This window comes from Schistocerca serialis, chromosome 3, assembly GCF_023864345.2.
Source record: "Schistocerca serialis cubense isolate TAMUIC-IGC-003099 chromosome 3, iqSchSeri2.2, whole genome shotgun sequence".
NCBI lineage: Eukaryota > Metazoa > Arthropoda > Insecta > Orthoptera > Acrididae > Schistocerca > Schistocerca serialis.
This window is the reverse complement of record NC_064640.1, coordinates 533,249,874-533,321,962: the sequence shown is the minus strand read 5'-3', so window position 1 is coordinate 533,321,962 and position 72,089 is coordinate 533,249,874. Positions and strand designations below refer to the sequence as shown.

The following is a 72,089-nucleotide window of genomic DNA, read 5'->3' as shown; positions in this document are numbered from 1 at the left end:
ATGTTTCTTACCCTCGGTGGCAGCTTTTTGTTATTACTCCCACAGTATATTGCAGCGTAACTTAGCATGCTGGCCTCACTTCCCCTTACTCAGCACTCTCCAGGCTTCGCTCGGTCTGTGTGCGTCCTTACGTCAGCCTGTTGGTAGACTGCTACTGCCACCAAGGCTATCTGTGCCTGCCTACTTTGCAACGCCTTGGTCATGCCTGTGTTTTGTCATTCTCCACTGCGTGAAGCAATGCTTACTACATGTGGCCCCAACAATCCATATATAGTTTCTCATCACTCTCAATAATAATCCTGTTCAAATTTTTTTCTGCTTCAGTGTGAATATTTGGTGTTTTTTCTCCATCACAGAACAATTTAATATTTTTGGATGTAATATATGAAGTTAAAAAAGGTGTATAAAAACCGACTAGTGCAACACTGCCATAACTTTCTTATATAGGTACAGTCAATAATTTTTTGAGAACAGGTGACTTATCACTCAATTGAATAGGTGACTAATTTAATATTAATAAAAATTTATTTAACTAAATTAAATCTGACTGTGATACTAAAATTAGAATTCCAGAGAAGAAATCAAAAAATAGACATGGTAACTTTTTAACAAATTCTATTTGGTGAGCAATAATAGGACCAAGTGGTTGGTGGCAAACAACATTAATGATTGACAGTTATATTCTAACTACAGAATTGTTAAAGTGGAATAAAATAAATCACTTTTACGTTTATTCAGAAAGTGTAGATAAGCAGAAACTTAAAGAATTTACAAAAAGAGTTGAAGATAAAAATAATGAGAAATTACCAAGTTTACTGAGAATAATCATAAAACTGTAGCACTAGATCAATTCCAAGGTAATTATCTTGTAGTATTTGATGATTTAATTCTTGAAAATTGAGGTGTAGTTAGCGAATATTTTACTACATGTAGACATAAAGGTGTACATTGTTTTTATTTATCTCAGACATATTCTAAAATATCCAAACAATTAGTCAGAGATAATCTAAATTTTTTTTAATTTTAGGCAGGATGAAAAAAATTTAAATCATATTTACCATGAAATTGTTGGTGGAGATTTGAAGTTCGATAATGAAAGGAAATGTGTAGTAAATGTTGGAAAGATCCATTTGTATTTCTTACAGTAGATACAACTAGAACACACAATGAAGGATAATACTGATGTCATATAAAATATATCCTAACCTAATGTTTTTTATCCGTTTTAAACAAGCCCTTTAATAGATGACATTGCACATTTATTAGACCATGATGACGATATTTTACTTGAACACATAAATGAATTTAGCTCTAGATTATATAACAGAATATGAAAAATTAGAAAACATTGGTCAAAATTATACCAATCGTTTGTGGCCTAGTGAGGAAACTAAATGGGTGCCAGATACATGTGGTTGATAGTTTCTTGATACGTCTAAGAGCTGAATGCATTACCTTTCATCATAAGTGTTAAAAGTATAATTTAATTTCATTAATGTTTCTTATAGTTAGTAAATGTTTTCGAAATTTGACGCGGAGGATGTTAAAAGAGCTAAACGAAATAGAAAAGGAACTGAAGAATTAAAAGGGGAATTTAAAAAATGAAAGAAACAACCAAGAACTGAATATGGAAAATATGAAAAAGAAGATCATCATGGTACTGATGCAACTGAGAAAGTAACACAAGGACGTGAAGGATTAGCTTATAATGTTCTTAAATCAACTGATGAAAATATACAAGCTGAAAAACAAATGGTTCCACATTGCAGAGAATTACCAGGACAGCAAAGTCAAAATTATGAATGGTCTCAAGGTAACCCTGCTATGTATGACTTCATATTAAGTGAATCATGAATAACAGCTGCAGTAAATAAATTTAAAGTGAAAAAATTAAAACAATGTGAAATTCAACAGTGTGACAACACATTAAGTGAGTCACAAACGATGCTGCAATGACTCAGTACAAAGAAGAGAAAAAAAGGAGAAAAATTTAATGATGAGAATAGAGAGAATGTGGATGATGTTAAAAAAGTGGCAGAATGTTAAAATATATTACTCATAGTGAAGAACAAGTTTTTGGATTGAAACCTTTGGTATGATTACATATATTGGTAACTTATTAGCAGACTCTTATGGAGATAAATTAACTATCAGTGGAAAATGAAGGTACGGGGGGATTAATGAATCTGTTAACTAAAAGACAGAGTGCTATGGATGATATAGATAAAAATTTAATGTTAATTTATCAAATTATGCAGATATACTATTCAATTCAGTACCTTTATATTCTGATAATAATTCAGATAAAGTAAGGTGAAGTAAACGTAAAAAAATATGAAATGTGATAAAAGAAGTGTCTGAAGAAAATTTTGCAAGATTAGTACAAATACTTTGAGTTCAGATTTTTTGCATGCAGAAGAAGTTGAACTCTTAACATAAAAATATACAGAAAAACCAACTGAATGTATCTGGATGAGTGATGTTAGAGATGTAATCCGTAGATTAGCAGTTATTCATGGTGAAGAAATAGCTGGAAATAAAAATTATCATAATGATAAAAGTGAGAATAACAAAAATGGTAACAAAAAATTTTTGTGACTTTGTTATCAACAGTCCAAAAGGAATTGCATGTTTCGATTAGATTTTTGAATAGCTTGCCACACACATTCTGGGAAAGTGAAAATTATCGAAAGAATAAGTTAATATATTAATTAATAAATTATCTGCATCTGCCTCAGAAAGGGATAAAAATATATCTGTGTAGGACCTGAAAAATATATCTGTGTAACACCTGAAAACACTGAGAAACAAAATTAATCAAAAACTAAAAGAAAAATAATTTAATTAATTCATCTTAAAGTAAAATTAATTTCATTGATTTGTCAAAAAAAGTGTGCAATAAAAACATGCCTACTGTGCTCAGTGTATGCACTTACTACTCTCATGGGGGTAGAGCAATTTTCTGAGCATTAATTTGATTATTCCTAATAATTCACAAGATGGTGAACAGACACAAAGGCTGGTCGAACTGTTACTTCGAATTTCTTGCCACAGCTTCCTTGTAGTACAGGGACACTGATTTGTCCTGCTCTATTGTAAAATTGCCACCACTCCAGGAGCTCCTCACATTCTGCACTGTCGCAGCTGGGTTTACAGGCTCAAACAAATCTTAACTTTCACCCAGTTTAGGTTGATCATAGGTGCTTCCTTCTGCAGGCAGACACATACTGAGGTGCAGTGGCTGCACTAACAAAACTGATGGCAGTCCCTTACGTCCTGTCATTCACAGTTCCTAGTTGGAGTCAGTTTGTGATCTTCAATAGGGAAGGTGCTGCCACAATTTATAGGTGTGCTTGTGCATGCATACTACTCTTAGTAGCAACAATGGACCTCATAGTTTAGGTTAGTTCTGTTTCGAATTTACCTTAATGCAGCCTCCTTTATGAAATAGAAATGCAACGGTTTTTATCTCAGTCAGTCTCCGCAATGAAGCTAGCCGTGCTTTCATAATAGTACTTTCTACTGCCCCTCCCTGAGCTTCAACTTCCTCAGTTCTTGTGCCTATTAATTATTTCGTCGAATCCCTCAGTGCACTATCTCTCTTATTAGGGGCTGCAGGCATTATCAAAACGCTCGTACAATTTGGAATTACTTGTTCATTTCTTATAGTCCTGCAAGAATAGTTCACAGGCATGTGTATGTGAATAAATCGTAATTAGCTAGTAAGGGATTACCTCGCTTTACCATTTGTTTTCGTGGAATAGTGTGTTCAAGTGTTCTGTCGGACCTGTCGAACTTCTGATCTGCTGAATTCCCATGTTGCTTCCTAACTTTCCATTTAGCTATCAGAAACCCCAGCCAGATGAGAGTCCCATGCTGACTGTGGTCGAGACAGCAGGAAATTAGCAACGAAGGCCAAATGTATCTGTTAATTGGGAGTCAGAGGTCAGGCATTTTCATTACTTCTACTATCAGTATCGTCACATTGTTTAAACAGAACACAGAAAGTAGCATCAGATTCCTCCTATTGATGATGTAATATCCTTATAAATGTCATATCTTTATCATTGACGTCATCATTATGCAATAAGTATTTTAGTGGCATTAAAATGAAGCAGGGAACCACAACATAGTATTTGAATGTGCATTAAAACTGGGCAGCCAATCACAACTGCGTAAGCTTTTTTTGAATTCGTGAAAATGGCACCACTTTCTAAGATATTTTTGAATACTGTGGTAGTTCCGAAAAATTACCCAAGCTTCACTTGAATTGCGTAAAAACGGCGTCATATGTGGAGAGTTAGAATTTTTCTAGGCCAAAAAATTATGTATACTCCTTTGAATATGTTGAAAGATATTTTCGCCTGAACTGTGTAAACTGATGCGATCACACACATACACACACACTAATAATGTCCATTGTCCCATGTCCCACAAATCTTTTGTCGTCTTATACTTTCACAAAGTGGGAACATACCAGTTTAATCATTATCTTCAAAACTTTCTGCAATATCATCTGTCGACAAAGTAGATTGTAACAATTTGAGTAAATATTTGAGGTATTCCCTCCAGAAAACCAAGTTTTGACATTTACAGCTGCCTCTGTACGTACAATCGAAATGACACAGTATGCATTTTTTGGCAAATTAACGACCATGTGTGTAATATAGACCCTTATGAAGTAATTAGCCTGTTTATCATACTGAAACATAAAAAATTCAATATAATAAATAGCGTAATATTTGTCATACAAAGCAAAAACAACAAAGTATTCAGAACCAGTAAAGAACTCCCTCTTAAATCATAGAATTATTTTCATATTTATTTGTCAGAATGCGCTTTGATTGTGTCCAAAACCATTGAGTTTGTTTGTGAGTTAAGCGCTCTTGTGAAATGAACACAGAGAGTGGGTGTTAATATCCCATATAGTTCCAACGCATGATGCTTTATGACAAGAAACTGATATTTTTATATATTTTTTCTATAAGCTTTCATCGAAAAAATACATTAGTTTGAATACATTTTCTTCGGAATAAGCTGTGTCCATGTTGTTGACTCTTTCACAGTTGAGATGTCCACCCCCTGAAAAGACACACATGTGTCACAATAACGTTGACTGGTGGTGAGTAAACCATGTTTAAAGACTTGTTGTGATCAGTACGCCTGTTCAACATTACGCCTCCCCACACCATTGCATATGGACCACCAAAATGATCATCGTCGACAATGCAGGACATATACTCAGATGCCACGAGACAGGAAGATGTAATGCACCCAGGAAGATTATAGAACGTGGTCTGTTGCTAGAAGCACTCAAAATGGCAAATAACTGTGAGCAGTATTGTGGCTTTGCCCATAATCTCTATCTCACTCAGCATCGAAACAAAAGCTTCCAAGATGACATGGTAAATTTAGAAGGCCGCTGGACCACTCTCAACATTATAAATGATAGTTAACAGGGTGACCACCATTATCCTTGAGAAGAACATTACTCTCCTTTTTCGAACAGGCTAGAAACAGAAAAATGTATATCTTGATTTTAATGACATCCGTTGTACGTATTTGATGTTGCAAAATATGGTACATGCTACCTGTGTGGTCTTTTATCAGTAGAGGAGACCATAGTCTACACCACACCTGCACAGACCAAAATACTTGGAAGTGGGTTAAGAAGAAATTATCATTCAAATAGGAGTCCTTTTTCCGGATGTAACACGTTTTCTACCGACGGAACAGGAAACTTTTGCGCTTGGCGTATGGGACATTTTTCCCGTTGCTATATGGGAACAAAGTCTCCTGTAACGTATGATCTCCGGTATTACTTGATGATATAACATCACATTTTACATGGGAAATGTGACATTTATTACAGAAAACACTTTTAGAGATGCTTAGGCTTCATTTTACGTAAAATATATATAGAAGTACAATTTTTTATTTGTTCTCATTCAGTTTCGTGTCATTTTCATCAAGTAGGACACTTAAGTTCCTATCTCCAATGAGTATCATTGCATGGCGTGCCTTCAAGAAGACAAGAACAAGCTGAAGAACAATTTTTTAAAATGTTTTTCGTTCCCATTTTGATGCTTTAGTTTGACATCTTTATCATTACAAGCTTACCTACCAGCGATTTATTGTTTTTTATTGGTTAATTTCTTTTCTCATACAATCCTAAGGAGTCATGTCTGGAAAGGAGAGTGATACAAATGTAAGTTACAATGTGTAAAAAAAAAAAAAAAAAAAAAAAAAAAAAAAAAAAAAAAAAAAAAAATGTGGTAACGTATCATATAAGGCAGAGCTTAAGTGAGAGAACTAAGGCCCTTAAACTTTGGCATAGTGGTCGAGTGTCAGTCAACCAGCATGAAAAGTCTGCGGTTTAATCTACAGACAACCCAGAATTTTTTTTCTGCCATTTATCGCTTCTTTCGCGTCTGACAATGATTTGTTAATGCGAAAAATTTCAAGCTGTTCTGTGTTTCGGAGTCCTCATTAACTTGTAGATCCCATATGAAAATTCAATTAATCCCACGCATCGGGCAAAGATAGGTAAGCGCATACCAGATCTAACAGCACTGGGTTAAGTTATGGGGTATTCACATCAGCATTCAGGTTGAGGAAGGCTTTACTTTTTGTTATAAACAGAGACCTACTAGCAGCTGGTAGAAGTTTAGTTAATGACGTTGCAAGACGACAGTATTTACGGTAATCTATTTGCGAATGTCAATATATTCAACAGTACTAGTAAAATATTTCGCAATGGACATCCTGCAGTATTGTAGCATGAGATGACATACAGCCACGAAGTTGAATTTGGTATGTCTCGGCGACCCGGAGTTTGGAGTTTCTGTCGCTGTCAGCTGGAAGTGTCCCATGTAGGTCTACTTATACCAACGGTTAGGCATCTACTCATCTATTTGATTTCTCAAGCAAGCATGAACTGCCACTAGTTGCCGTTGTTGATTGGCGGCAGCTCAAACGATATGCATCAATGAACGTGATGCAGCTGATCTCCAGTGCGACTGACTATCACTATTATTGTACAGTTACTATGCGACGTGATCTGTTAAAGTGTGCTAGACATGTTCGGGGGCCCATAGATTACATCAGTTTCATTAGAGGATTTAATAAATTGTTTGTGCTCTTTGTGGGTCAAAGAATAATACCTACCTTCTGAAATTCCAAGGTACGTAACAGAAGTGTGGATGTATATACATCCTTACAAAAACGTATTCACATAAACCGCTGTCTTAGCGGCCTGTGGACTAGGCAGGTGATAGGTTACGAGGTGAGTTGCGGAGAATAATTAGAGTGCAGAAAATCGGCCGGTGCGGTTTTCCGATCGCTCCGTGATTAATATTTGGTTCAAACTAGTCTGTCATAAAATTTTTCGTGGCATAATGGACGAAATAATCCCCACTGTAATTAAACATTAAGGGCGCACAGACACATCTAAATACCTACATTTACACCATCCGTTTGTACAGGGTGTCTATAGTTAAAGTTGCAGTTTAAAACGCTGTAGAAGGAGAAACACTGCTCAGAATGACGTCAAATTTTAACAGCTTATTATTGACACAGGGGGAAACACCTTAAACAAAAAATAATTTTAACGAAAATTTGACCAATAGATGGCACTGCAGGCGTCTCAATATGCGCACCAATAGACGCGCAGCACGCGACTGCGTCAGAGACGCCCAATATGACTGTCTCCATGAAAGATCATTCGCGGTTGGTGAAGATGTTTTACGAGGACAACGACCAGGCGCTAGTAGCCCTGCAGAAGTGCCGGATACTCAAGCATATGAAAAAAGGCATTGTCCAATCTCAGCTAAGGGTTTGAAGACAATGATTACAAAATTCGAAAAGACAGGCTCTTTTGAAGTGCAGTATGACAGAAGCAGGAAAGCAGTTGATCCGACGTCTGTCGAAGATGTGACTATAGCTTTGCAGGATAGGTCGAGCGTGTTGTGCGCGAGGAATTACCCGAACGTTGAACATGCCTGCGAGCACGGTGGATAAAATCCTACGAAACATTCTGCATTGCCATCCATACAAAATCACCCATTTTCAAATGGTTCAAGTGGCTCTAAGCACTATGGGACTTAACATCTGAGGTCATAAGTTCCGTAGACTTAGAACTACTTAAACCTACGTAAACCTAACTAAGGCCGAGCGGTTCTAGGCGCTGCAATCTGGAACCGCGCGACCGCTACGGTCGCAAGTTCGAATCCTGCCTCGGGCATGAGTGTGTGTGATGTCCTTAGGTTATTTAGATTTAAGTAGTTCTAAGTTCTAGGGGACTGATGACCTCAGAAGTTAAGTCCCATAGTGCTCAGAGCCATTTGAACCATTTTTTTGAAACCTAATTAACCTAAGAACATCACACATACCCATGCCCGAGGCAGGATTCGAACCTGCGACCGTAGCAGCCGCGTGTTTCCGGACAGAAGCGCCTAGAACCGCTCGGTCACAGCAGCCGGCACCCATTTTCAGGAGTTGCTTCCTGCTGTTCTGCTAGCAAGACAGATGTCCGCTCTGAAATTTCTTACTTGTATGGAAGTGGACAATAAATGACCGTGGAACATTCTGTGGACAGGCGAAGCCCATTTCCATCTCCAAGGACATGTCAGTACACATAATTGAAGAATAGGAGCAACAGAAAATCCACATGCACATCAGCTGGTGCTACTTTATCCTGCAAAGGTGACTGTGTGGTGTAGCATTCGGAAGGACGACGGTTCAATCCCGCGTCCGGCCATCCTGATTTAGGTTTTCTGTGATTTCCCTAAATCGTTCCAGGCGAATGCCGGGATGGTTGCTCTGAAAGGGCACGGCCGACTTCCTTCCCCGTCCTTCCCTAATTCGATGAGACCGATGACTTCGCTGTTTGGTCTCTTCTCCCTAACAGTCCAACCCAACCAACTGTGTGGTGTAGGCTGACAGCATCGTCTATCTTAGGGTCGTATTTTTCGAGGAGATGAGTCCTGTGGGTCCTGTTACCTGTACTGCAACTGGTAAAAGCTGTAAGAGTCTTTCGCGCATCAGCGTCATTCCATCTATTTAACAGCGTGGATCTGTGGGTAGGTTCATTTTTATGCACGATGGCTCTACACACATTACACAGCCAGTGAAGTGGCTGCTGCAGAGCCATTTCGGAAATTCTAGGATTATTAGCGTCGTTTACTTCAAGCCTGACTGTCAGATCATCTGATCTTCGTTTCTGTGACTTCAGTCTGCGCGGTTGTCTGAAAGATGTGTTCAGTGCTCCAGTTACGAATGTAGTTGGACTGAAGGCATGCATTGCGCACCGCATTCTGAACGTGATCTCAGAGACACTCAGATCTGTTATGGAGCATGCTGTTTCTCAACTTCAACTAATGGCAGACAACGGTGGACAGCATATGGAACATATCTTGTGCTGGTCTCACGACACGACAAAACCAATATCATTTTGCTTTTTATGCGGTTTTTGGCCCCAGGACTATTAAAAAGCTATGTATTTTGCTTTTTATGGTGTTTTTGGACTCAGGACAGATAAAAATCAATTTTTCACATCCAGTGTGGCAATACCTCGAAATTGTGCAGTCACATACATTGAACAGTACAGGATGTGTAGCGTGCAGAACAATAGCTGCACAATGTGATTCATGTGTCATTTGTAGTCGATCCCATTTACGTTAAGACGCTTACACCACATCTATTAGCAAAATTTTCATTAACTTTTTTGTTCCACGACGTATCCCCTGCGTGAATAGTATGCTGATGAAATTTGACGTCATTCTGAGCAGTGCTTCTCTTTCTAAGGCGTTGTAGCATGTCCACCGTATTCGGTCAAAAAATATGCCAGAGTGGAAGTGAGTCGCAACAGAGCCAGCCGGAGGTGGGTGATAGTGTTAAGTGCTGCAAAGCAAAACACAGCCAACTGGCGTTACGAAGCAGAGCCAGCTGAGCGCCGTACAGCAACAGCTGGCACTGCAATACGCTAGAGGGACAGAAGCGTTTCCTGACTTGCCATCATAGAAGTGTTTGGAGTATGTGCCGTAAACCGTAAAATAACGTAGTCTGAAGTGTATAAGTAGTCAGTCATTCGTGTACCATATCAGTTCTTCTCTCATTCACACAGCCTGTGACACCTGGAGCGACATTTCGGAATGCAGTCTGGGGTGCGCTGCACGATCACAAGGCAGGGTCACCTGCCCTGAGAAATGAAGGAGCCACTGACTCACTGGAGGAAGTTGACAGACATCGTCAGCTGCTCCACCACACTGTCACCACAATCGCAACTGGAAAAGTCGATGACCGTGGCATTCAAGTGATGCCTTTCTCGGCCCCGCTCTTTCCGCTGTCAGCAATGCCAGACGTCTATTGTTTCGCAAGAGAGGCAACTGAACGCCTCCACCAAACTGTTCGTGATGTACTGTGGCCGAGGGCTGGAATAATGAAATTAACTGAACAAATCTACTGCCGTCCTGACTTCTCATTTCACTCTCCATGGATGGCAACGTAAGGATCATTCAACAGCGTTTTGAAACTGGAATTTTAATTATGGACACCCTGTAAACAGTTGGAAAGTGGCTTCCTTGTCATCTCTAGCGGCAGTCTGCATTACTTTAACCCACAGTATTGACCTTTACTTATTAGCAAAATGACACACCTATATGGATAAGAGAGTTTCACAGTGCAGTGCCAGGGGTAAGAGGTTACCTATATTTTGAGGTTGCCATTTGTAATGTACACTAGCTATCTAGGGAAATACATTTTATAAATATTTCTTATGGAATATTTTAACTATATATTGAGAGAAATATGGTGCTGTTACTTGATACTTGAGGAAATAAAAAGGCTGTTGTAGATAAAATTAAATAAAATTCTTTCTTATATACTTTGAAAGCCTGTCACTACTTTAGATTTTAAATTGTGAGTTTATAATGTACTATGCACCAAGTTTTAATGCTCTGAAACGTTTCCTTTCATATGAAATTTAGCCATTAGTGAACAAAAACACGATCTGATTAACTTCATACGCTGTAGTGAATAGGAACTTTCTCATAGCGCAACATATAACTAAGGGCATTTAACTTTAAAAAAAACTGAAGCTAAACCAAGATAAACTGAAACCATAATTTTTACAACAGAGCTCAAATAGCTACTCTCTACCTGTGTTGATGGACCACTCCTCATACGTGTGAGTCGTGCACTGCAAATGGTATTGTACACTGCATCCTACAACGCCCAATAAACTGAAGTGAGATCGTTCAATAGCAAAATACCGAAATTCTTACGCCATACTAAGTCTGGTACGCCAGCGCCGAACTTGAAGCCCGTTGCTGCCTGTGGCCGCCGTTTATCACAACGCAGAAGTCCATCTCATTTGCGGCGCAGCGCAGTTTGCTGATTGGATCGCGCTTGTGGTTGGCGGCTAACTTCAGAGGGCGCCAGTAGGAAACTGTCTTAAGCGCACCGGCTCGAGTTGCGTCCATTAGCGAGGACGTAACACTTATCACTGCAACCACGTGTCTTACAGCTCCACTGCAACGCATACTTTCCTTGCTAGCTGACAATTTTATTTTACCACCACTGTTGTAGGCAGTTTATTCCCTCTCATTCGGTGGTCTAGCGGTTCTAGGCGCTCAGTCCGGAACCGCGCGACTGCTACGGTCGCAGGTTCGAATCCACCCTCGGGCATGGATGTGTGTGATGTCCTTAGGTTAGTTAGGTTTCAGTAGTTCTAGGTTCTAGGGGACTAATGACCACAGATGTTAAGTCCCATAGTGCTCAGAGCCATTTGAACCATTTGAACCCTCTCATTCTTAAGTATAATGAAAACGGATGTAGCTTGTTCGTTAACGGAGTTAGTAAGTAAACACATCCAAGGATTCGAACATAGATCACATGAGGGAAAAGGAACCTTCTAAGTATCCCACACTATATGAATACGGAATCCGTAAATACATACTGTGCACAAACCGAATACAGAATCTCATGTCTTACATACAAATGCCTTTCAGCTGTCCACGTGACTTTACATGATCATACGTATACAAAAGACAGCGACATGTAATCCTGTATCCACATTAATGCACATAATATTATTTTGTGACTGGAAAAACGATAAGTAACTTGCAGACCCTGATGACTGAACAGAAATCAGATAGTGATTCCCAAGTGGCCTAACAAAAACGTGAACTCGAATAGAGAACTAGCATCGTTTAGATGAGACAGAATTGCAAAGCATATCGCGATAGAAATTATATACTGATTCCCACGCGTTCTAACAGAAACGTCAACTCGAATAAAGGGCTAGCAATGACCACATGAAACGCATCTGCGAAGTATCTCGCGTAAATAAATCGTATGTTCCACGCAACGTACAAGGGGCGATCAAAAAGTTTCTGTTTTAGATCGTTGTTGCAGCGTATTTGCAACGTAGCGTGACTCCGTTGCAGGTATGTAAGCACAGACACGTAGGAAATGGATTAGTGTGATATCCGTGTCTTTCCGACTTGCGGGCGGTATATGTAGAAACGTCAATTATGGCGACATTATTACCAAATGCGTCAAAACGGGACCAGTGTGCTATTTTTCTGTTCTTGGATGCCGAAGGGCACACAACGATAGACATTGCAATGAATCCAGTCTTATTGGAACTTCTGCTCAATTAGCGAACTGTACACTACCATCTCGAATTGGTTTTCGTACGTAAATTATATACTTTATATCTGTGCACGTTTACAGAGTTTTCTAATTATCATGGAAATTAGTTTGCAAATAATTAACAGAAAATGCTCTAAAAATAAATCAACATTCATTTTACTATTTTTATCATTCTGGTTTAAATGCCAATAAAGTATACACTTCTGTTGAGATTTTTATTTATTTTTATTATCGATACGTAATCGATATTGCAACGTAACAGGGAACCCTGATTTTTACATTTTCAAATTTTGTTACTTTTGTTGTCAGATATTATTACTAAAATTCTTCACGCAAATACGTATCTGATGAACAATCTAAAAACGGAAGTTATCTTAATGGTTCAAATGGCTCTGAGCACAATAGGACTTAACTGCTGAGGTCATCAGTCCCCTAGAACTTAGAACTACTTAAAGCTAAGTAACCTAAGGACATCACACACATCCATGCCCGAGGCAGGATTCGAACCTGCGACCGTAGCGATCGCGCGGTTCCAGACTGTAGCGCCTAGAACCGCTCGGCCATTCCGGCCGGCTTATCTTAATGTTATTTTGACTTATGGTATGTTCTGGAATATAATACTTGACTTACATTATGCTTGATTGGCGCGAATTGCGTCATCTGTTCTCAACTTAACTTGAGTTAATATCTAGAGGAACTCTTTGGAATTTGCAGCGAACTCCAATTTTTATGCTTTCATAATTACGTGTGGCATTTTGGAAACACGTGTTAAATGTTATGTGAAAGGATGAATAAAACAATAAATGAGACGGAAGAACTATTATCTCCGTGCTGAATCATTTCAAATTATGGACCTTGGATATTACGCAATATCTTTTCGCCGCTGGACACTGAGCGCTTCTCAAAATTAAGTAAACGTTGCTGTATATATGTTTGATGCATTATCTCTTGGAATTACAAATACAATGCGTACAACGGTTTTTGTTTTCAAGCAATGTCTGCGAGAGATAAATCTTAAGAGCTAAATCAAGGATAGTGCGTCAAAACATCCGTCGAGAAGAAGAATGTTTGTGGGACAGCATGCCTGTCGAAAATCACAGTTGTGGAATGGTGCACCGAGGAGTGCTACTGCTTCACAATCACGCACGTCCCAATATCACAAATCTCGTAACGCAGAAGTTACGCCAACTCAAGTGGGAGACAATCGATCACCCGCCCTGTAGTCCTGGCCTCTCCCCATTCGATTATCACCCTATCGGTCCCTTAAAACAGACCTTGAAATGTCAACAATTCCTGTGAGACGAGGATGTGCAGCAGGCAGTTACGGACTTCTCCACGCAGCAGGACAAGTGTTTTGGCAAACGGGTACCTTCAGAAGGATGCATCGGTGGGATGATTGCCTCAATGCTCATAGCGATTTTTTCTTATTTGAATACTGATTCTGGACTGTGCGGACTTCGAACGGAACCTTTTTCATTGCTACATATATATAAAAACGCAAAGGCAGCGTCAGCGAACAACCATCTCACCATAATCCATAAGATGTCCTTCCTTTGTGTTCAATTGCTTTACCAAAAGACAATGCGTTTATACTAAACAGGTCAGCAAGACCATGAAACAGTAGGCAGGAAAGTAGAATGTGTTCTTTTGTCCACAAGCCATGCGGGCCTTGCTAACTGATTCTCTACGCCAAGCAATGCGATTGGCTGACTAAGATCAGACTTTCACAGACTTGCTTAAGACATGTCTTTGCAGTTCCCAACCGAAGATAATGCATCTCTACCAAATGGGAAAGAGATTATAGGTTCTTTCAGAGAAACAAGTGCTTAACAGTAGTGATTATGTGATTATTTTCAGGCTTCCCTAACTCACTGGATATTCTGATTTAATTACAGGAGTATTTAATTTCAAATCATTAGGTCCAAGAAACATCCATAAATTTTGGCAATCAATGCAATTTATCTAAAAAAAATAGCGAGTGGTTAACCATCAGTTATTTTGAATCCTGTGCGTTAACTGGATGTCTTCTTAAAACTTCGTTCTTGTGTACAACACCTACTAGTAATCACTGAATCAATTACACTAAAGATTTTAATTTTAGAATTTCAGACGGACATGGATAGCACAAATATGTCATCTTCAATAGAGACTACGATAACCAGCAAATTTGTGTAGCGAACGCAACTTTAAAAGCGTAACTAATTTAAAAATCCCACTGTACAACGATGTTAATCAGGAAGTTAATACCTCTTTCACGTTGTTGTTGTTGTCGTTGCCGTCATCATTCGTCCGAAGACCAGTTTCATGCTTCTCTCCACTCTAGTCTGGTGTAGTGGTTAGCACACTGGACTCACATTCGGGACGACGACGGTTCAAAAACTGTTCAAATGTGTGTGAAATCTTATGGGACTTAACGGCTAAGGTCATCAGTCCCTAAGCTTACACACTACCTAACCTAAATTATCCTAAGGACAAACACACACACCCATGCCCGAGGGAGAACTCGAACCTCCGCCGGGACCAGCCGCACAGTCCATGACTGCAGCGCCTGAGACCGCTCGGCTAATCAGGCGCGGCGACGACGGTTCAAACCCGCGTCCGGCCATCCTGATTTAGATTTTCCGTAATTTCCCTAAATTGCTTCAGGTAGATGCCGGGATTGTTCCTTTGAAAGGGCTCGGTTGACTTCCTTCCCAATCGTTTCCTAATCCAATGGGACCGATGATCTCGCTGTTTGGTCCACCTAAAAACATAGTAACACGCGATATCAGTACAGTTCTCAACATAGCACAGTGGTTAATCGCCGCTGGAGATTTAAACGCAAAACATCTCGAATGGAATTCACGAATACGTAACTCCAACGGCAAGAAACTATACAAACGTGTACTAGGCTGAAACTACATTACACTTGGGCCAGACATCCCCACGTACGTGCCAGCACAGGCCAGACTCAGGCCAGATGTGTTAGACATAGCCCTCATCAAGGGCATCACATGCACACTCAACCTTACGGTTGAAAACGATCCGGACTCAGACCATATGCCTGTAATACTGCACACGGAAGAAACACTGCACGACGCACAACCACGTAGAATACTGAACTACAAACGCGCGAATTGGACTCTGTTCAAGGAAACGCTTAATAGTCGTATTCTGGACGATAATGAAATTAACAACACGCAACAAATTGATGAGGCGTATAGGCTCTCATTACTGCTATCCAAGACGCTATGTCTGACGCCATTCCACATACAACACAACAATCGATGGCCTGCCCCAGGAAACCCTGGGCTCTTCACAATGAGAAACCGCCTCAGGAGATACTCGCAGCGTACCAGGCTCCCGTTCTATAAAATGCACGTTAACAGACACCAGGGACTAATACAGGAGAAAATACAAACATTTAGAAACGAGCAACGGGGGCAGAAACTCGCAGCGCAAATATCACACGTCCTGGCGTGTGGAAGCTAGCCATATACTTCACCAGAAAGAAACATTACATTCCTACTCTCGAAGGACTAGACGACCCTACATAGCCCGCGAAGGAGAACGCAGCTAATGGCCGCAACACTTACAGATTGCTTCATGCAGAATTTGGCTCCTTCAGAGCCAGTATTCACATTTGAAACGGACCTGGAAGTTACACAACTTGTAGCCCAGCCCAAGCACGACGAAATCAGACGTACTAGTACAAATCAAATTACTGGGGCTATTAAGCATACCAATGCTAGGAAAGCCTCTGATCGCGATGGCATTAAAAACCATGTTCTCCAAGAGTCTACGGATTGAGCCACAGAATACCTTGCACAAATAACGAATGCCACCTTAAAAACCAAGATTTCCTGGCTTTTGGAAGTCAGTCAAGGTCCTTATGTTGAGGAAGCTAGGAAAAGACCACTCCCTCCGACAAAATTACCGACCCATCAGTCTGCTGTGCTTGTTCAGCAAGATTGTTGAGAAGGTAACACTAAAGTGATTTATTAGGCACTTCATCGCCAATGACACCCTAAGACTAGGGCAAATCGGCTTTAAGAATAACCACTCAACAACACAACTCCTCCACGTAGTCGAACTTACAACACGCGGCTACAACACGAAAAAAGCCACAGGGGCCGTGTTCCTGGACATCGAAAAAGCTTTCGAACGTCTCTAGCACAACGGCCTTATACGCAGACTAAGCGATGCTGGTTTTCCCGATGGACTCGTACGTCTCATACACTCATGTCTCACGAACAGATATTTCAACACTGATTTGCAGGACAAACAATCGACATAACTCAGTATCCAAGCTGGAGTATTCCAGGGAAGCATTCTGGGGTCCATCTTGTTCAACCTCTACATTAATGGTTTTCCAGCAACACAAAACATGACATTAGCCCTCTACGCGGATGACACAGCTGTCTTTGCGCAAGACTGGAAACAATCGGACTTAAATTCACGATTACAGAGACCTTTGTTAGAACGGTTGCGTATTAAAGTAAACGTCGAGAAGTGCGAAGCAATTTTGTTCACATGCAGACCGAAGCTACTGTGCGAACATCAACACTGTAGACAACAGGCACACATAATACGTTTCCGAGAGAAAGTGAGATACCTCGGTGTCTGGCTGGACCAGAAAGGGGGAACCACATAGAATACGTTGCCAATAGAACGCACGTGAGGCTCAATTAACTCTGCCAATGCTCAACAGAGAAAGTACACTAAATAGGGGGTGTCGAGGTCCATATACATGATGGTGATTAGACCTCTGATGACGTACACAGCTCCCGTCTGTGGCCATGCAGCTCCTACACACCTGCGTTGCCTGAAGATCATACAGAACAAAGTGCTATGCGTGATTAGCTACGTTCCACAACTCACCCGCACGGCGGATCTTCACAATAAATACCGCCATGAAACTCTCAAGTAAGTATGCAAAAACCTCGCCACACGACTATACAGGAACTAGAGACACTCGAACAATCCTTTCGTCCATGCTCTGCGAAATCAAGAGGTCGAATCATAGTTAGAATCATAAGCGCCCAAAGACACTGCTAGCTGGGGCATAACCACCTATGGCGAGCTGACATACACTCACAAGCGACAACATCGGCAAGCCCGTGCACATCAGCAACACTGACTGGATATGCCAGTTGCTGATCACAGCCGACCAACAGTCTACAGCAGGGAAACCGACAAGCTCGTACAGTAACGCACAAACAAACCGCCAAAACCATCCTGCACTGTGAATCCGGTATACAATCTATCGGACACTAATCAATGATGAACCCAACTGTTACAGATACGCTGTTGCTGACCGAGAAGCCAACACCGATACTCAGTTGCAGCCGCCGAGTAACATCGCTCCACAACGTCAAAGATAACCAACTATTATCGCTAGTGGCAAACAAACTTTGTCATTCCCCTGTCATTCTTACAGTTACTCGTCCTGATGGCTCACTATGTAGCTGGGATGGCTGCAATGCCTCTGCTTGGACTATTAATTAACAGGGGGTGAAAGATGGTGTGTCCAACGGGTACCCACCTTTCAAAGGCATTTAGTAATGTTTCACGGAATGTCTTGTCTCACCCGCCACAAACAATACTGTAATTTTCCCAATTCATGGTTTATTAAAGACTCCTCCGATGACTACAGTATGACTGGGTACTTAGGTACAAGTGAAAAGAGGTCTTCTGTAAAGTTTTCGGTTACATCTGGAGTAGAGTCTGGTCGGTAGAAGGATCCAGATACAATTTTGTGCCCACCCCTGAATCTTGCCAAAACAATCTCGCATGCAACTTCAATTTCCAATTTCTATCTTGGTGGATTTAAGTGACTTGCCCCACGGCAACAAATACACGACCTCCATTTCCCATTATCCCACATCCTTTCGACATACACTTAAATTTTCCCCACATACACACTGCTAACAACTTCAGGGTTTAACTCTCTGTATCTAGTATTATGTGAGCTTCACTGCTTTTCAAGAGCACTTCAAACGCTAGCACATTGTTGCGAATGCTTCGCCAGTTAAGTAGGGTTTTAATATTCTCCCCTGGGGGCCATATTCCTTTGGATCTCACTCTAATACTTCTAGGTCTCCTACAGCCGTAGTTACGTGGATTGGTTGGAGAGTCGTTTAATCTAAAAACCTCTTGTGGGTACCCCACACACAGCACTCAGCCCTATGGTACAAGCACAGGAAGCCGCACCTTCAATCCATCAAGTCGACTCAGAACCAGGGAGCCATATCGGTTCTGGGGATAATGGTGCAAATTGAGCGCTGCGTTCAAACTCTGTGCAAGGCTCAGCTACTCTTATCCTGGAACCCAAAAAACATATGGACATGCACAGAAGTTTTTCTATAGGGGTTGGGTTGTTTGGGGAGGGAGACCAGACAGCGAGATCATCGGAGGAAGTCGGCCTAGCCCTTTGAAAGGAATCGTCCCGACATTTGCCTGGAGAGATTTAGGGAAATCAGGGAAAACCTAAATCAGGACGGCCGGACGCGGGATTGAACCGTCGTCCTCCCGAATACGAGTCCAGTGTCGAACACCTGCGCCACCTCGCTCGGTGTTTTTCTATGGATTAAGCTTATTCATTACAGATATTTTAGAATCCGTGACTGTTAATTGAATGTAAATAAGTTACATAAAACTGCAACCAGTCAGTTATCTGAATAATTATGTTTTATTCAATGAACCGGTTTTCGAACGTTTTTAGGTTCATCTTCAGATGGTTTCTGGCAGTTATTTCACTATTTCTAAAATAATGCTGGGTGCTGGCTCTATGACAAGAAGATGGAACACACTTTAATGCATCGCCATGACTATTGTTCATCTGTCGATATGGACGTAAATTTAGTTTTTTACTTACAGCGACAGTATGGGCGGCTTTTCTCCGTTTTTCTGTAGCTTTGCTGCTTTTTACACTGTTTATTATTTTAGTGTCAGCATCATAATCAAGAAGTGTGGAAAAAATTTAAGTGCTTAACGTCACATATTAGCAAAAATAAATCATCTCTCGGTATGTTGAGATGACAACAGGCATTAAGTCCACGATATAGTGATCATAATCAAGAAGTGTGGAAAAAATTTAAGTACTTAACGTCACATATTAGCAAAAATAAATCATCTCTCGGTATGTTGAGATGGCAACAGGCATTAAGTCCACGATATAGTGATTGATTTCACTCCTTCAGAGATCAGGTCCCGATTTGTCGGGTCGAGTCGCCTCTTGCCCGCGTCCGCCCCACTCAGCCGCCACAACAAGCGAGCGCACAGACGCACAGACAGGATGGTAAAGTAAGTAGGCCTGTAAATCTCGTGTAATTTTACCCCAACTGTTTTACTCGCCATAAGCGGAAAGATTGCCCATCGCACAAAGCGACATGTTACTCATGTGGAAAGAAAGGCCAAGTCCAGGCAGTTTGCTTGCAACGACAAAAGAACGCCAATTCTGTCCGCTCTCACAACAACAGGTCTCACGCACATTCTGTGAATGCAGTGTTTTCAAAACCGACTACAGGTTCTAACAGTAAGTCAAGTAAGGTAGTGCCCTCGTCTCGCCCCACTGCAGTGCGACGCCATTCCAACAGACTATTTGTAAAACTACAAATTGCTGGTCGTCGTGTTGACTTTCAATTGGACACAGGTGCTTCTGTAACTCTGCTTAATCGTGCCATGTTTGAACAGTTAGGCTCACCACGGCTGTCAAAATCTAGCACGCGCCTCGCTGCGAACGACGGACAGGAAATCCCAGTACTTGGACAGTGTAATTTGCCCGCCACTTACAAATCTCACACTAGGACAGTGAAATTTACTGTGTTGCAATCAAGAGACATTCTTACCTTGTATGGATATAGATATAGACATGTCCGAAAGAACAGACACCATATCCATCTAAGTATATAGTTCTGGCGATACCGGTCATGACCTTCTTCTTCTGTGCCGATGCACACATATTCCCCGAACTCTTACGGGACTTGGAAGAAGAATGTCTTCCACGAGTAATGAGTGTGTTGGGGTGGGGCACTACGAATGTAGTGTGTGTAATGAGTGTGTTGGGGTGGGACACTACGAATGTAGTGTGTGGACATACAAGGTGAGAATGTGAGTCTCGCGGGAGGCGTACGCGAGATAGTCCCTGCAGTCGCACTATCATCTGTGCCCTCGGTGACTCAGATGGATAGAGCGTCTGCCCTGTAAGCAGGAGATCCCGGGTTCGAGTACCGGTCGGGGCACTCATTTTCACATGTCCCCGTCGATCTATATCAACGCCTGTGCTCAGCTGACGGTATTAATATAATTCTAATCTCGTTCTAGACGGCTGCAGGACATGTCCGAAAGAACAGACACCAAATCCATATAAGTATATAAGTTTTTCCGGGCTGGACCCGTTCCCATTGCTTTACGAGGCTAACAGCTAGTCAATGGGCAAGTCCATTGGTTTTGACGCCCAAGACTTGCGGTCGCAATCGAATTTGCGTTGACTTCAAAACTACAGTCAGTCCATAGACAATAATTGATACTTATCCGTTGCCTCGCCCAGAGGATCTTATGGACAAGCTTGGCGCTTATTTGCAAACGCCACTAGATGAGGAATCACAGAAAGTGTTTGTTATTACTATACGCTTAGGATTGTTCAAGTATTTGCATTTGCCCTTCGGCAGTGCCGCCGCAAGCCCCATTTTTCAACGTTACTTGGAACAGCAGACTGCTCAAGTGCCGTTCTGTTCGAACTACCCAAATGATATTGTCGTCTCAGCTCATACGCCAGAGGAACACTTTACCAATTTGCGTGGTCTTCTTCGAATGTTGTCAGATGCAGGACTCAAGTGCCGTCTCGACAAGTGCGACTTTTTTCAGACAGAACTACAGTGCTAAGGTCATGTGGTTCAAATGGCTCTGAGCACTATGGGACTTAACATCTGTGGTCATCAGTCCCCTAGAACTTAGAACTACTTAAACCTAACTAACCTAAGGACATCACACACATCCATGCCCGAGGCAGGATTCGAACCTGCGACCTTAGCGGTCACGCGGTTCCAGACTGAAGCGCCAGAACCGCGCGGCCACACCGGCCGGCGTAAAAACATAAAACATTTTAATATAATACTTACTACCCTGATTATTTGTCAGGAAATTGTCGAAATAGGTGAATACAATGCGCTAAACTGGAACAGCTAATATTTACAGAATTAACATCCTGTCAGAATAAAACATTGTTACGCACTATTAATAAATTTATCATACTCAAAATACCTAACCTTGACTGTTGTGACCAAGTGCTGTCAAAAGTGAAGTCTAACAGACATTTACCTGCCGGTGTGGCCGTGCGGTTCTAGGCGCTTCAGTCTGGAACGCGTGACCACTATGGTCGCAGGTTCTAATCCTGCCTCGGGCATGGATGTGTGTGATGTCCTTAGGTTAGTTAGGTTTAAGTTGTTCTAAGTTCTAGGGGACTGATGACCACAGATGATAAGTCCCATAGTGCTCAGAGCCATTTGAACCATTTTGAACAGACATTTTTACTTAAGCTGACTTAACAGTCTCTTTATTCATTTACAGAGTAGAAGAAGTTGCCTACCATAAAGTCTTTCAAACTCTGTTTACAACGTGTTTTATCTGAAACCAAGTTTTTAATGGTTTCTGGCAATTTATTGAAAATCTGTGTTCCTGAATATTTGACCCCTTTTGGAACCAAGGTAAGTGATTTTAGGTCTGTATGTAGATTGTTCTTATTCCTAGTATTGATACTATGTCAGTCTGGATACTTTTATTTCTACAAACAAACATATTTCCTGACTGAAGGTATGTGACATAGCTGTATGGTCCTGCACAGCTGACAAAATAATGTATCTGCCTTCCCAGGCGCTACTCATGTGGGGCTATTGAAGTCCTACATGACACAAAGTATGGCCCTCCAGAACCCGTCAGTTCCATATGTGAACGCAAATCTCCTTCTCCACATCATTCCTAGAAAGCCTCAACAAGGATAACGATGTCCATTACAGTCTGAGAACAGAGAAAATGCTTTTAGAGCACATTCAGTGTGCAAGACACTGGGGGATATAGGTATACACAGAATCCATTCTCTGTGTCCTATATATGGAGGTATCGTATGACACTCTTCTTATGATGCCGTTTCGCTTCAGATGCTCCAGAAGTAACTGCCAGAACTTCTTATGATGATGTTTGGTTTGTAGGGAGCTGAACTGCGCAGTCATCAGCACCCGTACAGTCCTAATTTTTGCACAGGATAATTTTTAGACAGTCCAGTCTAGCCTCTGTCACGAATGATGATGATGATGATGATGATGATGAAACAATGAGGAGAACACAAACACCATGCCCACAGGCAAAGAAAATCCCCAACCCAGCCAAAAATTGAATCCAAGACCCCATGATCCAGAGGCAGTATTGCTAGACACTAGACCACACACTGCGGACGCACAGGCCTTCTAGAAGAGTTGTAGCAACACCATTACAGTGCCACCAGGACTGCCGATTTACTGATGTGACAAAAAAAACCTGGAGCAACGATGTTATTGTTGCCCACTGGTGGAGCCTTGCACCTCCGCTTGGAATGTGAATCTGCTGCGATCTCAGAAACATTAGCAGACCGGGCTCACATATATACTGCAAAATTTTCATACTCATTCTTAGTCATTGCCTGCCGCTAATCACGAAGGGAGATTCACATCAATCTTTGGGCCAATGTCAGTCAGCAAGCTCCAACACTGAACACTGCCATCACTAGCCACAGGCCACTGCCTCTGCTAAGTCTGAATCTAGCCTCCTGCTTGGTGACTATCATCTGCTGCCAGTTGCTTTCATTGTGGACCAGAGCTGAAGCATGGGACAACTATCTTTAGTGCCCGAGCAGGCAAACACTCACAATGTTGATCGAACAGTCTGGGCACAGGCTGTCACTGTTTTTCATTGCTCTGTGCAGGCACATTAAACAGCCATCATTTGCGATGGGGCCCACAATTTGATCCCACTATCCTGCTTCACCCAGTATACTTCATATTGAACAAGGGAGGGGAGAGGGAGGGGGAGACTAGCTTCCATGTCCACTGTCCAATGCAGGCTACTCTAATCTGTTCATGAAGCAGTGCTACAGCTGGCGTGGTGATGGCACCACAATGCCAGATGTCCCCATCACCTGAGGAAAGACAACACATTCTGTCTATTTGCTGGACCAGTACTGACACCAGCACACTTTACTGACCGAGGCAACACTATGTCACAAAGGGCATTGGCTGCCAACTCAGTACCATCTTTGCTGCTATGGCTTATGACGAAAGAGAGGGATTTTTTACAACCAGCACTGTTCCCCCAACATATCACTGCCTGCCACCTGCCACCACGTGAATGCAACCATACCTGGGATGGTGAATTACCTACCACAGCTAGACTTACTACTAATCATAGCAGTCACTCAACACAACTGCTGCAGGTTATTTAATTTCCAGGACATTGGGGGAGGACGAGTCTGACCTGGATCGAATCTGCTTCTTGGATTAACGTTGAGAAGTGGTAAGCTGGCCAGTTGGATGTGGTTTTTAGGTTGTTTCCCCACAGCCTATCGTCTAAATACCATGCTTTTACCCACGTACCACCCCTTGCTATTCAAACATTCAGATAACATTGTCACACTTGCACATGAGATTTACTGTAAATGTTGACAGATGGGATACACAGATTTCGTCCTTGTGGGCCGGGGGGGGGGGGGGGGGGAGGGGTTGACGGACCTTGTATGTCTAGTCTCTTTACATCAATAATAACAAAAATAAATATGGTAGCATATTACAACCCTTTTTATGCACATTTTAGGCTTAATGCAGGGGATCTTTGCAACTGCCTTTTGGTTATATAATGTCACTATTAACATGAAAATTTACGACGCAACCATTGTTGTTTACGATAAAAGTGGCCATAGTGGCAAATAACATAATATCTTTGACAATACTAGTAAGTCTGTACGTTCAGTTCATTAAATAACGTTGCAAAAGAAGCGGGAAAGGTAAGTAGCATGAATTTAATTCTAGTAATTAAATCAATAATTTTACGTTGAAAACAATCTTTTTTAATTAGGCTGCTATTTTCCTTGGCTTTTTAAGTATCGCTGTTTAATTATCAGTCACTACAAGACCTAAACACTGTGTGATCTATTTCTAAATTTGCCAACCAGAAAAATTTGACTTTTCAATTCTAGTATAAAGTTGTTATATTTTGATATGTCTCTTAAGTTTTCCTGGTAGTTAATTTTACTCCACCATGGGATTAAATGAACTGAATGGTAGTTTTTACACTTGCCCGTTACTGCAGAGGCACTTTTGTTTTTCAGATGTTTTTTTTTGAAAATGAATAATCTTAAAGAGCGGAAAAGGGCTGCCAGACGTAAAATCTTCTATAATTATACGCGGACCTTACAGCCAATCCAACAAAACAGCAGGTCTGTTGTTCCCTAGTTTTAGATTATCTCTCGGGCTCCTTACGTGATAAATATTCAACTTCTCACCTTTTTCTCATCAACAGGCAGCAGGAAGTGGGAGAGATCAAAGAATCGACAGTAAGAATAAAGGACTCGGTGCTGGAGCTACATCAGCTGATAAGCGAAGTAAAATTACAGGACATCAACTCCTCAGGATCTGCACAACGCGTGCATGTTAGTCAAATACAGTGCTCAGTGCAGCAGCTGCAGCAATTGATAACGGGACTACAATTGCTGAACACAGAGCATCCAACACAGCCCTGCCGTACTGATGCAGATAAGTCGATCCAGAACATAAATCATCTGCTTATGGAGCTGCAGTTGCAGGACACCAGATACCAAGATTCTATACAGCCCTCAAATTTTAATGAGACAAACAACTCTGTGCTGGAGCTACAGCATCTGATGAAAGGCCTACAGCTGCAGAACACCAAGTCTCCAGCGCAGCCCTTGCATGCTACTGAAACAGAAGATTCAGTGCAGAAGCTGAATCTCATGATTATGGGTCTACAGTTGCAAAACAGTGAGTCCCCAGGATCTGCACAGCCCTCGGCTACTAGTCAGGCCAAGCAGCAGCCATCAAAAGTAATTGAGTGTAGACCTCACAAAGAGGACCCACAGGTAACTTCATTCATTTACTGCCGCAAGTATTTGCTCTTTAGAGAAAAGTTTAGAATCAAACCATTCTGTGCAACTGAAATTTAAATATCAGTAATATGCGGTAACACTCTGCTTCACATTTCAAAGTGTACAGAAGAATGTCTTTCATCCATTCAACACAGGTTAAGAGAATGAAGAGCAGAGTCAAAATGACAGAGATGTCAGGATTATTTGCCCCTTGTACAAGTAAATGATAAAGAGACTTTTCCACTAGGTACTGCTAATGTATATATACAAGTTAATGGCTCTTAGTAAAAAAATTTCTGGTGTTTTGCCTCAAATGAACCTGTACTGAAATATAAAATATGCACTATTGACCCTGGGTTTGGTATTTTACTGACAGTATTCTAAGAATAACTGAAATGACATATGCAACAATATCCTAAGAGTTCTTCCATTTAATCTTGTAATATTTCTCCCCAGGTATTTATAGAATTCTTCTGTTATCATTGGTGCCGGGGGCACCCCCATTTGTCAGGGAAAGGAAAAATGCAGTGTGATCAGGTGCTTTTTCTCTCAAAACATAATTTCATGTTAGGTATTATGCTGGTTTTTAACAGAGTCGAAACTGAAACTTTTTTTTATAGATATCTGAAGGTGTAATTCGTCTTCTAAAATATTAAAATACTCCATACGCCCTAGTCTAGGCTGCCCACTACAAACTGTAGCACGGGCACCCTTGATTTGTGCCCACTATTTTTGAGCTCTGTGGGGTCAAAGGATATGTTCCTTTCTCCTCCACCACATTTTTCATATTTTTTCAGAACAACCGCATTTTCATGTTTGTTTACATCTATACTCTAAATTCTGTTATATTTAGCTATGTATACTTTTGTTATTAGGTGATGTATAGGCATTGTACGCAGTTTATCTGGACTGATAGGTCTTTCTCTTAAACATCAGACTGAAAAGTAAATATTTTGGATTGTAATCATGAATCATATTTTCCTGACAGTTCTATTGTGGCATTTAATGTTTTTTCAACAATGGCAAGCCTTTTTTCTGTGTGCTAAAAGTCAGATTATTGTTAAGAATTCATGTTCAGTTGTATGTCTACAATAACTTGATACGTCACCTGGCTCACCACTCAAAAGAAAGGAAGATCTTACCATCTCCAATTACAAAAAGGCTAGCGAAGCACGCTTATCTCCAGAGAAAGCATCGGGTTGATCACAATTAACTTACTTTTATATATGTTCATTACCTGCAGTCATTTCAGCATCCTTTGAATTATCTATTACTTTATTAATTTTTGGGAGTTACTTCATTGCAAGTAAATTAAAGTAGTTATCAGAGTAATGACTGGGGTGAATGTGACCATTTTTTCATAGCGATGATGCAACGAGTTTGTGGAAAGCTGTTTGCCACTTCCTTTTGTTTATTCAAAATCCAGCTCATACAAACAGTATGCATTACTTACAATTTAATGTGGAACACTGATCTAGGTAAAATTTTCATTTTCCATCTACATAAAGCTACTGCAGAGGAAAGAGTAACATGAAATGCAAAAGAAAGATTTAATGCCAATCATGGTTTCAACCCAAAATCTTTGAATTGCTAGCCTACAACTTCAAAATCTATGCACCATCGGTGAATAGAATACAGCATCACTACTTCAAAAAGTGATCTAGGCAAGGGGCCATTCCATGACTATGGATGTAACGTCAGTGTGGTTTTATTTCTCTGAGATTGCAGACGTGGGTGCAAGTTGCATTTGCGTGAGTGTTTGTGTGTGTGTGTGTGTGTGTGTGCATGTGTGCCTAATGCTGACAGAGGCCTTAATGGCCGAAAGCTATAATTGTGTGAATCTTTTTGTTGCCCCTATCACAACTCAGCGTCTCCGCTATATGGTGAGTAGCAACTTTCCTTCTCTGGTGTTGTTACATTCCATCCTGGATTTTCCATTGTTTGATGTAACATCTGTACTGTTTATATTTAAGTTTCAATGTGAAAATTGAAAAAAGAGACAGATCTGAATACAAACAATATATAGAAAAGGTCTGACAATGCCAGATCTTTGATTTGCAAGCAAATATAGGAACAGGAAACGTTACTGGCATAACAAAATATTCACTTTTCATAGAATTCTCCAAATAAAAAATGTGTGTAGTTTCTATTAAAATATTATATCATATCAAGAACTAGTATGCCAGCATGTGTGCATATTATCTGGTGATAAGATGAAGTGGTAATATGCAAATGTCCTAAGCTGAAATATCTGTCAGTTCAAATATGTCATTTAATAGAAGGATTATTATTAAAAAATTTGAAATTTTATACTAATCTGTCTGGGTGTACCATCGCATTGCCAGTGTCTTCTTTGTAAATTGATGACTTGGCCCGTTTCTACAACAATGGGGAGGAATTAGAACAAGATGATGTTATTAGGAATGAACAAACATTTAAGCAAACTGTATGGTAAATCACTAAAAACCCAAACTTGGATGGCTGGATGAAAATTGAACAGCTGTATGTTGTTTACTTTAAATTGTATCTTTAAGTAGATATGTACTCCATGAGCAGTGTATGATAAAGGACATACAGTGTAGCCATATCATTAGTTCTTCTTCCCATCCCAGTCACAGATGGCATGCAGAGAGAATAACTGCCTGTCCCCCTCTGCATAGATGTCATTATGTGACTTTTACATGGAATGCAAATAAGCATTGTTCCACAATTCACAGGAGATGGATATTAAAACTCTTCATGTGCCACACAATGCCTTAATGTGCTTTCCACCTGAGTTTCTTGCAGTTCCTATGACAAATCAAACCCTAAACGCATTGCACAGCTCTCATTTGTATCTTGTCTATATCCTGCCATTGATCGAATTTGGTAGTCAGTCTTCATGCTTAGCAATACAAGAGAAGGAAAATATAAGATTTTTTTTTGGAAGAAAAGTGTAGTTAAAATTAATAATTCCTTTTAGATGATATGCTGCTGAAGGATGATATGTAAGTGTGAAGTAAATTCAGAAAATGTATGACTAGTTTGAGAAAGAAGAAAATTATGTTTATTTCCCACCTTGTTCTGCAAACTGCTTAATGAAGTCATGAGTTATTTTATATTAGTTATTTCTGTTTCAGTTTTGTGAAGCATTTGGGTTCATATTGCCTGTTATGAAACTATCCAAGCACTTAAGCCCATATATGTAAGGAGAGACCATAGTGATATGAATTTGCTCAATGATATAAATATGAGGTAAAATATACATTCAGTACTGTGCCAAAAGACTTAAAATGTCCAAAAAACACGATGTTATTAAATAAAAAATTTGATTTTAAGTTAGTTTCTTGCTTTTTAATACAGTCATCATAAACAGATAAATAATAATAGTTTCATTACCCTTGATTCATTTCTAGACAGGCAGATATTCTACTTTATTCCCATAAGCTGCACCATACACTTAAAGTCATAAACAGCTGCTTGTGCTGCTTTCGTCTTAGGTGTATTCAGTGTGTAGCTACATGAACGTAGGTTTTTAATATTTTGCTTTATACAATTGAAGCAGAGATGAGAAAAACAAAAAAATTACTTCAATTGCATTTATATGTTTGAAATTGCATGCATCAGTTTGTTTCTGTTGTTTGTGCCTGAGAAACTCTGGGGCTCAAGTGTGAACTATAGTTTGTTTATTTAAATTTTATTCTGAGAATGAGGAACTTTTATTTGGATTCCATGGTTACCACACCCAGAATAATTTGTTTATAACACTAGTAAAAACATGAAATAATTTTTAACAGTTCTGGTATGAAGACTATGTGATATCTGAGCATTTTCCACATGGTTTTCATTTTATCATAAAGCTCGGTGGCAGCTGGTATGGTCCGCTAGTGAACGAGCACATTTACCTGGCTGCAACGCCGTATCAAGCGGTTGGGAATGGATGGGGCATTCGTCCACCCTTCCCACTTCAAAGTTCAGAAGGGGGGGGGGGGGGCGGATACGTTTTCTGCTCTCCCAAATTCATTTAAATTGAAGATCGCCTATTTGACTTCATATTATAAGGAGAAAAAATCACACCTGCAAGATTTTAGTCACAGCAATCGACTCCGCTCGAAAATTTGGGACAAATAATTCTGATTGTAGGCAGTGTATAGTTTTTAAACTTTCGGCGTGGACTGGTTGTTCATCCGCTGTGCCCCACTGCAGCAGCTTACTGTCCTAGCGCGAAATTCCGTGCAGTGAAGTGAAGACCAGAGTCCTCCTATAGGCTGGGTGTTGTTGGCGCGAGCCGGCCGTAGTGGTCGAGTGGTTGTATGCGCTTCAGTCCGGAACCGCGCGACCGCTACGGTCGCAGGTTCGAATCCCACCTCGGGCATGGATGTGCGTGATGTCCTTAGGTTAGTTAGGTTTAAGTAGTTCTAAGTTCTAGGGGACTGATGACCTCAGATGTTAAGTCCCATAGGGCTCAGAGCCATTTGAACCATTTTTTTGTTGGCGTGGGAAAAGTAAGGAGGACGCGTCACGTCAGCCCAGCGTGTTTTGATATCTTGTTCGAGAACGGGTGTTGTTTAACGCAGGAAAGAGGCAAGTAATACAGGTATGAAATATGTCGACCTCATGCATTAATTTAAGGATATTTGAGTACTGATTTTCTCCACCGTGTATAACATGAAAATTAAAATGAATAAACCTAAGCAGCTGAAGAATTATTATGAAATGAAGTTAATGCTTTTCGATTTGCGGTTTAATCATGCCAATCACGCCGAAGAATAGTTCAGCTCCAGCAAGTGTACCTACGTCAGTTTCACCTGAAACTGCTACTGCTACTGCTGCCAGTGCGGCACGATCCTACTAAATATATAGGCACTGCAGAAGCCACCTTAAAGTTTGATCCCCTATACTGTAGACGTATGATTGTATCCCACAGACTATACTAAGCCGCAAAAGACGCTCCCTCTGGTCCTATTTAGTTGTTTGCAACACTGTTTTGTAACACACTTTGTACACGACCAAACATTTCGTTTTTCTGCCACATCTTTGAGTCCTGTGCCAGGTTCTAAACTGACATTAAGAAGGACTGATCCACGGCCTTTTGCAGGAAACTAGACGTTACACGATGTTAATCGTTTTCTTACGGCGGATACCATAACATGCCACACATCGGCTGATTTTATATAAAAGACAGTTACAACATAAGGAAACCGGAAGAGTTTGCTCGCATTGTGTACAGTCTCCAAACTACAGTCCAAAGGTGATTCACAAGCTATACATTTCGGCTCGTTTCTCACACTGATGGAATAGCTGATAAGTCTACGTTTTGCTTCGACTGATTCCTCATATTGCAGCCATGTGCGCGAGCACTGTTTCACTACTAGCAACCCATCCACAAAACTCATTCCCCAACTCAGACAAGCGCTGTCAGTCTACATCTACATCTACATTTATACTCCATAAGCCACCCAACGGTGTGTGGCGGAGGGCACTTTATGTGCCAATGTCATTACCTCCCTAATCTCTCTAATTTTACATTCGTGGTCTCCTTGGGAGGTATAAGTAGGGGAAGCAATATATTCGATACCTCATCCTGAAACGCACCCACTTGAAACCTGGACAGCAAGCTACACCGCGATGCATAGCGCTTCTCTTGCAGAGTCTGCCACTTGAGTTTGCTAAAAATCTCCATAATACTATCTCGCTTACCAAATAACCCTGTGGCGAAACGGGCCGCTCTTCTTTGGATCTTCTCTATTTCCTCTGTCAACCCGACCTGGTACGGATCCCACACTGATGGTCAATACTCAAGTACAGATCGAACGAGTGTTTTGTAAGCCACCTCCTTTGTTGATGGACTACATTTTCGAAGGACTCTCCCAATGAATATCAGCCTGGCACCCGTCTTACCAACAATTAATTTTATATGATCATTCCACTTCAAATCGTTCCCTACGCATACTCCCAAATATTTTACGGAATTAACTGCTACCAGTGTTTGTTCCGCTATCATATAATCATACAATAAAGGATCCTTCTTTCTATGTATTCGCAATACATTACATTTGTCTATGTTAAGGGTCAGTTGCCACTCCCTGCACCAAGTGCCTATCCGCTGCAGATCTTCCTGCATTTCGCTGCAATTTTCTAATGCTGCAACTTCTCTGTACACTACAGCATCATCCGTGAAAAGCCGTATGAAACTTCGACACTATCTACTAGGTCATTTATATATATTGTGAAAAGCAATGGTCCCATAACACTCCCCTGTGGCACGCCAGAGGTTACTTTAAAGTATGTAGACGTCTCTCCATTGAGAACAACATGCTGTGTTCTGTTTGCTAAAAACTCTTCAATCCAGGCGCACAGCTGGTCTGATATTCCGTAGGCTCTTACTTTGTTTATCAGGCGACAGTGCGGAACTGTATCGAACTCCTTCCGGAATTCAAGGAAAATGGCATATACCTCGGAGCCTGCATCTAATATTTTCTGGGTCTCATGAACAAATAAAGCGAGTTGGGTCTCACACGATCGCTGTTTCTGGAATCCATGTTGATTCCTACAGAGTAGATTCTGGGTTTCCAGAAATGACATGATACACGAGCAAAAAACATGTTCTAAAATTCTACAACAGATCGATGTCAGAGATATAGGCCTATAGTTTTGCGCATCTGCTCGACTACCTTTCTTTAAAACTGGGACTACCTGTGCTCTTTTCCAATCATTTGGAACCTTCCGTTCCTCTAGAGACTTGCGGTACACGACTGTTAGAAGGGGGGCAAGTTCTTTCACGTACTCTGTGTAGAATCGAATTTGTATCCCGTCAGGTCCAGTGGACTTTCCTCTGTTGAGTGATTTCAGTTGCTTTACTATTCCTTGGAATAGAGGATTTAGAGAAGGAACTGCAGTGCGTTCTTCCTCTGTGAAACAGCTTTGGAAAAATGTGTTTAGTATTTCAGCTTTCCACGTGTCATCCTATGTTGCAATGCCATTATCATCGCAGAGTGTCTGGATATACTGTTTCGATTCACTTACTGCTTTAACGTAAGACCAGAACTTTCTAGGATTTTCTGTAAAGTCAGTACATGTAGTTTTACTTTCGAATTCACTGAACGCTTCACGCATACGTTAACTTTGATATCGTTTAGCTTCTGTTTGTCTGAGAGGTTTCGGCTGCTTTTAAATTTGCAGTGAAGCTCTCTTTGCTTTCGTAGTAGCTTCCTAACTTTGTTGTTGAACCGTGGTGGGTTTTTCCCATCCCTCACAGTTTTACTCGACACGTACCTGTCTAAAACGCATTTTACGATTGCCTTAGACTATTTCCATAAACACTCAACGTTGTCAGTGTCGGAACAGAAATTTTCGTGTCGCTCTGTTAGGTAGTCTGAAATCTGCCTCCTATTACCCTTGCTAAACAGATAAACTTTACTCCCTTTTTTTATATTCCTATTTTCTTCCAAATTCAGGGATGCTGCAATGGCCTTCTGTAGGTCCAAGATGTTATCTCCACGACTCGGTTCTCTGTTTAATTGCTCGAGGTAATTTTCAAATAGTGCACTCAGTATAATGTCACTCGATTATCTCGCCGTAGGTCCAAGATGTTATCTCCACGACTCGGTTCTCTGTTTAATTGCTCGAGGTAATTTTCAGATAGTGCACTCAGTATAATGGCCCTCGATTGTCTCTCCCTATCACCCATCCTAAACATCTGAGTGTCCCAGTCTACATCTGGTAAATTGAAATCTCCACCTAAGACTATAACATGCTGAGAAAATTTATGTGAAATATATTCCAGACTTTCTCTCAGTTGTTCTGCCACTAATAATGCTGAGTCGGGAGGTCGTTAAAAGGAGCCAATTATTAACCTAGGTCGGTTGTTGAGTATAACCTCCACCCATAATAAATCACAGGAACTATCCACTTCTATTTCACTACTGGATAAACTACTACTAACAGCGACAAACACGGCACCACCAGTTGCATGCAGTCTGTCCTTTCTAAACACCATCTGTGTCTTTGTAAAAATTTCGGCAGAATTTATCTCTGGCTTCAGGAAGCTTTCAGAACCTATAACGATTTCAGCCTCGGTGCTTTCTATCAGCGCTTGAATTTCCGGTACTTTACCAATGCAGCTTCTACAGTTTACAATTACAATACCGATTGCTGCTTGGTCCCCGCATGTCCTGACTTTGCCCCGCACTCTTTGAGGCTGTTGCCCTTTCTGTACTTGCCCGAGGCCATCTAACCTAAAAAACCGCCCAGTCCACGCCACACAAACCCTGCTACCCGTGTAGCCGCCTGCTGCGTGTAGTGGACTCCTAACCTATCCAGCGGAACCCGAAATCCCACCACCCTATGACGCAAGTCGAGGAATCTGCAGCCCACACGGTCGCAGAACCGTCTCAGCCTCTGATTCAGACCCTCCACTCGGCTCTGTACCAAAGGTCCGCAGTCAGTCCTGTCGACGATGCTGCAGATGGTGAGCTCTGCTTTCATCCTGCTAGCGAGACTGGCAGTCTGCACCAAATCAGATAGCCGCCGGAAGCCAGAGACGATTTCCTCTGATCTATAGCGACACACATCATGGGTGCCGACATGAGTGACCACCTACAGATGGGTGCACCCGGTTCTCTTCATGGCATCCGGAAGGACCCTTTCCACATCTGGAATGACTCCCCCCGGTATGCACAGGGAGTGCACATTGGTTTTATTCCCCTCCCTTGCAGCCATATCCTTAAGGGGCCCCATTATGCGCCTGACGTTGGAGCTCCCAACTACCAGTAAGCCTACCTTCTGCCACCTCCTGGATCTTGCAGACTGAGGGGCAACTTCTGGAACAGGACAAACAGCCATGTCTGGCCGAAGATCAGTATCAGCCGGACACAGAACCTGAAACTGGTTTGTCATACAAACTGGAGAGGCCTTCCGTTCAGCCCTCCGGAATGTCTTTTGCCCCCTGCCACACCTCGAGACGACCTCCCACTCTACCACAGGTGAGGGGTCAGCCTCAATGTGAGCAGTATCCCGGGCAGCCACAGCTGTAGTCCGATCGTGGGATGCGTGGGACGAGCTGGCCGTCCCCAACAAACCCCCGTCCGGACCCCCACAGTGATGCCCATTGGCAACAGCCTCAAACTGTGTGACTGAAGCCAACACTGTCTGAAGCTGGGAGCAAAGGGATGCCAACTCAGCCCGCATCCGAACACAGCAGTTGCAGTCCCTATCCATGCTAAATACTGTTGTACAAAGAATGTCTGAACTAATCTACAGATAGCACAAACAATTCGACACAAAATTTAAACTGTTATTAAAATACAAGACTGCCTAGTAAATGCCGTAATGCTGCTACTTGTGCACTGCTGACACACTGCTCGATGGCAGAAGGCTAACTGTACAGTCAGTAACGTATAAACACTATTTGAAGGAAATAAACAAATGACAGACGACTTATAATTATGTGGTAACCAACAGCGCACCAATACATGGATGGGATGGAAAAGACACCGCCAGTGTTTTGTAATAATAAGCATCACAGTTGATAGCGCAAACAATTTTAGGAGTTTTACGGTAACTTCAACATCGGCCGATGATGTGACAACATGTTTCCCCAATGTCAGTATCATAGTTAAACCACCCCTTCTCCACTTTGCGAGTATCATTGCCAACATGGATAGATGACTGTGCAGTATGCCCATTCAGTGTTAATTGTCGAACACATAAATCATCAAAGTATATTAGACAGTGCTCCACATACTTCTAACACCTCGAGCATAGTGATTTATTTACGATCTGTCTCTATGCGTATGGGAGACACAGAGCATTCTTGCTGTCTTGGGGTAAAATTAGAGAGTGAGAGACCCTCCTCACAATGTCATTGACCAACCCGCCATGCTGCACCGTTACCGAATTAATCTGCAACCTTCCCAAAGAAGACCGCTATACTCCACGTCTCGTGAATGAATGGAGCTTTCCGAGTCCTCACCCATCCAAGTGCATGAGATTTGTCGAGGTGCGCCAATGTCGAGGAGCTTAGAACTCCGTATCGATGTATAGTAACAGATTTCCAAGTGTTGTGATGTAATAGCAGACGGTTAAGAAGAACAATAAACGACTGATTTTTATGCGTGACGGAGATCCAGAAGGCTGGAGTTCGACGCATTTCTACGTAGATGAACGAAGCTATCAACTCTAAAGTATTGTTCTAGAGTCTAGGATCGATACCTGGAAGGTATCGGCAAGAGAGAACATAAACACATTCACTCCTAAGGCTACAACATTCTGCACTTATAACGGGCTATAATGTTAGATCGTCTGATTTTTCAACCTATCAGTTGTATGGAATATAGCGCTATTAATATTCCAATGTAAGAAATATATTTCAAGTGCATGACATACATTCATCTTCCCAGTGCAGGCTGAATTCTTCTCCCACAAATCCCTAGGAGGAGGTGGTTGTCTGGTGACTTAGGTTAGTGGAGGTAGTCCAAGTGTCCTTTCTTTCTTAAGGTAGCAGAGGTACCCCAATTGACCTATCAACCCGCCAAACTTCAAAGTTGGCGCCAGTTCCTAGGATGAGGTTGCGGTTGGATGAGTTAGGTTAGTGGAGGTAGCGCAAGTGTCCTTCCTTTCACGGCATTTTTTTAGCTTAGTAGAGACGCTCGAATTAACCTTTCTTTACCACCAAAATTCAAACACTGGGCCAGTTCCTAGAAAAAGATGACAGTTGAATGACTTAGGTTAGTGGGTGTCGAGCAAGTGACATATTTTCCCTCGATTTTCTTAGATTAGTAGAGGTGTGATGCATTATCCTGTTGGAATTTGAACTTCCCTGGCAGTCGGTTGAGGATCTTTGTGGAGACTTTAACTATTTCCTTCCAAGTCCAGGTGGGCGTGGCATTTGCGAAAATCTGACAAAGTTTGAATTTTCCCCCTGGAAGTATGTCATTGCACTTTTTAAATTTCCCACCGCCGCCATCTTGGATTTAGGGTGGGAACCCTATCAGTGTGTCTGTAACGTCACAGGTCTAATGATACTTCTGTTATCACCTTACATCATGGCCGCCATCTTGGACGACAGCGCCTTTTGATAGTGGCGTTTGTGTACTAGGTCAGTTTGAGTCCGGGCCTCGTGGCAAACACACTGTTTCCCTCCATCTCGGATTACATCACAGATGAGAGCACCCTCTGGCCTCTGGTGTTAGCACTGTGTACTAAGTCAGTTGGAGTCCAGATCTCTTAGTGAACAGACTAGATGGCTGTGCTGCATGAAATTGTTTAAATAAAGACAGTTGCATGCAAAATAAAGACTTATGTCCAGCACTGGTTGAGTCCTTTTTCCATGAATCCCTAGGAGGACATGGCGGTTGGGTGACTGAGGTTAGTAGAGACTCGCAAATTAACCTATCTAAAATTCAAACTTGATGCCAGTTCCTAGGAAGACTTAACTTATGAGGTCATCAGTGCCCTAGAACTTACAACTACTTAAACCTAACTAACCTAAGGACATCACACACATCCATGCCCGAGGCAGGATTCGAACCTGCGACTGCAACGGTCGGGCGGTTCCAGACTGTAGTATCTAGAAGCGCTTGGCCACTCCGGCTCGCACCTCGCTTAAGTTTCAGGTTTCTAGAGAAATAATTCGCAGTCTATACCTTCGGAATTATATTGTACAAGCGATATTGCGATGTGCTTGATTTCGAGAAGTATCTCGAAAATTGTATGATATTCTGGTAAACCATTTGACTATGCATATATTCTTGTAATCCCAGAGTCTGGTGTGTTTACTACATCGAAACGGTATGTAGTGATATATAGCCAGGTTGGAGATCGGTTTCATGCTGAAATACTCAAGATGCTGTCGTCAGCGGCAGAGCAGTGTAATTGAGAAAGTGTCTTTCTGTACTTGACGATCTATAGACCCTTTTTACAGAGTTCAACTGTTAGTGGAATATGGCGATCTGTACAAACCAGTTTTGCCACTGAAAGTTTCGTCTGCAGAAACAAAGGTGGACAGTACATCCATACTGGCAGCATGAGTAATTTGGAAAGTAAATGCAGTAGTATCTAATCAAAACGCTCCATTCCTTCAGAAGATATCCTTTGTGCTGAATCATAGGAGCCTCTAAATAGTGGTGTGAATGTTTATCGTTACAGAGATGTTTGTTTAAAACATGCTGTCGCGATTTCCTAGAAGGGTAAAATGTGATGGACAGGATGCCTTGTCAGGACCATCAGGAAGAATGCATTCGGTGTTATTCTGGGGTATTTTTGTGAACAAGTCCTGTTAGGACAAGAAGTTCCATGCAGACAAGCTGAGACATCACGAAAGCTCCTGCAACAATAAAAGTGACTCTTAACTATTTCTGCAACACTTCACAATTTCGGAGAGGGAGACTTGGCCCTTATTTCCATAGACACACATTATAAATTCTGGATATCATGACAACATACAATTCGAAGGAAAAGGCCACCAATCTTTTTCTTTTCACTATCTTATTTATTCCGATAAATTCTATAACCTAAACCCACAAATTCTATAACCTACAACAATAACACATGAGAAATTCCGCCCAGTGGGCATGGCTTAACATTGATGATTCTCTACCTTATGGTCTCGTAATTATTTAACGCTACAGTGCACTTTCTGGATAGGATGGTGGATCTCTTGCTATATCTCACACTTCGACTCTCACAACCATCATCACGAAACTTTCCTCCAGACCGAGCGGTACAAAAGGAACATGCATACCCACTACTTCTGAAACTACCTTGCTACTCTCCCATGCAAACCACACATGCTTAAATTACATGACATACACCACACTGCAACATGAAATACAAGACAGGGAATAGTCACAACATTATCACTTTCAGCTTTCCCACTTCAATTAATATTTATCCCAGTTTCACACGACACTGCCCCACTTCGTAATTCCACTTTCCTACTATGAACTCTGGAGATATATGCACGTCTTCCTGTGCAATGCAAGCCAAGTGGCGTTGCTGGATAGACGGCCGACTCACCTTGCTTCTCTGTCAGAGTTTGAATCTAGCGTCACACAGAATCGTATCATGCAAAGTAATATTAAGAACATATTCATCACACACGCGAGTCCTCAACTCTTACCATGGACGAGTACTTCACTTTATCCTTTGTCTCATACACAGATTGAGACTCACACAGTACTCACCACGTGGAAGTACTCGTCTCTAATTTCAAGTCCTGCACACACCATTTCTTAAATATTTCAACTTATGGTACACACGCTACTTCTTAAATATTTCAACTTATTGTACACACGCTAGTAATTCAGCTTAACTTAAGCACACGGAAGTATTTCAACTTATTGCTACAGTGGTTTCATTGTGACCGTTGGTCACTTCCGAAGATTACTACGATCCCATTAATATTACCTACCTGACATTTAATTCTCCCCACAAAAGTTCCTGAAATAGAGAAATTATTGTTTCAAACTACTCTTAAATATTCCACATGCATACCATGTCTCCACTCTTTTGTCTTTACGGAGCACAACTAAGACAGGTCTTAACAGCACAAGATCCAGTGGCAGAGTGCTGAAACATGGCCGTTCTTCAGGTCCTCTCGCACCTCTGTCGAAGTGGGGGAGCACCTTGCTACCGTATTGGTCAGCCACATTTCAGGCGCTCAAAGCTCAGGTAAATTTCATCTCTTTGGTCCCACCAAAGGTGGCCAAAGGATAGTCTCAAAGATGATCATATATTCACATTCACTATCTGCGGTTAGCAGACGGCCATACATTCATTCATTTCACAGATCTCACCAAACTGGATGTAGGGATTTATTTTGTGGGAGTGCACATGTGATCAATTAAATAAATAAATTTTCATTCTTTCCCACACTTGTATCCGGCTTCGCAGTATTAATTGAAACTGAGTTAGTTTTACAAAAAAAAAGTGTTGTTCTGACAAAAATAATGAAGTATGTTTTACCTATTTTCAATGTCGGGTGATACTGTACCCTTTCACCCTCACCAACCGAAAACGTCTGGCCAATGGTGGCTGAGCAACTGGCTCATAACAATACGCCAGTCACTACTCTTGATGAACTGTGGTATCGTGTTGAAGCTGCATGGGCAGCTGTACCTGTACTCGCCATCCAAGCTCTGTTTGTCTCAATGCCCATGAGTAACAGGGCCATTGTTATGGCCATAGGTGGTTGTTATGGGTACTGATTTCTCGGGATCTATGCACCCAACTTGCGTGAAAATGTAATCACATGTCAGTTCTAGTATAATATATTTGTCCAATAAATGCCAGTTTATCATCTGCATTTCTTCTTGGTGTAGCAATGTTAATGGCCAGTAGTGTATAAAGCGCCAATGGCCTTGCCGCAGTGGTAACATCGGTTCCCGTCCGATCACCGAAGTTAAGCGCTGTCGGGCTGGGCTAGCACTGGATGGGTGACCATCCGGTCTGCCGAGCGCTGTTGGCAAGCGGCGTGCATTCAGCTCTTGTGAGGCAAACTGAGGAGCTACTTGATTAAGAAGTAGCGGATCCGGTCTCAGAAACTGATATTCGGCCGGGAGAGCAGTGTGCTGACCACTTGCCCCTCCATATCCGCATCCAGTGACGCCTGTAGGCTGAGGATGACACGGTGACCGGTTCGTACCGTTGGGCCTTCATGACCTGTTTCGGAGGAGTTTAGTTTTTTTAGTGTATAAAGCGTGCGAGAAACTTTTGTATACATCCGAAGGCTAAATAGCAGGAGTGAAATGGTTAATTTGCGAGAGTTTCTCTGAATGATGGAAAATTGTTTTCACATTTAAACAATTGCTCACAATTTCGGCCTTCTCGACTCATGCAGCACCACCATTACTGGTCTAGCCAGTACCTACGAGCGCACCGGTGCTTTTATTAGTCAATATCGGTGTGGGTAGTGCACGACCTAATTTGTTGCCCTCATTCATTAAGATAGCATAGGGGTCGGTCATACAGCGTCGCTTTAAGGCCCATGCATTTAATACAGAACTGATCCTCATACTCTTTTTAGTAAGTAGATACGGCAGCAAATAATACGTATAAATAAGTGAAATGACTAGGTAAACACCGTCGGATTAATGATAATGACGAAAACTGATATCATGTCTATCCAGGAAATCTTGAGCTTTCTGTAATAGCACCACATGTCGAAGACTTGTTTTGTGTTTTTAACTCCTCCGAGTGTCCGTGTTTCACTTCCATATGGCAGGCACACTCGAAACAAATGTCTTTATGAGGCCTTTTCTTAGATGTTTTTCTATGCTGGTAGAAGTGCAAAGGTTTCATCTTTTATCGAAAGTAGCTTTTGCCCCGTGGATTCGGCTTGCAGTGTCCTTCCTCGATCTTCCGTTTGATGTAGCTTTACTCCCTACGTCTGCCCACTTTTATTAGCCGCTCTGCGGCGGACTTTTAACTTTCCTAGCACCCTACCTTCGGTGTTGGGCGACAATGCCTCAACAGTAGCTTTAGTTTTACGTTTTATTCGTGAGGGTGGGTTTTATCATTTGATACAAGTTTTAGTGCATGTCCTTTGTCGCTCTGTGTCCTCCACCCTTGTGTGTGTCCTCACTGTTAAGTGAGCATTGCGAAACGATCTTTTGTCTGTTCAGCAATAAGATTTTTTTAAATTTTTATTAATTTTCGTATCATTGGAAGAGATGCGGCTGGTTTCCAACTGTGCTAGCATCGCTTCTGATTTTTCTGCATCTTCACTTAACCTGAGAGATCTTCAGCAAATCTCAGCACGTCTGTTTATTACCATGAATTATAATTCCTCCTATGGCTGCTAGTTTCTCCTTAACGTAAGCTATTGCCGACTGAATGTATCCATTGACCAAGACAGGTGTGAGCAGCCCTGCCATACACCCTTCTTAAATAGTAGCCGTTCAACGCTAAAGTTCATTATTTTTACTAACCGCTGCAAAAATGAAATACTTCCATTATATGCGAGTATAAATATCAGCTACAGCTAATAATTACAGTTCACAGCTGCCTCAAGTCCCACAGACAACACTTAAGTTTGTAAAACCATGCTGAATCAATCACCAAAAACACACTCAAATTATCTAAGTCCAGTGAAAAGTCGAAGTACTTAACTCGCGCATACAAAATCATTCCAAATCCAACGAAAAGTTTTAGTATATGCCCCCATTCAACTGCTTAGCCATACAGCCCTCTCGGCAAAAGCACAATCAACACTGTCCAGCAAAAGACCGAAGACCATAGAACAAGAACAAAGACCATGCATGCCCTAAAGATCGCCCTAAATACTTTTTGTGTCGTCACATTACTGAATCCATATTTCTTGTGGTGAAAATTTTTCGTGGCAGCTAAATAAAAGCTGCAGTAGTTTACAATAAAAACCCCTTTTGCATGCCGCATGTAACTTCTATATTTCTTACTGTTTTAATTACTCGGTTTTCGTCACTGTCACACATTTTGTTATAGATTTAAAAAGAGCCCAAGGAACTTTTTTATAATAAAATGGAAAACTGCTTATGGTAAAATGTCTAATTCTTTATCTGAAAAAGGGGACTGATGAACTCAGAAGTTAAGTCCCATAGTGCTCAGAGTCATTTGAACCATTTGAACCCTATCTGAAAACCATGTATCTATTCCTCATATGGCAAAGTGGTTGAAAGCCTCCTTTCTTTGTATAGTCACCGTGGTTTTGTAACATGTCAGTTGCCATTTCTTTGTCTTGGGTGTCATCTGTTTTTGGCAGTGTTGCTAGCTTTCTCAGATTTTATTTTCACTTTTTTTTTCTCAAATTATGTGTGTTGATATAAGTTGGTTTGTGTGTGTGTCCATATTTTTTTATAGCCCCTACTTAGGAGAGTAATGAGATTTGTGATTATCTATTGGGATATTTGTCTGCTACACAGAGTGTCCCAGCAGGAATGTTCAGTCTTAAGGGACATGGCACAAACGCTCATTTGAAGTAGAAACTTCACATGGGCATGTGAGCAGCAAATAATCAGGAAAAGCGAAAAACTGATATATCCTAAACTATTCTATGAAACACAATGCTGTTTTCACAGTTAATTCCGAGTTGAGATACTGAAATTGATCCCACTTTGCAACAGATCAAAATTTGATTAGGATGGCTCTAAAATCAATTTATGTTTTGGAAAATACACATTTTGATCAGTCACCTAGGATATTACATATTTTGATGGGTTTTCACTATTAAATCTTCATTAATTTACGAACCTTAATACCTGAAAATAATTATTAACTTACAGTAATTTTCAATTGCTTAACATTAATTATAGAACTTATAACAATGTAATATTAATATTTACTTGAAATATCACTACAAAGCCTTAAATTACATAAAAACTGTTCAATAGAATAATTTGTTACAGGCAGTTTGGTTAAATTTTGTTCGTTGCTGGTTCTTCTTGTAAAGAATCACATTCGTTATCTTCTGAAGTGTAGTTGCTGCAGTCTGGGAAAAAAATTTAGTTGTTCTTCATCTTTCAGTTTTGTGCCGAACCTTAAAGTGAGCACTTTCTTCACATCATCCCCTTTCTTTAACTTTATCATACCTGACAAAGCTAGTATAGGTCTTTCAGTAGCAGAGAACGTCTTATGTCCACGTTTTGCCAATGTTGTGAATAATTTAGAAGGGCCATCGAAGTAATAATGAATTTCTGTTTTAAATTTTATATCCTGATCACCGACATGGTTCAGTTTTGACTTTTCAAAATTATTATTTTTACTCCACTGATACCATCCATCTTTTTCCATTCCTTTGAGAGTTCATCAAAGTTCTTAAGCTCCCAGTCTTTTCCAGGTACCCATGTTTCCCCGGTTTCCCCAACTTCGTTGTAGATCTGTACATACTTCTCTGTATTCAAAATAACTGGAATTTGACGCATTATTCTCTCAACTCGTCCAAAGACCCTGTCTGCAGGTAGAAAAGAATGTCTTCGATCTGGAAAATATAAATACACATCACTTATATAAAAATGGAGAACTTATCAGTAGCCAGAATGCAATAGCATGAATCAGATGTCGATTTTTATTCTGGCCACCACACCCATCACCAAAGAGTCTGAGAGATATTGTAGTCTGGTCAAAGGATGTTTTAGAAAGAAAATCTGTGATGGCTGATACAATTTCTTGTGGCCCACTTCCAGCTTGAGCTTTATTCCATACATAGAAAACAGGGTGTGTGGTTTCTATATTTGTTACACATAAGCTAGAAAATGCAATTTGTCGGGCATAATATGCCTCTTCAATAATCAGTTTTGGCAGAGGCTGGACTTACTGCAAGTAAAATGCAAAGGTATTACTTCGATGTGTCGACTGCTTCATTAATTTATGAAAAGCTCGAGATTTCAGCCTATGAGCATGAAGTTCAGTCATTAACTTCTTGTGATTTGTATCTACAGCACTTTGAATTTCATGCCGCATACTAAGATATTAACTGCGTCCATCATCAGCAGGGGACGCAAAACCCAAATTGAATTTGAAGTTGAAAATTCTGGTGAAGAATAATCTTTTAACCTTGAGATCAGTTGCTGCTGACTTGTATAATTTTAAAATATTGTGTATATTTAATTCACACGACAGATACAGTCTTTGGCTCTTGTTCCTATTGTAATGACTTACAGAGGCTTTTAATTTTGATAAGAATTCTACCACATGCTTTCTTTTAGTTTCATACTTTGCGATCTTATGATCACAGCCTCTTTTATCTGTTAGTCCTCTCCCAGATGCAATTCCTTTCGCAATGGTATTTAATCTTGTTTGTCCAATAACAAAGAGTTTCTGAAAAATGCAGCACGTACTGGAATTTTCTCACCCTCTTATATCACGTGTAGTTTACAAAAACCCATGTTAGCATGCGATAGTTACCTACTTAACTTCGTGAAATAATGATGTTCTTTGTTTAGATCTGCACGTTGGAACATTAACTGCAAGTGTTTCAGAGTCTGTTGGATCATCTCCTGTTTAGTATCGGTAGAAGCATATACTTCACTAAGAAGAAATGAAAAATAGTGCGAATCTGTATTAAATCCTCAAATTACTTGATATTTCGCTGTGACAGATGTTGGTTTTTACTTTGGCACTTTCTCCGCACATGCGCCGACGTTTTGGACTGCTTACGTCCAGATGATACGATATTTTTTCATCATCGTGTTTTTCATTCCGTGTAGAAAACACATTGCTTTTGGTTCTACGTAGAACTTTTACTGGGGTAGAGCAGCAATTAAAACGACTTTCTCTATGTTGGCAGAGAGGATCAAAATTCATTAAATAAGGATCTTTATCACGATATCTAGGACAAAAAGAATAAGAAAGTGCTATTTCTTGTGGCATTATTTACGATGAATGTTACGGAAACAAATTCTATTTTTGTAATAAGAAGGTATAAACAGATTTACCGGCTTTCTTCATTCTTTTTCTTGTTTCACGATCTTTACGCTCCTTCCCCATAGTCACAGTTTCCTCTTCTAAATCCGTTGGACACAAAACACAACATAATACTGCTGCTGTGCAATGCTAACAGTAACGATTTTGCTAAAACGATGTCAAACAATACCAGAAGGCAACAAAGCTTTGAACAGCCGCAAGCATTGACAAAAGTTAACATCGACAGTACTGCCAAAGCAGATGAAACAAAAGCAAACTGAAACGAAAATGGTGGACATTATACGTTCTGATTCATTCAGTCATGTAGACAATATACATTCGTTTTAGCCGGCCGCTGTGGCCGAGCGGTTCTATGTGCTTCAGTCTGGAACCGCGCTGCTGCTACGGTTGCAGGTTCGAATCCTGCCTCGGTCAGCAGGATGTCTTTAGGTTAGTTAAGGTTTAATTAGTTGTAACTCTAGGGGACTGCTGGCCTCCGATGTTAAGTCCCATAGCGCTTAGAGCCATTTGATTTTCTTAACCGCTCGTTTTCAAGATACTTTTCCGGTGTTACAATATACAGACAGACGCATCTGATTGGTGTATCATGCAGAGTACATAAAATACCACTCGAAACTACATGAAACTCAATTTTGTCCACAGGTGGACAATATACGTTTTGATTGGTTGCTCCTCATATGCCCTAGTCTGAATAGTTTTCAAGATAGAAATCATTTACTGTAGATTTGTTTCTGGGCTACTGGTGCGCATGGATGTGTCTTAATCACCCAACCTCTTTGACGTTTTGTTGTAGTCCAGTCTACCTCACTGCTCTCAGCCCCTTTGCTCAGGATATCTTTCTGGCGTTAAACTATCCTGCTTAATGCGCAGTTGTCTATCGTGTGTTGTAAGTGAAGTAGTGCGACGTAGCTGCCCGCATTAGGGAACGTCTAGAAGCACTCAGACAAACAATGCAAGATGATCTTCCAAAGGTGCACGAAAGCACTGAAATTTACACTGGGAGATTCTAACACTTATTATGAATCATGCAACACGTGTAATGTGATTTTGACGTTCATGTTTAGAGATGAATATGTTAAAAATACGTAATTTTCAATTGATAGTTTGTAGAACGCAGGTTGTTATGTTTACTGCTTGTTGTATATGAGTCCATATGTAAACTTGATGATACAGTGAATAATACAGAAAACAAATAATAATCTATATTACACAAGCTGTCTTCTGCTTCAAATGGTCGTTCCTGTCACGTCCCTGAACACTGACCAAAATGGTTCAAATGGCTCTGAGCACTATGGGACTTAACATCTGAGGTCATCAGTCCCCTAGAACTTAGAACTACTTAAACCTAACTAGCCTAAGGACATCACACACAGCCATATCTGGGGCAGGATTCGAACCTGCGACCGTAGCGGTCGCGCGTTTCCAGAGTGAAGTGCCTAGAACCGCTCGGCCACCTCGGCCGGCGAACACTGACCATTCCTACATCTACATCTACATCTATATTTATTCTCCGCAAGCCACCCAACGGTGTGTGGCGGAGGGCACTGTCATTACCTCCCTTTCCTGTTCCAGTCGCGTATGGTTCGCAGGAAGAACGACTGTCTGAAAGCCTCCGTGCGCGCTCGAATCCCTCTAATTTTACATTTGTGATCTCCTCGGGAGGTATAAGTAGGGGGAAGCAATATATTCGATACCTCATCCAGAAACGCACCCTCTCGAAACCTGGCGAGCAAGCTACACCGCGATGCAGAGCGCCTCTCTTGCAGAGTCTGCCAATTGAGTTTGTTAAACATCTCCGTAACGCTATCACGGTTACCAAATAACCCTGTGACGAAACGCGCCGCTCTTCTTTGGATCTTCTCTATCTCCTCCGTCAACCCGATCTGGTACGGATCCCACACTGATGAACAATACTCAAGTATAGGTCGAACGAGTGTTTTGTAAGCCACCTCCTTTGTTGATGGACTACATTTTTTAAGGACTCTCCCAATGAATGTCAATCTGGTACCTGCCTTACCAACAATTAATTTTGTATGATCATTCCACTTCAAATCGTTCGGCACGCATACTCCCAGATATTTTACAGAAGTTACTGCTACCAGTGTTTGTTCCGCTATCATATACTCATACAATAAAGGATCCTTCTTTCTATGTATTCGCAATACATTACATTTGTCTATGTTAAGGGTCAGTTGCCACTCCCTGCACCAAGTGCCTATCCGCTGCCGATCTTCCTGCATTTCGCTACAATTTTCTAATGCTGCAACTTCTCTGTATACTACAGCATCATCCGCGAAAAGCCGCATGGGACTTCCAACACTATCTACTAGGTCATTTGTATATATTGTGAAAAGCAATGGTCCCATAACACTCCCCTGTGGCACGCCAGAGGTTACTTTAACGTCTGTAGACGTCTCTCCATTGACAACAATGTATAATCAGTTAGTGTAAGCAATGTGTTTAGTTACATCCACTTTGTCAAGTAGTAGCTCCTTTTTTTCCTTTGTTTTGTATATATGATAATTTTCTTGTAAGGTCAGCAAGTGTCTTTCATTATTTATTTTGACTATTTTCGTGTCTTTCTCTCACGCAGTTGGTTTGTGGTCCATTTCTCTTAAATGTTATGCAAAAGTTGTGTGGCTTGCCGCTGCTGAAAAGCTCCGTGTTCAACAATGTGCACTGACTGATGTGCAAGGGAAGACCTGTGCCTGCACCAGCATTGTACTCTGTCGTCAGATCTGCTTTAAAGGGCGGGGAAGCCTCCAAACTCCATGTTGCGTGATGAGTCGTGGACGTACAATGACTTGCCTCGTGCTCGAGGTTCCACTGTCCTTCAACCACCTTCCGTAGATCCTCACAACAGTGGGACATGAACAGCTCCTTCCTTTCCAAGATGCTCATTGCCACGTGCCTAGGCATAAAAACCGCCTCTTCTCAATGCCGCTTATAGCAGTGGTTTTACCATTTCCGGTCAGTGTCGTCGCAACAATGATACTTCATTCGTCTCATCTTCGCTTGTAAAAAGTGTCAGGGGACCCTAACACCACCAGTCAGCATTCGCTGGGGGGGGGGGGGGGGGGAGGGGGGCAGTCGTTGAAAATAGTTTAGCTCAATAGTGTAGATATTGTGGGCAGCGCTACATTTTATGAATTATACGCAGGGAAAAATGTGTTTCTGTGTAACTATTGTAATGCCTTGCCAAGTACCAGCATTTATGTAGATTCATATTCCGCGTTTCGTTTAGCTTGTACTGGGTGAGCATCTTCGATGGCATAAATGCATGTAGTATCGCCTGACAACTGACAACTTTTAATAACAAATTTACAGTAATTGCTCTACGACAGATGCGCTGCCACTCTACATCAGAAATATAGAACGCGTCTTAAGTTCGAACATTCTGAAGATAATCTTCTCTAAAGATAAAAACCGCCTCCCGAATTACCTCTATAATGTTGACTGATGACTCGACCCTCTACAGGGATTCAGTCAGAGAGGATAGGTTCTTATGTAGTCGAGTAAAAATTAATATCGCCCAACGTCCAACTAGAATAAGGCATGGTTTGCGTGAAACACGGCTTGTCCATTTCCGTACATCCTGTAATTAAACGCATATGAAAGCAACATGCATCGAAATTTGCGAGGCGTATTTGACGTAGTTCTTTATCATGGACCGATAACAAGTACTCGTATTTTATTTAACATATGGGTACATCATAGCATTTTTTAACTTCGTCTTCGATAATCAGTTGCCAACAAAAGAAAAATTAATTTACAGTACGTCATATGGATACTCAAATAATGGTCAACCTGCACACTCTATCACATTTTATTGTTCAATATGAGCAGTACATATATACTAATCGGATGTTTTATTGAAATACATCGTGGTCACAGGCTGAAAATAAATCCAGAAACGGTAGTATAACACCACCTACCACGACATTCAACTTCATTGATACGGAAATTCCTTCGAAAAACAGATGGGACACTTAACATGTTGTCTTTTTGTTAACTACTTACACCTACTGGCTATGTGCACGCGTTCAGTTCCAGGGCTCTTGTGGAATCAAATCATGGCCCACTGCTGTGTAGGCGGAAATAAAGAGGGCGGCTCTTGTGAGCACACCCACATAGTTGCTACTCAGAGACGCAAAGGGCGCTGGCCACTCATTCTACTTTTTTTCTGTCATGCTCGTTAAACTAACTAAACTGGTGAGAACTTTGTACCAAGTTTCGTGTCATTGCCTAACATAAACTAGACTGGACACTGCTGCAAGCATCATAGCGCGTGAAGACTACGAATGACTCAAGTCCATGGACGAAAACAAAGTAGAGAGCGAAAGTTTCAACTATAACGAACGACAGATCAAATCAGCGACAACAGATGGGCGCTGATAACCACGCTTTTTAGCGCCCGTAAACCTCAAACACACACAGCAACAACAGAGGTCAAACGGCTATCACAATGTGATATGTTTGATGCGACACCTGACGTCGCAGCAGCCGAAAGTGGAAATACACTATGTGATGAAAAGTATCCGGACACCTGGCTGAAAATGACTTACAAGTTCGTGGCGCTCTCCATCGGTAATGCTGCAATTCAGTATGGTGTTGGCCCACCCTTAGCCTTGATGACAGCTTCAACTCTCGCTGGCATACGTTCAATTAGGTGCTGGAAGGTTTCGTGGGGAATGGCAGCCCATTCTTCACGAAGTGCTCCACTGAGGAGAGGTATCGGTGTCGGTCGGTGAGGCCTGGCACGAAGAAGGCGTTCCAAAACATCCCAGAGTTGTTCTATAGGATTCAGGTCCGGACTCTGTCCAGGCCAGTCCATTAAAGGGATGTTATTGTTGTGTAGCCACTCCGGCACAGGCCGTGCATTATGAACAGCTGCTCGATCGTGTTGAAAGATCCAATCGCCATCCCCAGATTGCTTTTCAACAGTCTGAAGCAAGAAGGTGCTTGCAACATCAATGTGGGTCTGTGCTGTGATAGAGACACGCAAAACAACAAGGGGTGCAAGCCCCCTCAATGAAAAACACGACCACATCAGAACACCACCGCCTCCGAATTTTACTGTTAGCACTACACACGCGGGCATATGACGTTCACCGGGCATTCGCCATACCCATACCCTGCCATCGGATCGTCACATTGTATACCGTGATTTCTCACTCCACACAACACTTTTCCATTGCTCAATCGTCCAATGTTTACGTTCCTTACACAAAGCGAGGCGTTGTTTGGCAATTACCGGCATAATGTGTGGCTTATGAGCAGCCGCTCGACCATGAAATCCAAGTTTTCTCACCTCTCGCCTAACTGTCATAGTACTTGCAGTGGATCCTGATACAGTTTGGAATTCCTGTGTTATGTTAACATCGGCGAATCAACTCAAGAATTCCGCATCATGAGGGGTGTCAAGCAAGGCGATCCCATCTCCCCAAAACTGTTCTCTGCTGCATTGGAAATGGCTATGTCAAAGCTGAGCTGGTAAGGTAAGGGGATTAGAATTAATGGAAGAAGGCTTACCAACTTGAGATTCACGTTTCCACATCACTATCACATACGAAACAGTGGACCTAGGGATGTTTAGGAGTGTCGAAATTTCGCATACAGATATATGCCACAAGAGACACCCAATCACCTGACCATGTTCGAAGACCGTGAATTCCGCGGAGCGCCCCATTCTGCTCTCTTACAATGTCTAATGACTACTGAAGTCGCTAATATGGAGTACCTGGTAGTAGGAGGCACCACACGGCGCCTAATATGAAAAACGTATGTTTTTGGGGGTGCCCAGATACTTTTAATCACATAGTGTATGTGGAACTTCGCCGCCACTCACTGAGTTTGTCTCCATTTCGGTAAAGTGATGGGTTATTAGACTATTATTAGTGAGCAGTATAGCAGTGGGAGATCGGGGAGAGACTATGTCACCGATAACATTATAGATATCGTCATCGGATTTCCCCACCCCTTCTCCATCCATACCTCTAAAAAAATGGTGGGAAGTTCAAAAAGGGGCGAAAAATTAAAATTTTGGCGGTGGATTTCCCCTACTCCTATGACGTCATATAAAGGCACATTTGCATGCCGTGCGTGAGTTTCCTCGGAAACGCGAAATCTTAATTAAATAATTAATCTGTGACAAATAAATAAAGCCTATGGCACAGAACTGCAGCGCTGTGTCGCTGATAAAACAAAAACACAATTACGATACTCTTATGTTTCTTTAAGAAGGAGAGGTCTTGGACAAGTGGTGCGGGAAGCACGTATATTTCATTGAGTGGCACACCGCCATATTTGATGTTATATAAGAACACTGCGAGTTGCAATCTTACTAGGCACTCGATTCTGTAAAGAATTTATATTTATGAAAGTAAGTAGAATTATTTAACTGTAGGCTTATTCGTTGAATATATCTGATTTAACTAACTGTGTAAACTTTCTATGTTTAGTAGACAGTCACCTCTGTACGACGTATTGACATGGCTGGCAAATTATTCTAATATTGAGATTTAGATTTGAGTCTGCAATTACCGCAGCAGTCTTTGGAAACGATTTAGATACGAAGTCCGATTATTTGAGTCTTATTTCACGGTCAACTACGAATAACATTACATTTACGAAAAAGCAATTGTCAAGCGTCTGATACCGAATAATTAAACATCCACGTTCCAGATAAGCAAATATTAATTACAACCAATCACCATCATGAATAATTAATAATTAATATTTTATTTTATTTTATTTATTTTATATTGGCGACCGTGACAGGACGTTGTTCAGCTTAGTGAGTGATTTTTGCTGGGTTGATGAGTACCTTACTATTCTTACTTTAAAACTGAATTTAGTTGCTCATTCATTTGCCTATTGTGATGCACTGTTTGTAATGTCACGAAAAATTACTGGTAAACTGTACATAGAATAAAAGTAGGCTTCTGTACGATACGTTGTAACATGGACAGCAGCCACTAACAATAATCCCATATTCAGTTTACATTTTTAAATTAACAAACAGCCATTGTTGCTACAAGCGATTCATGCTCAACTGCATTTTATTTTAAAACCATTGTCAAACATTATTTTCTTGAAACATATATCACGTGTGGCATGGTCATAACTAGAAAACAATACGCAAAGATGGAACAGCAAAGACATACTAGTCAGACGCAATCCGACTCGGACGAGACACAAATGTTAGAAAATGACTTTACGACAGCAACCGGTAGTGACGATTCATCAAATATTGACGCAAGTGTTAACGGAAATTTTGACACTAGGCCGTCCACCACAAAAATTTCAAAGTCTCAGTCAGAGCCCATGTTAATACATGACGTCACGTCTAATGACGCGGCAGAGGCAGAGACCTTGCAAACAGTAAACATTGCCAACATGTTACAAATGCTAATGAAACAAAACGCAGAAAATATGGCAACCTTAAGGATGCAGAACGCGGAAAACATGGCAACCTTAAGGATGCAGACCGCGGAAAACATGGCAACCTTAAAGACACAAAATGAACAGTTAAAGACACAAAATGACGAAATTAAATCTGATCTCATAGCAATCAAGACAGGTAGTGACACTTTGTGTAAACGTGTGGAACTTATAGACGCCACACTGACCAAACAGATGACTGAACTCAGTACGAAATTTTCCAAGCTTAATACGATACAAGAAAAGACTACAAATGACGTAGCATTTTTACAGACACAATTAAAAAACCTTAATGTCACGTGTGAAGCTCTTACTGAACAAATTCAAACATATCCTTCAGTACACGACAACCTTGAAAAACGAATTACAGACGTGCAGAATAAATTTGACGATGTTGAACAACACCTGACTGACATCTTACAATCTGATGCCACAGCTCATTTTCGAAATATTAATAAAGAATTTCATGATTGGGTAGAGAACAAAGACAAACATTTTGATAGATGCATACGTGAAAATTTACCAACAATTGTGCACGACTCCGTAGCGGAATACATCACTAATAACAAACAGCTGATTAGTGACGCAGTACAATCCGCCACTGCACCCATGAGACAATTCACCGATCAACCACAGTCTGAATGTAACGAAAATATCAGTCAAAATGTACAGTTCAGAAACCAATATACATTCGAGTATGACGCACACATACCGCACACGACAAACACACAAGAACAAAACACACCACGACTACAACACATACCACGACGTGCAACTACAAACGCAAACTATTATCATGGTAAACCACAGCAACATTATCGTAATTACTCGCCAGCTGAACATTGCAGTAATTACAGTGGAACAAATCCATAGCATAATGCAAAGGAAGAAGAAAGCTTAATAAAACACAGGCAATTTCAGGCTTTTATCCCAGAAAAACGAACCATTCATCCGGTGATTTTTCTTAAATCTTTTAGTAACGCATTTCCACTTGGAGTGACCGGAAAAAGATTTCATATATTGTCGGTTACATCCAAGGCGATGCAGCTGTCTGGGCATACAGTCAAGCTGACGTATGTACCACGTACAGTGAGTTTGAGCGTGCCTTTCTGAACAAATTCTGGTCGCAATCCGTCCAGGAGCGACTCAGAAGACAAATTTTAGAACCTGAAACTTTTAACAGTAAAAATGGTAACTTACGCAGATATTTCGAAAAATACTTGAACATGGGACATGGGAACCAGTCGCAACGCGTGATATACTCCGTGCGTTGAAGGCCAAATTGCCTTTGAGCATTAAAGAAAAACTCTTACATATTCCGGATGACGATCCAGAGTATTTTTTAACAGCTTTAGATTCGGTTGACATGTTACTAGAAGATCAGCGCTTCGCGCGGCAAAACAGCAGCCACAATGTTTATACTAGTGGTATGCAAAACATGCAGGCTTGCCAACTCAATTCTGGCGCTCCCACAGTTGGATACGCGGTACAGCAAAAACAGCAAACTCACATGCCGTCTCAATACGGAAATCAAAATCAACACGCGTATTCCAATACAAACAACAGTAATAACACTCCATGCGGCAATCCATACAAAAGGCACCGCGGTAATAACAACAACGGTAACAAAGGATACAAATGTAACAACAAAAACACAAACAGAAATAGAAATAATAATAACTACGAGCCAAGACAGCATCAAGGCTGGACTCGTAGCGATCAATACTTTCATTCAAACACTGCTTTACCACAGCAGCCACCAGGACAAAATTGGAGCATACCTTACGACCGACAGGTAAGTTATAATGCGCAACAGCAACAACAACCGCAAAAGTTTGGAGATCACAACAGGCAATATCCGAATGTGAATATAATAGAAATGACACCTGATACACAACCTCAATCTGTGTCAGTACTTAATACAAATGCTAATCCAACAAACTAGAAACAGTCACTTCTATGCCCCGGGTCGTGGCTGAAGAATACTTGGGGGGCGACTTCAATGTTAATCAGTTATTTGACACCACAATTGAACAACTAAATATTGATATGCCTAATAATTCGAAACAAAAACTACCTGTTTTATTTATAAGATAAAACCACAATGACAATATATCAGATGAACTTTTGCAAGACAGTACACAATGTCGTTCAAACACAAATGAAATTGTTTTAGCATCTACTACTGGTGTAGTAGGTGGGATTCCAACTACTATTATCTTAGATACAGGTGCAACTGTGAGCGTTTTGTCTTTTAATTTCTATAGAAAGATGTGTGAATTGGAGCCTGTGCCTGAGTTTCCCGCCCAAAACTGTAAAATAACTACTGCTCTAGGTAATAAGTCATGTAGGGCTACGAAGCAAGTTTTTGTAAACATTAAAATAGGTAATGGAACCGTACAATGGCCATTCCTGGTCGTACAAAACCTTGTGACAAATTGCATATTAGGAATAGATATTATGACCGAGAAGGACTGCATTATAGACTTCTCCAAAGGTAAATGTATTTTAAATGATAAAGGCAGTGTAATTATTATTGATTTGGACAGGAGAACTCTAAAGCATGACAAACACTGTACAGGATACAACGTTCAGTTAGTACTTGACAATGACATTCAAGACATGCAAACACACTCATCTGACACAGAGCTAATGGACTTGAAAACATTGCTTGATCATAAGATAAATGAAGCTACAGCTCTCAGTGTACATGAACGTATAAAACTACAGGAAGTGTTATCCAAATATTTACAAGTTTTTACCAAACGATTAGGTGTTACCTACACGTATGTGTACAAGATTGAAGTTAAGCCTCACAAGTTCTTCTACCACAAGACATATAACGTACCGTTATCTCAACGACCTGCTGTGTGGCAAGAATTAAAACAAATGTTAGACTGGAAGGTCATTGAACCATCGACTTCACCTTACTGTAGTCCTCTACTTGTTGTCAAAAAATCAAATGGTAGCATTAGGCTAGTGTTAGACGCACAAGCAATTAATGAAATAATTTTACCAGTTCACAGAAAACCTGAAAATTTAGAAGAGCAATCACAGAAATTTCTAGATGCAAAATATTTTTCCACAATAGATCTCGCTAATTCATTTTGGCAAGTAGGTATCACTCCCGATTCTCGGAAATATACTGCATTTATGTTCGGAGGGTGAACCTATCAGTTTTGTGTTCTACCCTTCGGACTGAATGTCAGTTCCGGGGTATTCATTACAGCCCTGGATACCGTGCTTGGCGATGATTTAGTTGAGACAGTCACACACTATGTAGATGATATACTGATAGCTACACAGTCTTGGAATGAACACGTTGACACACTTCAAAGAATTTTAGAGAAATTTGCACAAGCTGGAGTCACAGCCAATCTTAGAAAATCAAAATTTCGTGGCAGTGAGATAAAATATTTAGGACATATCATTAATTCACAGGGCATACGTCCTGATCCCAGTAAATTAGATGCTATCAGAAACTTTCCTAGCCCTCAAACTAAAAAGCAGTTAAAATCATTCCTTGGGCTATGTTCATTTTTCAGACTTTTTTACCACAACCACTTTTGAACAGTAAACATCTGCTAAATCTACTCAGAAAGAATCAAGTTTGGATCCGGTCGGAACAGTGCCAGAATGACTTTAATACAATTAAACATGCTTTAGTGAATGTAAACATATTGAGCCATCCAGATTTCAATTTAGATTTTTGTATGACTTGTGACGCTTCACGTACAGGCTTGGGCTGTTGCTTATTTCAAGTTGTAAAGAATAAAGAAAAGGAACAGATAAGAATTATTCGGTTTGCAAGTCGTACTCTAACTGAATGTGAGCGTACATACTCCACTACTGAGTTAGAAACACTTTCCATAGTCTGGGCATTCAAGAAATTCAATTATTATTTATTTGGAAAACATACAGTAATTTATACCAATCACCAGGCCCTGACATTTTTGTTAACTTGTGAACTTGTACATCCTAGACTATCATGATGGGCAGTTACTCTTCAGAACTACTCTTTAGAAATTAAGTAGATAAAAGGTAAGGACAACACCATTGCCGACGCTTTGTCTAGACTTCCGCAAGGTATGAATGAAACCAACAGTGACTTAGAAAATATAAATGACTACAGGATTCTCTTAATGCAAGACAAGCAGTATCACCAATATTATATTGATATGTGCAGAAACATGGCTAAATTACAAAAATCTGATCCGCACTGGTATAAGATAATAACATAACTGGTAGAAAAACACAATCATCCTTTGACTAGGTATTACAAGTTACACAATGATGTGTTATTTTATCACCGACATCCAAATGCTACTAACTGGTGTGTATGCATTCCCAAAGAGTCTGAACGTAATTTGATTTGGCACACACACTTAGTTTGGGGTCATTATGGGACGAAAAAGTGTTTGGCAAAGCTCAGCACATACTGTTATTTTAGCAATATGAGAAGAAAAATTTACAGGGAACTGAAAACATGTGTCATATGTCAAAAATCAAAACCTCAGAATTTATCCACAAAAACAGATTTACATTCTATTTTACCGAGTAAACCCCTGGAAATTCTGTGTACTGACATCAGTGGACCGCATCCAGCAAGCTCTGGAGGCGTCAAATATATCTTAGCTTTTTACGATATATTTTCTAAACATGTAAAACTTTATGCTTTAAAATCCGCCACTGCAAATGCTATAATACGAAGATTCTCAAGTGATTACCTGACGCACGTGGGAAAACCTAAAGCAATTCTGTCAGATAATGCACCATACTGCTCTGGGTACAAATGGAGAAATTTCTTGAAGAAGAATAACATTAAAAGTATATTTATTTCAAGGTTTAGTCCACAATGTAACGCGACTGACAGACTTTTCCGAGAACTAAACCGATTCATGAGGACCTATATATCATCAAAACATACTAATTGGGTGTCCTACCTAAGTCTTTTCGAAGACATACACAATAACTTAAATATTTACAATACAAATTACACACCTAACGAGATCATGTTCAATTGCAAACAGAACGATCAATGGATAGAACCATTACCTAAGTTGTCAGATAAGGAAATCACACCTGAACAGAAAATAAAAGAAGTATTGACTACACTGACACATCACGCACAGATACGAAACAAACATCACATAAACATAATAAAAAGAAAACAAAAATTCAAGGTAGGAATGCTTGTACTACTTCATACTCATCATAAATCTGTAGCACTCAAATGACGCAATGCTAAGTGGCGTCTGCTATATGAAGGACCTTATATAATTGTTAACATACCACATCCTGCTGCATATCTGTTACAACATCCTAGAATTAACAAAATTATTGGGCTATACACACACCGAGATCTTAGAGCATTTCATGCTAAATAATGTCAAAGTCATAGCCATGAAAACATTGCTAAGCAACTCGCAAAACTCTGTTTGCTACAACACAGATAATAAGTAGTATAGAAATTTTCATTTCAGCGGTTCCAGTGACGCAGTTGAAGACAGAAGAACTTTTCTTTCAACGCCGCGGCACCACCGAGAAGACTGAATATTAAAGTAAGATTTATGATTACGTAGCAGTGAATGATATATTAATTTTTCACGGAACATTTGTGACTGTAGGTGCCACTGACTTGGTATGACACCTGACGAACCGACAGACGTCATCTGTGAAGCGATCTTTTACTTCGAGAAATAGATTAGACGCACATATCTCAGCAAGAAAAGCATCTACCAGTAGCCAAGGCCACACAGACACTATACACACACGCACAAAACGCGAGGAATCGAACAGTTTTCCGTCTCTTATTATTTTGAATATTTATTGAGTAGTGAAAACGCCTGGTCTTGCCTACTGATGCACTGAATGTTGTGTCTAACCTATCTTAATTTCAGATGACATCACAAAAAACATCGATAAAATCCCAGCAAAACCGTTAAAGAGAACGTAAATATCTGCAATTCATGTAATCAAATGTGACATAATGTAATAATTTATAGCTATGTAATGATGATGTAAACATGTTTATGTGTAACTGTATTATGTTTATGCTAAGAAAATATGTGACGTGTATATGTATGATTACTTATGTTTTTTTAAAAAATGATGTATAATGTAACTGTTACTATGTGAAAATTTGTACCATAACGAGTGCCAAAACGTGAAAAACTTAAAAAAAAATTGCATAGTGAACGACTGTTCACGGACATTAACGTACATTACTAAGTCTGCAACTACGCAGAAACCTATGTGAAAGAAACTGTTAATGACATTCATCATGCATCATACCTTTGTAAACGCGATGAACGATTTCTTTGATAAGTAACTACGAACATTTAGGTGAGCAATATTTAGCAAAAAAAAAAATAAACTGAAAATGTGAAGTGCGTAATTTGTGCAACGTCTAGAGACATTACTACAGTATCTAACTTCAAGATGTTAACTGGATTAAATGGTCACAACGTGCCTGTCCAGAAAACAACATGATGAGTGGAAGAATTTTGGTTGGAACTTCAGGGAATGGAATGTTCTCGAAATGTGACGGACACACTTACATGGAGTGTCCTACGATCGACGCCAGCTATGTGCCGTCCAAGGTTCTGCAACCAAGCTTCCACGGAATATCGAAAACGAACTGCATATGGACCAATTACTCGACGGGTCACGTCTGATCTGTAATAAACAATGCTTTTTGTCACAACGAACTGCATCACAACGACTATAATGGAAATAGGAAATGGACATGCTTATGTATCAATCACGTTGTTATACAGCGATGTTACTGTGATCAAAAAAAACTTTACCACGACGACACTAACCTGTGAAAAATTATTGTGCAGCAGATGAATATAATCTGTAATAACGACACGATGTGTATAGGTCAACGCACCTGAAACAAAAAGACATTTTTCTTTGAAGCATTTCATTGCAATACTATGTAACTAAGAACATTCAACAATCTAAAGTTGTATTGTATTATAACAAATATTGTAATTTTAAAACTAAGTTACCTGTCATAGAATGTAGTCTTCATATGTAATCTTGGTGGAATATTCTCTTTGTGCAACGACTAAGAATTGCGCGCGCACACGAACAATATGAACTGCAATACTGTGGCGCGTGATCTAAATTTACGATATAATGGCAGTGCCGGAGTCACACAGACGCTTCTGCGCATGCGTGCACTCTATTTTGCCAACATAAGAACTTTTACGGTGCACACACGTCATTCAAATTTTGTATAAATATACAGTATAATGTAAGTCATGTAAATAGTTGTAGATAATTTAGATTTTCTTGTGCCTTTAGGTGAATTGCTCGCCTGCAGGTGTGTCCTTTCGCCTCGCAATTCAGGGGGCAATATAAAGGCACATTTGCATGCCGTGCGTGAGTTTCCTCGGAAACGCGAAATCTTAATTAAATAATTAATCTGTGACAAATAAATAAAGCCTATGGCACAGAACTGCAGCGCTGTGTCGTTGATACAACAAAAACACAATTACGATACTCTTATGTTTCTTTAAGAAGGAGAGGTCTTGGACAAGTGGTGCGGGAAGCACGTATATTTCATTGACTGGCACATCGCCATATTTGATGTTATATAAGAACACTGCGAGTTGCAATCTTACTAGGCACTCGAGTCTGTAAAGAATTTATATTTATGAAAGTAAGTAGAATTATTTAACTGTAGGCTTATTTGTTGAATATATCTGATTTAACTAACTGTGTAAACTTTCTACGTATTGAGATTTAGATTTGAGTCCGCACCTACCCGCAGCAGTCTTAGGAAACGATTTAGATACGAAGTCCGACTATTTGAGTCTTATTTCACGGTCAACTATGAATAACATTACATTTACGAAAAAGCCATTGTCAAGCGTCTGATACCGAATAATTAAACATCCACATTCCATATAAGCAAATATTAATTACAACCAATCACCATCATGAATAATTAATAATTAATATTTTATTTTATTTTATTTATTTTATAGTCACTGCGGAAGTAGTGATGTTGTCCTAAGTATAAACTGGTGGCAAATTAAAAATCGAAGGTGGTGCATTGTCATGTTGGCTGATCTGGAATACTGTGACAAGCTCTATGACGTCAGAATCGACGATGGCAATACAAGATGGTTGACCTGGAATTCTGTAATGGGCTCTAGGACGACAGAATCGAAGATGACAATCCAAGATGGCTGACGTGATATATGGATCTATGATGTCACAATCCAAGTTCTCTAATATAGGGTCTATGACATCAGATTACCAGCTGTGACGAAAGATGTTTCTTCCATCTGCTGCCCTAGGCCTAGATTATATTAGATTACTACTAGTTCTATGGATCATGAATACGATATTTCGTAATGATGTGGAACGAGTCAAATTTTCCAATACATGACATAATGAAGTTAATTTAACAACATACTTAAGTTAATATAACAACTTTTTATTTTTTTGTTTTTTTATTTTCTTATTGTTTTTTTGTTTGTTTTTTTCTTTTTTTCTTAATTTATATCTAAAAATTCCTCTATGGAGTAGAAGGACTTGTCATTCAGAAATTCTTTTAATTTCTTCATAAATACTTGTTGGTTATCTGTCAGACTTTTGATACTATTTGGTAAGTGACCAAAGACTTTAGTGGCAGTATAATTCACCCCTTTCTGTGCCAATGTTAGATTTAATCTTGAATACTGAAGATCATCCTTTCTCCTAGTATAGTAGTTATGCACACTGCTATTACTTTTGAATTGGGTTTGGTTGTTAATAACAAATTTCATAAGAGAGTATATATACTGAGAAGCTACTGTGAATATCCCTAGATCCTTAAATAAATGTCTACAGGATGATCTTGGGTGGACTCCAGCTATTTTTCTGATTACACGCTTTTGTGCAATAAATGCATTATTCCTCAGTGATGAACTACCCCAAAATATGATGCCATATGAAAGCAGTGAGTGAAAATAGGCGTAGTAAGCTAATTTACTAAGATGTTCATCACCAAAATTTGCAATGACCCTTATTGCATAAGTACCTGAACTTAAACATTTCAGCAGATTATCAATGCGTTTCTTCCAATTTAATCTCTCATCAATGGACACACCTAAAAATTTGGAATATTCTACCTTATCTATATGCTTCTGATTAAGGTCTATATTTACTAAGGGCATCATACCATTCGCTGTACGGAACTGTATGTAATGTGTCTTATCAAAATTCAGTGAGAGTCTGTTTACGAGGAACCACTTAGTAATTTTCTGAAAGACAGTATTGACAATTTCATCAGTCAATTCTTGTTTGTCAGGTGTGATTACTATACTTGTATCATCAGCAAAGAGAACTAAATTTGCCTCTTCATGAATATAGAATGGTAAGTCATTAATATATATTAAGAACAACAAAGGACCCAAGACTGACCTTTGTGGAACCTCATTCTTGATAGTTCCCCAGTTTGAGGAATGTGCTGATCTTTGCATATTATGAGAACTGCTTATTTCAACTTTCTGCACTCGTTCAGTTAGGTACGAATTGAACCATTTGTGCACTGTCCCACTCATGACACAATATTTGAGCTTGTCTAGCAGAATTTCATGATTTACGCAATAAAAAGCCTTTGAGAGATCACAAAAAATCCCAATGGGTAGTGTTCGGTTATTCAGATCATTCAAAATTTGATTGGTGAAAGCATATATGGCATTTTCTGTTGAAAAACCTTTCTGGAAACCAAACTGACATTTTGTTAGTACTTCATTTTTACAGATATGTGAAGCTACTCTTGGATACATTACTTTCTCAAAAATTTTGGATAAAGCTGTTAGAAGGGAGATTGGACGGTAATTGTTGACATCAGATCTACCCCCCTTTTTATGCAAAGGCATAACAATAACATATTTCAGTATATCAGGGAAAATGCCCTGTTCCACAGAGCTATTACACAGGTGGCTGAGAATCTTACTTATCTGTTGAGAACAAGCTTTTAGTATTTTGCTGGAAATGCCATCAATTCCATGTGAGTTTTTGCTTTTAAGCAAGTTTATTATTTTCCTAATTTCAGAGGGAGAAGTGGGTGACATTTCAATTGTATCGAATAGCATAGGTAAGGCCTCTTCCATTAACAGCCTAGCATCTTCTAATGAACACCTGGATCCTACTATATCCACAACATTTAGACAATGATTATTAAAAATATTTTCAACTTCTGACTTTTTGTTCATAAAGTTTTCATTCAATTTGATGGTAATACTGTCTTCCTGTGCTCTTGGTTGACCTGTTTCTCTTTTAATAATATTCCAAATTGTTTTAATTTTATTATCAGAGTTGCTGATTTCAGACATGATACACATACTTCTGGATTTTTAAATAACTTTTCTTAACATAAATCAGTAATTTTTATAATGTTTGATAGTTTTTAGACTTATGATACAAACTACTTAACGTGTTTCCCTAAGCCACTATTCGCCCAGAGGAGTATAGTTGCTTGTAGAATTCCTGCATTCTGCTTCTCGTTGCTCCAATTTCTCTAATTGACCCTGGAGTGATGCCATCTTTCACCAGTGACAGCTCAAGGCACAGAAATTGCTCATGCATACTTTTGATTCAAATGCCTTAGATGAGGTGGGAGATAGAAGTTCTGATCTCCCTCCAGTAGTACACTGTTTGTGATAGCGTTGGAACGACGTCTCATTGTCCTAAATTTAAGTCCACATGTGCTCTATTTAAAACAAATGCTGAGAATAGAATAGTAAAAATTGCATTCTTATTTTAACAAACACAGTGGAGTCTCCTGTTCCCATTGTGGGAAAGTTCTTGATTGTCAGACCATTTGAGAATCTACAGTTGCACACTAAAATAACCTATGACCTGCAAAAATGTTCTCCTTGCAGACTGAAAAAAAGTCAAGATATTGTGAGGCAGCGAGTAAATAATCCCAATGGTCGTTACTTCTTTATGTCATTATGAAAAGACACTTTAACTGTCTGTGCATGCTTTACTATTACCTTCATAATTTACAATTGCCTGGAAAGTACTTTCCCGGTCAGCTAGAAAGCGATGCAGAACATGCTGACCATAACTTCCAGTTAGTTTCGTACTCACTGAAAGAAAAGTTTACTCAGCAGGATTGGGGAGGGTAACTATAAATAAAAGCTTTGAATTTTAACTGATTGATATATTCTGTAAACGTTCTAAATTTAAGTATTAGTATTCTATAATACGAAATATAACTACTAATATTCTATCTAACTTACCTATAGGAAACAGCACTATCAACGGGTCAGAGGCGACCTCTAGGGGCAGTTCCAAGTAAAATAGTCTATCGCCTTGCCTTCTAATCATGAGGAGTTAATAACTCGCCTTAAAAGTGGAAAATGTTCTCTTCACTTGCCATGCGATTTTGTTGACATTATGGGTGGCACACGAACAGTTCCTTTCATGAAATGTGAGCGATCTAGGATGGTGTGAGTCCTCGCGAGTTCACTTCCTACTTTTACCGAAAACGCATTCAAGTCTGTCGTGCTCTGACATCATCCGAGGCACAACACAAGCAGGGGTTTGACTGACGTGAACAGGTTGGTTGCTCGGTGCAAAGTGTCTCTATGCAACTGCATATATATACCTGTGTCGTTTAATAATTTACAATCTTCTTAATTTTTGCATAAATAAAGTTAAGTGTGCTTTAGTTACTGAAACAGTTGTAACTCGACTGCATTTAAACTTTGTCGCCTAGAATTTTTAGAACGGAACCGACAGTAGAACATGACCTCTGAATTGCCTCTTTAAGAGTCCTTGTAATTATTATTATTTACAATACAGTCTTGAAACATGGTATAGCTGTATTATTACATGAATATAATCTAGTGCTGTAAGTGGAACTTCCTATTACAACTACAAATGATAAGCTTATTGATGTCCCATGTGTAAGGTTTTTACATATAACTGATGATTTGCTTTCCATAGTTCACAATATACAAAATGTATATTAACAATGTACAAGGTGTTCATTTATCTGATGACCGCCTGCCTGGGGTGTTGCAGGAGAGCCACGGAAGACGAGCATGTCTGTCGAATGGGTTCCATGGGACCGTACTATGCCCTCCCTCTTTTTTTTTCTTTTTTTTTGGGTTTTAGCTTGAAGCTTTTAGCTTAGTTCTATCTATAACAGTTTGTATTAGATTTATTATCCCAATAATTATTATAATCCTTACAACAACACTATTAAATAATTAATTAATGACTGGGAAAAAAGACCACCATTTGAATGTGGGTTTGATCCAAAAAGATCAGCGTGAATACCATTCTCCCTTCGATTCTCCTTAATCGCAGTAATTTTCCTAATCTTTGATATAGAAATTGCACTAATTCTACCAATTGTAATTATATTTAAAACATCACATGTTATAATCTGAACAGTATTAACAATATTTTTCATCCTAGTCCTATTAGGGGGACTATACCACAAATGAAATCAAAGAGCCTTACAATGAGCAGAATAAATAGTTTAGTGACTATAACATTTGGGTTGCATTCAAAAAGTACTCATATAATCAGTTAACCTTAAATACAATAAGAAGCGAAATACTGCAGTCAGTTTTGACCTGATAGATTGATAAATAATATACACTTATTAATTGAAGCCAAAAAGAGGCATATTACTGTTAATAATATAACTGAACTATAAAGTTCGAATTAAGGAAATGTAAAGCTAATATGAAAGCTGCAAACTTTTTATATTAGCGGTTAAACTCCATTCACTTTTCTGTAATTTATATAGTTTAAATAAAATATTACATTTTCACTGAAAAATAATGTATTCATATTTATAAACACTTAAATGTAAAAATTCCTTCTTCACGTCTTGTGTGTCACGCTCTAATCATAAGATATTTAGGTATAAGAAAAATAACATAACTAAAATAAATATCCAAAAATTAAAAGCTGAAAGATAGATCTTAAAATTCGAATCATATCAACCTTGAATATAACCAATTACATAAATAAATAATCTGTATAAAACCTGACCACCAAACAACTCACCCCAAACATAATCAAATGATTTTGATGAATCACAACCTAACTTCAAAGGAATATATCTAACAAACTTAGTTGAAAGGAAAGGTATAAATCAAATAGAACCAGCAAATCTACAAAAGAAAGTACACTTCAATAAAATAAATTAAGAGCAAAATAAGACATAGAAATAAGATAACCCAAATAAGCACCCAAAACAATGACTGTAATCACCAAAAACTTTAAATAATAAGGCAAAGGAATCACAAAAGGAATAGGGAAAATCAATCAAGATAAAAAGACTACTACTAAAAACAGCAACAAATAAAAAACCAATTATACCAAATGAAATATAATAACCCTTATCATCAAAAGAAAATCTTGAATAAAGATTATTGTCTCCGGATATTAAATAATGAAATAAACGAAAAAAATAGGAAGTTGTTAAAACAGTAGAAAAAATAAAGGAAAAAATAAACAATTAATCCATCTCAAACAAACTATTTCAAGAAATAAGTTCTTTGAATAAAACCCGGTTAAAAAAGGTATACCACACAAAGATAAACTAGAAACATAAAACAAACAGAAGTTAAAGGTATATAATTAACAACTGAATCCATAAAACAAATATCCTGAGAATCCTTTAAATTATGAATTATTGAAACTGCACACATAAATAACAATGCCTTAAATAAAACATGAACCAATATATGGAAAAAAACCAAGCTTTGGATAACCTATAGACGAAATTCTCATTATTAATCCAAGTTGTCTTAAAGAAGAAATAACAATAACTTTCTTTAAATCTAATTCAAAATTAGCACCCAATCCAGCTATAAACATAGTTATACAACCAATTAAAAGTAAAATTCAACCACAATTATAAGTATCTACTATTGGTCTAAAACAAATCAGTAAGTAAACTACCACAGTAACAAGAGTAGAAGAATGAACTAAAGCAGAAACAGGAGTAGGAGCAGCTATAGCAGCCGGAAGTCAACAAGAAATAGGAATCTGAGCTCTCTTATTTATAGTTGCCAAAACAATTAATATAGTAGTAAGCTTTATTTGAAAAGAACTAGAAATAAAATCTTAATAATAAATATACTTTCAACCACCAAAATGTAATATTCAAGCAACAGAAATTAAAATAGTGACATCACCAATCTGATTAGAAAGAGCCATTAACATACCAGCACTATAAGATTTTACATTTTGGTAATAAATAATTAAACAATAAGAAACCAAACCTAAACCATCCCATCCTAATAAAATTCTAATCAATTTAGGACTAATAATTTAAAACCCTATTGAAAGAATAAATATTAAAACAATAATAATAAAACGATTTATATTTTTTCAACTGACATATAATCCTCTCTATAGTAAATTACCAAAGAAGAAATATATATATACATATATATAAAGTTTCAACAGCACACACACACACACACACACACACACACACACACACACACACACACACATATATATATATATATATATATATATATATATATATAAAGTTTCAACAGCTCTAAAAAATATAAAAAATTAAAGCAAAAATCTAAAAGTAGATCGAGACACAATTCTACTTAATAGTCTAAGCTCACCTAACAAATTCAATGATGGAGGAGCAGCCATATTTGGTGATCTAAAGAGGAATCACCACAAAGCCATTCTAGATGTCAAATTAATCATACCCTTGTTAATTAATAATCTTCATCTACCTAAACGCTCATAAAAAATATTAGATAAACCAAACAGTCCAGAAGAACATAAACCATAACCAACTATTAAAGAAAGTGAACCCATACAACCCCATGAATTCATAGTTATTAATCCACCAATAACCATTCTTATATGAGTGACAGAAGAATAAGCAATTAAGGACTTTAAATCAACCTAATGAAAACAAATAAACATAACCATAACTTCACCAGATATACCCAAAGACAACCAGAAATAATTCAACTTCAACCCCAAATAAGAAATAACCCTTATTACAGGAAAAATACCATAACCACATAGCTTTAATAAAACACCAGCAAGAATTATTGTACCAGAAATAGGAGGCTCTACATGGGTCTTAGTATGTCATAAATGAACCAAAAATATTGGCAACTTAATTAAGAAGGCCAAAATTAAAAAAACATAAAATATAAAATAATAATAAGAACCAAAATCAACAATTAAAGGGAAACATAACGTATTAGAAAAATCATAAACCCTAAATGAAACTAACAAGAAAGGCAATCTAGGAACCAAAGTATAAAAAATTAAATAACACCAGTCTGCAGCCACTCAGGTTGATAACCTCAACCTAAAATCAAAAGCAAAGAAGGAACCCATCTAGCCTCAAAAAAATATATATAAAAAGAAAGAAGACTTAATCTAGCAAATGAACAATGAAGTATAATTATTAAAATCAAAACCATAAAAACAAAAAAATTAGAATGATTAGAACTTAAATAAATTGAACCTCTAGCAGTAATCATTAAAGAACAAATTCAAGAACTCAACAAAATTAAACTAAAAGAAAAATAATCAATACCATAATAATATCGAATTATATTAAAATCAACATATGAATATACACAAATCATAAAAACAAAACTTGACAGGAACAGTGAACAGTGAACCAACCATCAACCATTATTTAATAAACAAAGAGGGATAAAAACACAGTTGTATATAAATACTTTAGCAGAAAGATAAACCAAAACAATTAAAAAATCATTACCATGAGAATGGATTATTGAAACCAAATTAGAAAGACCTAAAGCCCCTTCACAAAAAGAAAAAACTAAAGAAACAACAGGAAAAAATAATTGATCAAATTCAATAAGAAAAACAACAATTAATATAAATAAAGAAAGAACAATATATTCCAATCTCAGAATAATCATTAATAAATGCTTATGTTTAGAATAAAAAACACAAACACCAGCAAAATATACCAATAAAGAAGTAAAAATAGAGAATATAAACATTAGTTTTAATAGTTTAAAAAAAAACCACTGGTCTTGTAAACCGGAAATAAGTCTAACTCCCACTCTTAAAACTTCAGAGGTGAAAAAGCTTCCTTTGTTGGTCCTAAAAACCCTGAACTGATTAAAATAATAATTATATCACTATCAAATGTAATAAATATTAATTTTATTAAATTAAGACACCCGATATCAATAATACTCCTCATTATCCTCCAAACATCCCTGGTTGGACCAATAACAGGAACAATAATGGAAAGTTATTGGCTATCATACATTTTATTATTAACGTTTATTGGTGGTGTATTAGTTCTATTTACTTATATTAGACGAATTGCATCAAACGAAATATTTCAACCTAAATCAGTTACTAAATTATCACTTTAACAATGAGTCTTATCATATCAACACTAATTATTTTAGACATAACAATATTTATAAACTTCTTCAAAAATACCGAAACTATAAATATTAATAACTCAATAGACTATCAAGAAATAACAATATCTTTAGAAAAATTATATAATAGACCAACACTTATTAGTACAATTATGATGATAATTTATTTATTTTTAGCACTATTAGCAGTAGTTAAAATCAGTAATATTAACCAGGGGCCTAGTCGTAAAATAAGGTAACTTACTAATGAATAAACCCTTATGATTAAGACATCCTTTAATTAAAATTATTAACAACTCCTTAGTTAACTTTCCTGCACCAACAAACATCTTATTTTGATTAAATTTTGGGTCCCTACTACGACTGTGTTTAATAATAACTGGACTATTTTTAGCTATACGCAGTACGTCAAATATTGAAATAGCATTTAGTAGTGTGGTACACATCTGCCGAGACGTAAATAATGGTTGAATCATTCGAACTTCATATGTAAATGGAGCATCTACATTTTTCATTTGCATTTACTTACATGTAGGACGAGGAATCTACTATGGATCTTATATATCTGTTATACGAACTGCATTTATAGGATATGTTTTACCTCGAGGTCAAATATCATTCTGAGGTGTTACAGTAATTACTAATTTATTATCAGCAATTCCATATTTAGGAACAGATTTAGTTCAATGAGTATGAGGAGGGTTCGCTGTTGACAACGCAAAATTTAATCGATTCTTCACATTTCATGTGATTTTAGCGTTTATAATTGCAGCTATGGCAGCAATCCACTCATTCTTTGTTCATCAAACAGGGTCTAATAACCCTTTACGATTAAATGGAGATATCGAAAAAATTCCATTCCACCCACACTCAATTTCAAGGATTCTGTCACCCTTGTATTAATAACATCATTATTAATTATATTATCCCTAATTACTCCTTACCTTCTAGGAGACCCAGATAATTCTGTACCTGTCAATCCATTAGTAACTCCAGTTCACATACAGCCAGAATGATACTTCCTATTTGGATATACAATTCCACGATCAATTCCTAATAAATTAGGAGGTGTTATTACTTTATTTGTATCAATTAGAATCCCAATAATTTTACCATTCTATAACAAAACACAATTCAGAGGTATTCAATATTACCCTATTAATCAGAACTTATTCTGAATTATAGTAGTTGTCGTATGTTTATTAAAATGAACTGGTAAACGACCAGTTGAAGAACCATATATTATAACAGGACAGATTTTAACAATTATCAACTTTACATACTTCTTAATTAATGTCCATGTTGCAAATGCATGACATAAGCCTATTAAGGAATAAAATAAATAAGTTAATTAGCTTAGGAAAAGCATACGTTTTGAAAAGAAGTTTAGTTCTTCTATTAACTTCTCTCAAAAAATTTGATTAATTGAATGAAATAAATAAAATCTTTAAATCAACAAAGAAAATAAAAAAGTCAAAGATAAAGGTAAGCAGTCCTTTCAAGCCAAGTATATCTACTTATCATAACGAATTTGTGGTAAAGTAACTCGAACTCAAATAAACCCAAAAGATGTAATTTGTAAGCTTAATAAAAAAATGTAAAAGAATAAAAATCAACACCTAAAAAAATCATAGCTACCAATATTCTCATAAAAACAGTTTTAGTATATTCAGCAAAAAATTAAAGTAAAACCACCTGCACCATATTCAATATTAGAGTCTAAAACTAATTGAGATTCATCTTCAGCAAAATCAAAAGTGGTCCAATTAGTTTCAGACAAACAAGAAGCAAAACAAGCTAAAGCTAAAGGGAAAGAAATATTAATAAATCAACAATAAAGCTGATAGCTTACAAAATCAAACATGTTAAAACAATCAATCAAAATAATTAAAGATAATAAAATCAAAGCCAATCAAACTTCATAGGAAATTGTTTGAGCAACAGAACGAAGAGAGCCTAACAAAGAATAATTTGAATTAGAAGATTAACCAGCAATTATAACAGTATAAACACCTAATCTAGTGCAGCATAAAAAAAAACAAAAAACCATAAGAGGAAGAACATATATAACTTAAGTAGGGAAAAATTACTCAAACAGCCAAAGAAATTATTAAATTCAATACAGGAGAAAAATAATAAAGTAAATAATTAGATATAATAGGAACAGGCTACTCCTAATAGCATCTCTAAAAGACTGTGGAATCCCTACAAATCCTACTTTATTTGGGCCCTTACGAATCTGAATATAACCTAAAACATTTCGCTCCAACAATGTTAAAAAAGCAACACTAATAACTAACAAAAGAAAATTTAAAATAAACATAAATAAATCATATAGTATCAATACTTTTTGTAGAATAAAATGTACATAAATGAATACTAAATTCAACACATTAATCTGTCGATATAGTAAATTAATTAACATTAATCAATATAATAAAAATATTTTAACCATATGGTCCTTTCGTACATAATGGGTTAATAGTCTTAGGATAGAAATCGACCTGGCTCACGCCAGTCTAAACTCAGATCATGCAAGAATTTAAAGGTCAAACCGGTCTAATCACTGCGCTCCTGCATCAAAAATTTTTCTTAATCCAACATCAAGGTCACAATCTGCTTTGTCGATATTAGCTCTCAAAAATAATTATGCTGTTATCCCTAAGATAACTTAATCTTATGATCATAAATTATGGATCAAAATAACCAAGATAAATCAGTGATATAATAATGAAGAGTTTATCTATTCTGCATGTCATCCCAACAAAACATTATCATTAAATATAGAAAGACAAACAAAAAAACAATATAAAAGTAAAATGTTAAGCTCTATAGGTTGTTCTTGACCTAAAGAAGAATTTAAGCCTTTTGAGTCAAAAGTTAAGTTAAAAAATTTATTAAGAGACAGTTGATTTCTCCTGAAGTCATTCATTCCAGCCACTAAGTAAGAGATAAATGATTATGCTACCTTTGCACAGTCAAAATACCGAGGCTCTTTAAAAATTCGCTCAGTAGGCAGGCCAGACCTCAAAATATTTTCAAGAGGACATGTTTTTGTTAAACAGGCAGAAATCAATTTTGCCTAGTTCCTTATAATAAATTTACAA

At 39.1% G+C, this 72,089-nt stretch overlaps 1 pseudogene; it reads left to right on the top strand.

The window, feature by feature from the left end:
- The first annotated feature begins 40,091 nt into the window (after positions 1-40,091).
- Positions 40,092-40,208, top strand: LOC126471941 (5S ribosomal RNA; annotated as a pseudogene).
- Positions 40,209-72,089: the final 31,881 nt, after the last annotated feature.